Here is a 69,791-nt window from a genome sequence, read left to right as displayed (position 1 = left end):
TGGTATTAACTCTTATCTAACCCAAGCTCTTATTTAACCCTGTACTCTCACTTGTGCAGGAATTTGTGGTGCTGTTGAGGGGAATTTGCATTTGGGTGGTGAGGAAATTGTGTAGCCTGAGGAATGCTGGTGTTTTCCATCAGGCAGTGAGTGCCATCCATTACTCGCTGCTCTAACTCGATTTGAGGCACTGTGCTGTCAACTCTTTAAATCTGATTAGCACAAGTGTTTCTTCTTCTCCTCAGTGATCTGCTGTGGTCTTAATGTGATGCCCACTAATGACAGGGGAAGAAGCTAAACGGACTTATTTTCCCATCAAATAAATGGCAACTTTCATTGCTCTTAAAAACAGTGAATGGAAGAGGAATCCTCCTTTGTGGAGGCTGCTCCATGGAGTCAATTAATTCTGACTGCTAGGAGTTGGGTAAATTGGGAAAAGGGAGCTGGGCATGCACTCACACTGCCCTGAGAGGTGGTGATGATCTGCTCTGGCTGCTCTTAGGCCTGGCCAGGGAAACTTGGAGCTCAGAGGATGTGCAGTTTGGGACAAGCCATCTCTGGGAGTCACCAGTGATCCATTAACTTCCCAGATTTCTTGTTGGCACCATCCACATTTGCAGCCCAGCTTGCAGGGGCGATATGTATCCTTGGGGATGTTTTGTGTTATTCCCAGGTGTTACCCTGGTTTTTCTGAGTTTCTTTATTAGCCTTTTGATTTTCATAAATGGAGTCAGATCTTTTAGTTACTGTAGAATATTAGAGCAGTTTTTCTACCTTTCCCACAGATGTAATATAAACAAATCCTTTTTTTTTTTTCATTCTCTGTCCTTTGTTTGCATATTTCTAACCTGAAAACAATTGTAACTGACAATTGGTCTGGCCACTGAGGCTGAGGGGTGGAAACCCCAAAAAGCCAATCTTCTGCTAGACCCACAAATGTATAAAAAGTAAAAATAAACAAAGGGGCTCTTCTTCTCTCGGCTCTCTCAGCTGTGAGCCGGGATTGGAAGGACCTCTGCGAAAATCTCTTGCCTGTGTGTGAGTGCTTTGTGTGTCTCGGTGACACCCAGGTACGGTGCTGGTTCCTCTCCCTGTTTCTCATGGCAGAGCCACAGCCAAGGCCACGGGGCTCAGGACCTCTCACTGCCAAGCAAGGCTTTATCTTGGGACCCACAAAAGTTCCTGTAACCACTGGAGTGGTTCCAGAGTGTGTCTGTGCAGCAAGAGGTGAAGCCAGCCCAGAGCCTCCCCCGGCTGCAGAGTGCATCCTCAGCTCTGCCTCTGCAAACCGCGGTGGAAATGCAACTCAGATCTCTCTGCCAGAAGCACTGCTCCTGCTCTGCAGGCAGAGTGCAGGTGCAGACAAGGGGAAATGTGGCGCAGCCTTCAAGGGGATGCAAAAAAACCCACTTGGCTTTTCTTTTTCTTTTTTTTTTTTTTTTTTTCCCATGTGCCTGTCCTTGTGGTCCAGAAAAAGCAGGCTGAAACAGGTCTTTTCTTTCTTGATCTTATTTTTCATTTTTGCTGTGTCTGTTTTGCTGCAGGATTTACTGCACAGAGCCCTTCAAGCTGTTTTTCCATTGGCTTATTTAATATCTGGGCTCTGTGGCAGTCCTTCCACGGCCTATAGGCTTTGCTGGGCTGTTTTTCTCCACACTGCAACTTGCTATTAAATTTCACTGTGCGCCCTTGAGCGCTTTTGTGGAAGGATCCCACTGATGTGTTCACTATGATAATCATAACCCTGTGCTAATTACTTCCATCACAGGTAACTGTGCTCAGCTCTGAAGCATTTCTCCTTCTCTTTATTCCTTTCTGTCTTCCCCTGCTCCTCCTCCCTCCTGGGCAGCAGCCCAATTCTGCGTTCCGATCACGAATGCCACAGAAGAATTTGCTCCTTGCCAGAATATCCCAAGTACATTGTTTGTAAAGCAGCACTGTGTATCACACATCCCACCGTGATCCCTGCTCGAAATCTCTGAGGTTTGTGCTGAGGGATCTCTCCAGACTCTGCGATGGCATTTCCCATAATTGATGTCCTACCGAAGGAGGTGATTTAACTCTGCTGAAGTCACATCTGTTTTCTACAAATCTCCCAAAGTTCAGGAGGCCAATTAATCCAAGGAGATGAGACTTTAATGGCACTGATGTATCATCCTGTGTTGAGCTCATCCCCACGTGAGGCAGGGTGATGCATGGGATGATGATGATGATGATGAAGAAGGCTTTGAGCAGACCCTTGGAGCCCTGTTCTCAGGCAAGGTGAGATGCTTTGCTCCAAATGGATACAGGGCAAGGCCAGGACTGTCTCCATTTGAGGGAATTTGCAGTCCTAAATTATGACTCTGACACAATCCAGGACAGATTTGCTGTAGAGCATGACTCAAAAATCATCCCGTTATAAGTAACTGTAAAAGGCTTCTGAAGAGCAAAGCCTCCAGAAGTGGAGTAACATCATGTTACGTGTTCCTCTGCTCCCATCTGCTCCAGAGCATTTTTCCCTCTGTGTTTTCCAGCTTGGATGATGCCAACTGGCTGGGGATCCAGGACTGCTGTCAGCTGGGTGCTGCTGTAGTTTTCTCCATGGCAGAGGCTGAAGATCAGAGACGTGTAACCTTTACATCCAAACCCTCCCTGGGGGGTCCTTCATACTCAAATCCTCCTGTTTGCCCTGTTTCCATAAGCTGCTTTCTGTGAGCTGCAACTTAATCAGGATGTTAATTTTAACCTTTTCTTGAAGGATTACGTTCCACCCCGCTTAACTCCCAGAAATGCTGACACCCCATGGGCATTCCCTGGAGCCGAATGTTTTCCTGCCTTCAAACTTTCCCTTGTCTTCGCCGTTCTGCCTTGTTACTTCTTTCTGATGGCGCCAACACAAATCCTGGGGCTCGCTGGAAAACTTCTGCTGTGTGCTGGAATTAATAATTAATAATAGGCGTCTGTCAGCTGGAAGCTGCATTATTCAAAGAGGGGTGATGTGGGTGGGCAGCTGCTCTGGCTGGTGGAACTTGTCTCCCATAGCATCATGTCACAGCACTAGGGGAAGGCTGGGTGATGTGCCAGGCGTCAGTGGGTGTGTGGGAAGGGTGCAGGTAGTGATTCAGCCCTGTGAGAACACGGCTTGCCTGCTGCCAGCACCCCTTTCTGGGAAGAGGGGTGGGAGGGATGGGTGCGAATCTCCCAGGGCTTTGTCAGGATATTGGGAAGTCAACGGGACAGAAGGGAGGAGATGCCAAGGCAGAGCCTGCTCTGCTTTCCAGGCTCCGCTGCTGTGACTCAGGGGCTTGGATCACAGGTTTGCCGAAGTGACAGCTTTTGTTTCCCTAATTTAGGTAGTTCAGAGCTCGCTTGTTTCCCAGAGGGTTTTTCTGGGATTTTGCCTCCTGCTGTTTCCCTGGGGGGTTTCAGTGACACCTCCGTGGCATTCTGCAATGCTGGAGCAGCATGGGGTGACCCACGGTGAGGAAAGAGCACGAGTTTTCCCCGGTGTTCAGTTTGCTGAGGACAGGACCCCTGAAAAGAGGATGCTCATGTGTTTGCTTCAGGAAATACCTGGGAAAGAGATGCTGATGGATGGAAGCCTTTTGAAATTATTCTTTCCCCCATCAGAGGCTTTTTCTAAAGTAAGAAGAGGATAAGCATCATCTCCTGGTGCCAAGGGTGGCTTCTCTTTAGCAAGGAGCACTGCCACCGCCACGGAGTGACATTTCAGCATGGCAACAGCGTGGTTCAAAATAGTAATGAGGATACAGCGGTTGTTTGCACAGATGAATGTAGAAAGTGATGTGAAATGGCAAGAAACCCATTTGTCTGGAAACACAGGTTTCTTAGCACCCACTTAAGCCCTCTGACACATGACATTTCCTCCTTTGAGCTTCAACGGAAGTGAAGGCTGTGAAAAGCAGGTTGTCTACCACGGGGAGAAGAAATGTGTCTCTAGATTAGAGATGTCAGTCCACGTTTGCTTTTTGCTGAGGAAAGGATGAGTTTGCCCAGGGGGCTGTGGGAACTTCCCTCTTTGTCCCTGCCTGTCCTCGCTGGGCAGGAGGATGCTGAGGGTGGGCACGGATGGAAGGCCGAAATTTTGCCGTTTTCCTTGCCACCATTGCAGTTAGTAAACACCATCTGCCTGCCAGTTTCTCTGGTGGAAACCGTTCAGGAAAAGTGCTCTAAAAAAAAAAAAAAATTCGGTTGCACAGAAGTGATGCTTTCAGATGGGTGCTTTCTACTTCTTTTTCATCAGCTGTTGCTGTCTTGTGAAGCACCAGTTCCTAATTAGCACTCGTATCTCATTAAAATCATAGTGGGTTTTTTTTTACCTACTGAAATTTTGTAAATAGCCTTTATTCTAGTCTTTAATGCACGGTGATTGAAGCATTTATTGGATGTCACTTATGCAGCTCTGTGCCTGTGTTCATTTTCTTCTTAAGACATTTACTAAACCACTGCTTAGAATTACTCCAGCCCATCTGGCATATTAAGTGTTTGCGCAGAGTGTACCCGACTTTCCCATCCACTTCCTCAATTAATATTAAATATTCTGGGGAATAGATTTTTCATTTTTTTTTCCCCTCCTTGCCATCTGATCTTCGTGGCTGTAACAGCATATTTGGGTGGAAACGTGGCTCTGGCAGTGGAGTGTGAGCTCAGAGGTCAGGAGGGGGTGTTGGGGGTGAGGTCGAGGTGTCCAGTTCTGCACAGCAACAGAGACTGCAGCAGGCAGATGGCTCTGGTAATGGGAATCCTCAAAGCCAAGGATATCAAAGTCAAAAGATATTATTCCACCTGATTCTGGCATAGCAGGGAAGGGGCTCCTGGAGGCAGGGATTTAATTCCACCCTGCCAGCCGTGTCGGCTCTGAAAGCTGCCCTGCATCCCCGGGGAGCAGCGAGGATGGGAAGCATTAGCAATGAGCTGCCCTGGCAGAGCGCTGTGGGGAAGCACTTGTAGGAAACCTGCCTGCATCAGGCATGACAGCGACACGGCTTCACTGCTGTCGTCAAACAAAAGGGAGAACAGAGCACATCACTTGCCCGGTGATTATCCAAAGCTGGCTAAACCCCGTGCCAGCAACAAAACCAGGGCTAAGAGAGGATTTAAGTGGCAGTAAAATATCCACGGTGGGGTCGAAGGAGGAAGGCATTTATTAGCTCTGAGGAGGATCTCCCGCCATAAAGAGGGCTCTGGATTTATAGCTCTTCCCATTAGATGGGAAAAGGTGCTGCTTGGACTATGCCATCCTTAAACCTGTCCAGCTGGAGAGAGAAATAAGAGACACTGCAGGGGAGGGTTTACACAATTCTTACTCCAGGATGTTGTACAGTCTTCACAGCAGCACTGTGGCTGGCTCGGAATGCTGATAAGAAAATCTTTCCATATCTGTTTTCCACTATCTTTTCCTTTCTATCCTTTCCACAAGACGAGAAGAAGCGAGCGTTCGTGGAAGGTGAAAGCACATGGGATCTTTCCCCTTGGAGGTGGCTGTGCCCCTGTGTGCGTGCTGCTGCGCCAGACACCAGGACCTGGTGAAGAAGGGGCTCCTCGCTGAGCCAGCAGCCACCCTGGTGACCCCGAGGTCCCTCAGCGGGCACTGGGAGCCCTTCACTCCTGCCATTCACCTCCATGGAAGGTGCTTCCCCTACCCCCAAACAAACTGCACTCTGCAACTTGTGGAGGTCATTGGGAGCTTGGCTTTGTCCCTCAGCTGGATTGAAGGAATCTGAGGGGAGACGGAGCATTAGGGATCCGTGTAGGTGCAGGCACACGCTCATCAGCATAAACTCAGTGTATGTAATTTCTGGTGATCCAAACAAGGCTGTGGAGATGCAGATCAGCTGTCTCATGCCTCATTAACATGCTCCAAACCTGCCTGTGCTGCTCTCAGCAGCAGCAGCACGGCCCCTGGGCCCCTGGGGATGTGTGGTGCTGCGATCCTGGCGGGAGGATCCAGGGCTCCTTTTGGGGTGAAGCTTAGTGTTCTGCCCAGGGCTTTACTTTACAATGGAGCTGTGCCGGGCGTGGATTTAGAAAAGGTGTAACTGTGTGTTTGTGGAATTCCTGCCCAAAAAAGACCTTCCTGTGTCTCCGGCAATGCCCTGAGATGGATCTCCTTGGGAGGGCAGAGCTGACCCGTTCAGTGCTGTGCTCCTCTGTGCTTGCTTCCTGTGTATTCTTTTTTATGGCTTTTTTTTTTTTTTTTTATTTTTTCCCCTGAAAATAACATGGAAAAGGAGGGAAATACCCCTTCAAGCTCTCTTCTCTCCACGTGGAATCTGTGGGTTTTCATCTCTCTTTGGGGCATCTGCAGCTCCTTTCCCATTGCTTCCCCTTGGACCCAACGTCCTGGTGTTTGGAGACCCTAAGCAGCAATATCTGGTGCAAACCACATCCACACTGCCCAACCCAGCCCCAGTTTGCTGATATTCCTAAACAAAGCAGTGAAGAGTTATGGTGCAGCTGCAGAGTCCTGTGGCAATCCTGGTTTTTGTTCCCAAAACAGCCAGGAGAGTGTTTAGTGATAATAGTTCCTTCTGCGTTGGGAGTGACTGACAACAGCATCTCCTGGTGAGAGAGACAAACGCAGTGTTTCAGACAAGACGAGACATTTCCTCTCCTTCCAGCACTGCAACCTGCCTTTTGCAAGTTAAATCGCTGCGATTCGATTAGAATCCACCCGGTGACGAGCTGGTTATTTAGTGACACACTGCTCCAAACTGCACACCCCCTACCTCTGGTATTTCCAGATTACTTGCTTATTAGAAATTAATCCTAAAGAAGGGCAAACACTCAGCGTGCTGACAGCCTGAGGGTTTGCTGCCACCCCTTCAGTAATTATGAATTTGGCAGGTCCGTGAGAAGGGGGGGTGCAGGAAAGCCTTGAGTGAGGTGTTGCTCTCCCTGATGCTGTGAGGGGCCAGGGGAACGTGCACAGGGAAAAAAACCCCACATTTTTGATCATCTGGACGTGGTGATTTCTGCGGTGTGGGTGGCAGGTGGGCACAGAGGTGGTGCAGAGCCCTCCTCCATCTGTGCTGGATGGGAGCCGGGGGGGTCTCTTCCCAGATTTTGCTGACAATGTGTCTCCCCAAACTTGCCAAGGCAACAGAAGGGAAAATTAATCACAGGGAAGGCTGCTTGGAGCTGTGCTGGAAAACAGGCAGAAGTGACTCGCTGCGTTGGCTTCATTGGTACAATGTTCTAAATTGAATTTTAACCGCTTGCATTACTTTTCTCTCTCTAGAGGCAGATTTACCCCGAGGCAGGGATGCCAGCCTATCCTGTGCCCCCACCTCATCGAGCAGGATCCTTCCTGGGAGCAACTGGAAGTTTCTAATTCCCACCTTCTCCCCTCCTTAGCTGCTGGTTTCTTTGCCACCAGCCCCCCTGTGGGAATCACCTCAGATGGCTGCTGCAGGTATTTGCAAAGGGATATTTGTCTTTGTTCCCTGCTTGTGAAAAGTGCCTTTGCTTCCAGGCGCTTCTGCGTCCCCCTGGATCTCCCCTGCTGCCCTCCTGGCCAGGGAAGCAGCCGATGAAGAGGGAAAACCCCCTGCTGATGGGTAGTGATGAGCATGTCCTCATCCACGCTCTTCCATTGTGTGAGATGTGGCAGCCCAAATTGCTGGCAGATTTTTTGGGTCTTAAGGAAGTTGTCTCCTTTACTGTTCCCATGTGGAAAATCGCATATGGTGATAGTTCCAGCTTGCAGCTCCCTGCACCCTGTGGTGACTCTCATGCAGGCTGGGTGCAGCCAGATTTCCTCCCGACATACTTTGTCACCTCCTCAAGCTGCTCCTCACAAGCTCAGCAGCTTAAATGTGCCTTTCAGTGAAAAAATGCCAGGAGGAAATGGAAGTGTTTTTCCTCTTTTCCAACCAAAGTTGAGGGGTTTCCACCCAAACATGTGCCTGTCATCTGGAGTTATGAGAAGCTACAGAATGACTCCGTGCTCAGCAGATGCTGGGGAGTGCTTGGTGCCGTGATCCACCTTGCTGGAACTGCTGAAACCTCACGACATCAACTGAAAACAGGCCAAGAAAGATAAATTTCCTTCATTTAACTTATTTATTTGTGCTGGAACATCATCCTTGGGTTTGTTTTTTTTTTTTGTCTCACCACTTTCTGACTTAGTGTTCCAGAGTTTGGCTGTTCAGTGCCATCAGTGGGCAAAGAGCTGGAGGCTGAAAGTCTGCTCATGGCAATGCAATAAAGAAGTGTTCCTGGCTGGACAAGCCCAAGGTCTTGATTTCAACAGGGATGGCACCAGGAGAGACCTGCAAGAGAAAGGAACATGCTGGAGAGGAGCTGCAGGTGCATGTGGTGAACCAAACCTGAAGGCTGGATGATCAGAGGCACAGGATGTGCTGGGCTTTCCACACCCACCCGTCTCAGCCATTGCTATTAAAATGAGATTTAGCATTTTTCTCACCCTGTGTAGCTCTATTTGGGATGCAAAAGCCAAATCTGGAACAGTTTCCAACTGTCTGAAGAGAGGCTGCCTTTGAGAAAACCCAGTTTGGAACAAGATGTGCACATGACAGCTGCCTGTCTCTGGGTGTGAGACAGCTGCTCATCAACTTAATGGCAACAAATGAACTCCCAGATGGCCTTGATGGTGCCCTTGGGTGTCCCCATGCTTAGGATCTGCTTGGGTAGCAGTGTTTCTCTCTATTTTTGGTGATCAGACTTTTAAAATAACCTGCTTGCCCTGCAGCCCTGAGGGTGGGTGGGTTGGGAGTCTTGCACATCCCTGAACTTTGCTGTGCAGGTGGCTCAGCCGTAAAGAGAGGGAAAACATACAGAATCATAGAATAGAACCATTAAAGGCCTCCAAGAGCATCAAGCCCAACCTGTGGCTGTATAGCACCACTGAACCATGTCTAACCAGCGGTGCACCCGTCACAGCTCTATATAAAAACCTCTGCCTCAGCCCTGCCCTGGTTTGAACACACAGGAACTCCCTGCAGCACCATCCCACCAGCCTGGAGCTACATCCTACGGCATCATCCCTTCAGTGACACAGACTGGTTACACCTGCAGGAGCAGGGACACAAACCCCCAGCCTGGTGGGGTTTTGGGGGAAGCACCTCCCCATGGGATGTGGGGCTGGGGTCTCCTCCTGCTGCTGTGGCTCCTGGCAGTGCCTGCCGGGAGGAGCAGACAGCAGCTGGAGCGCTGAGCACAAACACAGCCAGGGTGGGTTGACTCACGCCCGGTGGTGTTACTTGCCATGTGTTATAATCACCGAGAAATGCTTTGCCTGCGGTATCATTTTCTTTAAATATATCATTAGGGAAAATGACAGCCCAAATTGTGGGAGGATGTTAATGGCTCTGGAGTGGCAGACAGATTGCAGAAAATAGTTCCCCGCAAACACGTCGCAGGTGGGAGCTGGGAGGGGAGGAAGGGAGACGGGACGGGCAGGCGTGAGCTGGGGCAGCGACGGGGTGGGACACTCCTGTTCCCTCCAGCTTTTGGAAAACCCTCTGTGCCTCTCTCTGCTTTTCCCTGGGAGACTTTAGAGGGAGTGGGGTGAGGATTGGGCCGTGCAGGATCACTGGAAGGAAACTTTGTTAAGCACTGTGTGATGGAGAAGTGCCCTTGCAGAGTGCAGCCAGGATGGAGCTGGCACCTCTGCCCCGCTGCCCCGGGCTGGGTGCTTGGCATGGGGTCTGTGCTCCTGCCCCTCTGCTGTCCCTTACAGGAGCTCTGGGCCTCCTCTTCCTGCTCTGTCAGAAAGCCCTCCTGGTCCCCAGGGCTGCTGAGATGATGGTACACAGCACCAGGACTCTTTCCACCCTTTGCATGAGCACTCCTTTTTTACGTCCTTTTTTGTTAATTGTGCGAAGAATAGCAGGGAACAAAATGAGGTTTGAACTTTGCAGCTCTCAAAGTTTGCTGTTTTTAATCAGCCCTATGTCCTCAATTTTTTTTTTTTTTTTAAATTTCTTCTGAGCCCTTGTAAGAGACAATAAAAAAGAATGACATTTAATTTCCATGCGGCAGCCTGCAGCTCCTGGAGATGCTGCACAAACACTGTGTGTCCTGGTTGATAAAGGTCTTCTGCCTTGTTCTTCTAAGATTTTGTGCTTAAATCTTCTTGCACTGGAATTTTTACTGAAATTATCCCTCCCTGAGAGCACTTAGCAGTGAGAGCTGCTCTCACGTGGAGGCATTAATTGCCTCAACCCACCGGCTGCTCAGATCAAAGGTTGAGGGCTGTGGGGAGCCCAGCAGTGTCCTTTGCATCAGAGGAGTGGTGTGGAGATGGAAAGAGGCTCATCTGAAGGAAGAACCCAGTGGAAATGGTGGTGCTTCATCTAAACCCTCAGTCCTGAGCCTGCCCAGAGGCAGGGACAGCAGGATCCGTGTTACTGGGAGAGTCAGAGCCATTCCTGCTGGTGGCACAGCCACCCCATGCTCTTGTACAAAGCCCCTCCCAAAGCAGGAGCAACTTTAGGTACTGGAAGGTCTCAGGTCTTCCCAGAAGGTTTTTTTCTCCAGGATACCCAAGGTTTCCCTTCAGGGAGGTGGGAATGACTGCCTTGTCCCTGGCTTCTCCAATTATTTCTTTGTATATTTGCATTTCTAAGACTGTCACATTGCTCCTGGCAGATTTATGGCTCCACTGAGGGGAATGTGGCTGAGATTTCCTCTAATGTGTCTGGTCCTGGGGTAGGAATATTTACAACCCCCAGGCAGCCTGAATCATATCCTTGCTTTTGATGGTGTTTCAGGGGCTTCCACCTCTCCAGGGAAGAGGGGGACCCACACCCAGCCTGGCAGATGGAGAGAAAAGGGAATTATTTACTATGAACAAGCTGGAAACACCCCCAAATGCTCCCCTCTGCCAGCAGCAGCAGTTGGGAATGGAAAACACGTAAAAATGATGGAATTTGTTGACTGTCATTAATGTTTTATCTCCTCCATGACTGCTGAGTGGAAATGTTGTTTCAGGCTAGCGGTGCTCCCAGGCAGGGAGCTTCCAATGGGATAAATCAATGGGACAAATCAGATCCTGTTCATGTTGTTGGGCCCTGAGGAGAGGTTGTGGCCGTTTTCTTAGCTTTCAGTTATTTCTTCTTCAAATTGAAAGAAGAATTAATTAATGAAATTTACTTTAAAAAGGATTTTCTTCTAAAGCCAGTAAGAATTTAGGTGGAATGGCACTGAGTTTTCCCGGCTGATACGGGAGGGATGGATTCATCACAAGAAAAGTGTTTTCTTCACATGGGCTGATAAAGTGTGAATATTTTCACACATTCAAGCGAGGTCTGACCCTCTGAGAGGTTTTTCTTAGCACGGATCTGTGAATAAAATAACATTTCTGTACAGCTACGAAAATAAATAACAACCCACCATGAATCTCATGTTCCTATCCAGACAGTAAGAAAGTCTCTGGGTATTCTGCTCTCAAGCAGAATTTCGAACACCTGAAATATTAAGGAAAAAAGGGACTGAAAAAATGTTGGGTTGTGTGGAACGACTTGGCAAATCCAGAGGGAGGAAGGCTCAGTCAGTCCCACCTGCGCCAGATTCTTGTTGCTCTTCTGAGTTGCTGAAGCTGGAAAAAATTCTAACAAATGTGAAAAGCTGGTGCTGGGAAGGAGGTGGGCTGGGTGGCCTGAGGGAATGCTCCACGCCTGGAGACGTTGCTCATGTGAGTGTGGAAAAGCCGCCCTTGCCTCGGCTATTTTCGCGTGCAGTGCGTTGGTTTATGGCGCTAATTCCACCCTAATGTTCCTTTGGCAATTCTTCATGCTCGGTGTTTGATGCAGCAGGCGTGAGATGCTCTTTGATGCAATTACAGCTCCGGAGCTGGAGCGGGCTGGAACACCTGATTTAAATTCCAAGCCTACTGTGAGACAGATGAAAGCAGTCACTTGGATAGCTGCCGGCTCCGGGGTTTTGCCTCTGCTATCAGTGCAGGATCTCGGATTTGCTCCTTGGCTGGATGACATCACCAGCTCAAGGCAGCCTCGTGGGGTTTTCAGTGGTTTTTTTCAGTCTTTCTGCTCCTTAACTGCAGTTAAAAAGCATCAAGTGCTGCCTCTGGGTGAGGGAAAGCCTGGTTGATGAAATGTGTGTTCTTTTACTCTTGGGCAAATGTCCGTTGTGACAGCCAACAAAGGTACACGGAGTTCAGCTCCTCAGGTACCCAGGGGCAGGAGGGAGCCAGAAAAATGGATGGGAGATGAGGCTGGTTAGTTCTGCTCTGAAGCATAAAGGAAAATCCTCATCAGGGGATGTTTTGTGAACAATTACCACCACGTCCCGTGCTCATCCTGGAAGAAATAACTTAGAGTTGAAATGTGTTTTGTGGATAAATTAGTGATAAACCGATTATCACGTTCTGTTTGCCTTTTTTTTTTTTTTGATTATTTCGTCCTTCACCTCTTCAAAAGGGCATTTGGCAATTTGGATGGTTTGCCCGTGCTCCAGCTGTGCACACCAGCTCCGTGTTTGCTCCCCAGCCTCCCATTTCCTCCTCCAGCTGCTGCAAGAGGGACTCGGCTCCTGGCAGGAGCTTCAGCCTGTGCAGATGTGCTTCATCATCTCAGCTGCTGCTGCTACATGAATATATTTATTTATTGCTCCTTTCACTAAATAAATAGCCAGAGCTTATCCGCGTGGTTCTTGCAGAAGCTGGAGATAGAAAAGAGAGATAACAATAGGAAAAGCCTCTTTTGGCAGTTCTGTCTGAAGTGCAGCAGTCTGACCAGCACTAACCACATCTCCCATTTGTGCTGGACATTCCGGGGGGATCCTTGCTGCTGAGGTCCCTGCGTGCTGCAGGGACAACGTGGGACAGCTGCCATTTAAAGCAGTGCCAGAGCGTGTGCCCGAGATGGAAATAAGGATGTCACAGGTCAGTGGAGAGGCTTGAGGAAAAAGAGATTTTTCTCAGCTCTCACTTGGTTCCCCAAGGTGTCAAATCTCGTTAATGTTTAAGGCAGCAGCCAAGTGCATTTTGCTGAAATCAGCAGGACCCTGGGAGTCCCTGACAGTCCCTGGGGTGCCCCACACCTCGAGCTGGAGGTGCCCTATTGGGGAATCCCCTCTCTGAAGGGAACGTGCCTCCTGTCTGTCTCCAATCGTTCTTATTCAATTTTATCCTGAAAACCCAATCAATGACTCCACAAAATGACTCACGGAAGTGAGGGCAGGTCAAATTGCATGTTATCGTATGCCTTGCTGAGATGTTCTAGATTAGCAGAATTAGCTAATTAGGCAAGCTCTCTGCTCTGTCCCGCAATTTGCAGCCCCAGGCGCTGGTGGGTGGGAGCAGGATCTGTCCTGCTCCGAGTCCAGAGGTGTCTTGGGAGTGACAGGAGAAACTCAGCAGACTTTAATATCTGTCAGCTCATGAGGAGCCCTGATTTAAAATAGGCAAAACAACCCCAAACCCCCCTGGTTCACACCTGTGTGGAGAGGAGCAGATATTCAATTAAGGTTCTGATCCCTCTGAGCAATTACTGTGGTGAAAGAAAACCGCCTGGTTATCTGCGAGTGCTGATAACTCATCCTGCACCTCGCAGGCAAGTTGCCAGAAGCTGGGAAATTGTGAAAGCCAACGTGTCGGGCTCCTGGCTGTGAGCTCAAGACAGACTCGAGCCCTGCTGTGCTGGGGCTGGGGTTTTGTCTGGGGGCTCCTCTGGGAGGGGAGAACGCCAGTGAAAGGCCGAGGTTGCTGTGTGGAGGAAGGCAGAGCTGTCCAGCACGGACACAGCACAGAGGGATGAGCGTGGAGGATGAGCCTGCTCCATCTCCCACTGACTTAGGTCAGGCTGGGCCCGAGGCCAGGGTGAATTGATGACAGAGGAGCGTTTTGGGATGTTTGGTGACTGGCAGGAACAAACAGAAGGCATCAGGTGCAGGAGCCACGGCTGAGACACAGCACGGCTTGAGCTGTAGGCTTCAATCCAGCAGGCATCTCCCGTCACATCCAAAGGTGAAATTGCTTCCTTGGATGGCTGTGTCTGCTCCAAGGGGAGCCCTGAGCTTGTCTGAGTCTGGGGACAGGGCTGAGGAGAAGGAGGAGGGTGGAGAAGTGGAGAAGGAGGGTGGTCCCCAGCAGGCTGCTGGGTGGCCGTGCTGCTGGGCTCCCCCAGCCCTGCAGAGGGAGGAGGCTGTGCGGGTGATCCAGCCTCTCACCTTCCCTGCAGTGGTTTCCTCTGGGGTGTAACTCATCCCAGTTTGGCTCTGTGCTGGCAGCTCCCGGCCCCTAATGAGAGCCCCAGGCTGCAGAGGCTCCAGTTAGGGGCTGTTTATAGGCAGCCATTCCCCTGTTCAGATCCGGGGGGAGCTGGGGCTGGCTGATGTTTCTGAAGAGAGTGGAAAGAAAGCTCAAGGGGAACAAAAAAACCTGGGACTCAGTTCTTGTCTTTCATGGGGGCAGTTTCTCCATGAGGGACAAAGGAAAGTCCCACTGAGGTGACTTTCTGCAAGCCCTCAACTCTCAGAGATTTAAGGAGCAACTCCTCCTGTTTCCTGCTTATTCACAAACAGGACATGAAACCTCCTGTGCCCCGGGATGAGCAAGGCTGTGCTGCAGCCTGGATGGGGCTTGTGGAGCTCCCTGCAAACCTCATCAAGCCCAGGCAATTTATCATCATTATCATTTTTATAACAACTGGAAAACAAGCTGGTAAAACTCCCCAGAAGGGAGATTTGCTTCCTCAGCAACAGGCAGGGAAGGGATTATCCTCATGTTTGTTCTGCTCTCCTCTGGTGGAGGAGGCAGTGTTGGGAGCACTGTTGTGCTGCTTGGGGTGGCTCTGTGGAGAGATGGCTGGGAAAATTTCCCATGGACAAATGAGGTGCTGTTCTGGACTCCCAGGACTTGTTCCTAGTTCAGAAATCTGTGTGGGACGGATCCTGACTGAGCAGGACTGCATCCCTTGGTGTGGTGCTGGACCACGGGGCAGCCCTGGGAACTGGTGAAAAATGGGTCTGTGCTCTTCTGTGCTTCTTCTGCCCTAAATCCAGCTGGTGATGGGGAATTTCTGCTGTTCCTGGCTCTACAGAACAAAATTTTCTGGTTGTAATAGAGATGCTTTTTTTCCAATTCTTTTTCACTGAAGAGAGTGGTATCCTCCCTCTCCAGGGTGACTATAACATGCACCGTAAAAACAAGTTATGTTCCATGGAAAATCAGTTTTCCCGTGTCCTTTTCCCATCTGCAATGGCTCTGGGGAGGAAAGCAAGACATCATCCCAATGGTCTCATGTGGGGAGAGGTGCAAAGCCAAAGCAGACTGAAACAAATAGGAACCATTTTTCATGAGGTGTTCCCATTTGCGCACAGCGCTGACAAAGGGGCAGAGTGGGAAACAGGGACAGAGGAGGCTGCTCTGCTGAGCATCTCCAGCAGCCTGGCCTTGGGGGAGATATCTCTGACACATTTCTGGGCTTTCGTTCAATTTGCAAATTAATTTTACCGTTCTCAGTTGCGTGAAGGGACCCTGACATGTACCTGTGACTGAGACCGGGGTAATGTCCAGATTCTGAGGGAATTGCAATGAAGTGGTGAAATCCCTTAAGCTTATTAGTGAATAATGGTGTTGGCTTTCAGTGGAGCTGGAGTAGCAATAGCATTTTAATTTTCCTAAAAGGTCCGTGTAACACAGTGCCTGGTCCTCGCAGTAACAACCACAGATAACTCCTTGCCAAGGAAAGCTTAAAGTTGTTCTCCAACAAATTGACTTTTTGCTTCATTATTCCTTAGACTCTTATCCCTGATTCCAGGCTAAGGGATGATAACTAGAAATATTTGAAACATCAGAAGTTGCAAGATGCAGGCAGAAGTGGTCCCAGGGCGTGGGGTGTGGACAGTTGTGTGGGTCTGCAGGAGTTTCATGGTAATCAGGGGAGAGATCAACTGAAATAAACTTTATTGGTGCATTGCTGCATGTCTTCCCATGGAAGCTGTGCTATGAATCAAAGGAGCAATGAAAATTTCAATGTTCTCTCCAGGCTCTGTAAAATGACAGCGAAATCTTTGGGTCTCGCTGTCCCGGGCTGCAAAGAGCCTTTGCAATGCTCCTGCCACAAAGTTTGGGTCATTTTGGAGTTGGAGTGGAGCCCCCGTGCTGGGAACCACACCTGTCCCAGTGGTTCTCTTCCAGTTCTGGGCAATTTCTTTTTTTTGGGGGGATTTGCTGGAAACATCTCAGCCCACCATAGCTCTTTCCTCACGTGATGGGTTTGTGAGGTGAGTCAGCAGAGGTCAAGCTCCAAATTTCACCAATACGGGAAAGATTAGGATTTTCCTTTGGCAAAATCTCAGGAGATTGAGCTCAGCCTTTTATTTCTGTGAACGTCCCTGTCAGGAACAGAAAGGCCAAATGGGAATTTTGGGATAGGAGGGATTAACTTCCCCAGGTTCTCTCACCTGATTTTTGTGAGGCAGGGGCTGCGCTTAATCCACAATAAAAACCAAACACGGTAAATACAGGTAGTTAAGGAGCATTAGGATTTGGCAACTACCAGCAATCACCACATTTTTCTGGTTTATTAGGCTATAGAGGGTGTAATTGGGAGTGCTGCTCCTGCCTCTCCCCTGCGGCGCTTTTCACTCGGTGGATTATTAAACAATTCCAGGAGAACCACGCACAAGCCGTTTGTTTTGCTCTGGTTTTTCCACTCTTATTTTTTTTTTTTTTTTTAATTTTGTTTAATTTTTGTCTCTTCCGTGAGCCTTTGGGAACATAATGCTAAAAACGTTATTAAGAAGCCATTGACCATACGTGCCCTGCAGATTTCTCTGATAAAAGCCGCTGCCTATTGCTTCAGAGAAAGGAAGATTAAATACAGGGCGGCTGCAAACCTGTTCCTGGGAATGAGTGGGTGAAGTTGCAAAAGCAAAGACCTTCAGACATCGGTGACGTCCTTGGTGGCTGACACGGGGTCTCTGAGGACACCGGGCTCCCGTGGAGAGCTGTGGGTTTAGAGATGGCTCTTATCCACAGAAAGTGGAATTGGATGAGAACATTGTGACCTTAAAGCTTCCTGAATGGCTAAAGGCATGCGCTGAGCTGGGAGATGGAGTGCGGAGGGGTCGTGTCAGGTTTGGACAGGGAAAAGGGCGATAAATGGGAGAGCTGCTGTGGAGGAGGGGGTTGAGGCAGAGGTCAGCAGGGAGAGCAGGGTGATGAAAGTGACCGTGCCTGGATTAGGGGTGAAAGAGTGCCTAACTCTCACCTGAATATTTCCTTTTGTCACCTTAAGAGGGGAGGAGGTGTGATGTTGTGGCCTGGAAAGAAGGAATCTGCAGAGCTGTCCCATGCCCACCCCTTTGCTGGTTCTCAGGCAGCTCCTCTTTCCTCCTGGAACACACCCAGCCCGAGGTTTGCGATGGTTATGGGCAGCTGAGTCAGTTCCTGCTCGATGCTGTCCTGCCCTGGAAGGAGGTGCTGGACCACTGATGAGCAGGAGACAAGCTTGGACCACACCTGCCCACCTCTGCAAGGTGGGTGCCCGTGCACTGATGCCCTCTCTGTGTCTGAGCCCCGTGGATGGAGCCCGCAGCACAACCTGAGCACAGACAGCATTTTCTAATCCAATGCAGAGCCCTTGTCAGCCCCGAGCTGGGGTTTACCCCAAGCATTTGAAACAAGTTTATTCCCAGAGTATCACCATTTGCACATTTTAACAGGGAGAAACCCTGCCTCACCTGGGAGCCGGGTTTCCGCGGGTGGAGTGACCTGTGCAGCCACAGGCTGAGATGCATTACCCAGCTATGGCAAAAACGTTACAAGGGCTGGATATAAAGCTCTGCTGCTCTTCCAGAGGGCTGCTGGATGCAATTCACCGAAGCCTGAAGTTGTTATTTTCCTCTCTGGCTGTAAATTGTTCTGATCAAGAACGCATGAAAGATGCTACATCAGAAGGAGCAGGATCAGATGGATAACAGGCCTTTCTAGAGAGCTGGAATCACTGGGCGTTTGACTCCGTGGCTCTTGAAATGAGCCACCAGGAGACATCCGTGTGTCCTGGGCACCAGCTCACCTGCTCTGCCTCAGTGCTGCTCCTTGGTCTGCACGTACCCGGGCTCAGCACAATTGAAACGCTGTTGTTTTGGGCTGGTGCTTCTCCGCCGATGCTGCAGCTGGGTGTGGGGTTCCCCCTTTCACCCTCCTGCGCACGGGTCGGTGCTGGCGGATGGAGAACGCAATATTTCGGGGGAGAAACAGCCCAGGTGCCGCTCTGACAAGCACCCCTGTGAGAAGGGATGGCAGTCCCAGCTCCGGAGCCCTGCGCTGCGGTGGGAGGGAGGTGGTTAGCTCTGATTAGAGCACTTGCAATTCCAGCAAGGACTTTCATTTCCACCCTGGCTCCTGCTCTGCACATCTGATGCCGTTCTCTAGTGACAGAGTGCAAATGTTAAGATCTTAGAGTGAGATTGCCCCGAGGTTCAGACACTAATGACAAGAATTATCACAGTCTGAGTAGTTCGGGACTTGACAAAAGGTACGAAACAATTAAGCCGTGATTAACAGTCGAGTGTTTCCGTAATTATAGAGCGAGGTTTTGTGGTACTGTTTACTGCCTTTTATAAAACAAAAGGAATCCAGTTGCAGAGACTGGTTTACTGAAAAAAAAGACCCCTCTCTGATGATGTTGGGTATGCAGAGAAGATCCAAGTGAAGCCCAGCCCTGTGTTATGATGTGGAAACTGGGGGTCCCAGCAGGACGTGGAGCCTCATTAATGTACCTGGATGAAACAATTCTCTGCCTTCAGGGGACAGGTTGTGTTGCAGTACCAGGGACTACTAAGTAGAAGCATTAAAAATGATTTTCTGGGTACTCCCATCATCTCCCAGCCTTTCTTGAGGCAGTGCCCCTCAGTCCCTTTAAATATAAAAGGATGAATGATTTTTGAGAAACATCTCACTGAACAGAAGAGAATTTAACTCCATTTTGACATGCAAAGACTTCCAAAAGCAGATTTTAGAATTAAATGAGGGAATTAAATCAAGGAGCAGGACAGAGAAATTAAAAGGTTTTGACAACAAGCCTAATTATCTGTGAAGAAGGAGGAAGTGGTGTGGGAGGCCAGTCCTGGATGATGCTGGCTGCCCTTTGCTGCCCACCCAGGAGGTGCCACGATGTGAATGTAGCAGAGCACTGGGTTGTTACATCCATTTAACTTGTCAGCCTATAAAGAATTCTCAGCCCTATGGAAGAGGAAGCTGGGATAAATCATAAATAGCTTAATTATTAGGTAGTGGCATAAATATTCCCGCCAGCCTCCTGAGGATTAAAAAGGTCTTTTTTTTTCCAGCAACAAAGGAGTTGCTGCTGGTTGAAATCCAGCCTGGCTGGGTTGTGTCCAGGGACCGGCGAGTCCCATGGGGTGAAGGGGAATTTGGCAGCTTGCTGAGGCTCCTGAGTCTCATCTGAAAGCTCCTGAGGTCATTGGTAGGTTATTTATAAGCAATCAGAAATCAGGAGTGATTTGCTATTACCGAGAGATGCTAATTCAGATTCCAGAGGGGATTCATTAGCTGGAATGGCTTTGCTGTGTGTGAGCTGATGACAGCCAGCCCTCTGGGTGCAATGCTCTGGCTGCAGGGGGGAGCAGGAGGAGCCCCAGACAGCAGCGATCCGGCACCAATGGTTATCTGAGTCCAGCCGGGAGATTCTTCCCCCCTGGATATCTTAGTGTGGGGTGAACAACCCCAGCTCATCCTGGGCTCTCCCAGACGGCCCTTGAGGAGCTGATCCTCTACATCCTAGAGGACATTTTCAACCTGGACATCATCATGTTTCTCTCCCCAGAGGAAACGTTTCCTTTCCATATTTTTCCCCAATGTCATGGCAGGGCTGTGGAGAATTTCTTGCAGGAGACAGCGCCACTGGTCAGGAGCAGCTCTTATTTAGCTCTTATTTGTTTGGGACAGCCTAAGACAAGGACAGAAAACCACATGAAGCAAGGAAATACATGGGCAGCGTGGCTGCAAATCGTTCTGTTCCTCCTGGCAAAGGAGTTAACTGTGGAAGAAAATTGGGCAATCGGTGGTGCTGCCAGCTGTACTGTGCTTTTGGATGGCCAAGGTGGCAGAGCTAATTTTCAGCCCTGCTGGGATGAAGAAAGCTGTGAATTACAGAGGGTGGAAAATGCCACAATAAAGAGACGAATAGAGGGGAAAAAAGTTGTTTTCTTCCCTTGGAATATTCCTTGATATGAAAGAGCTCGAGTTCTGAGCTAGAAGAGGACCAAGCATCTTTATTTTGTGAGCGTTTTATTACTGTTGACACAAAGTAGGCATCACTTATCATTTATTATATGAGAGAAAGGAGGAAAAACCCTTCGCCTTTATTTTCCTGCTTCCAGTTCTTTCCTGGTGCAGGTGTTTTTCCTGACTCTGTAGGATCAGCTCATCCATCAGCCACTGCTGCCCTCCCTGTGGGTTACTCACAGGAAGCCCCAAGGAGAACCAAGGTGGGTATAGAAAAGGGCTGTCAGGAGACAGCAGAGCAGAGGAGACATCATCTGCCACGGAGCTGGGGCCTGCCAGGGACTCCCAGCTTTTCCTGCCGTGTCTGGGGTGTTTGCAGCATTTCCCTTGTCTGGTACAGGGTGGAGCTTCCATCTGGGGGTGGATTTTAGTGGGGGCTCTCCTTGGGAGGTGCTCTGGTTCTTGGGATCAGACTGGGGAGATGCCTCTGCCCCCATGGCTGGGTCAGAGAAGTGCCTTTGTACCTGAGGCTGGTGGCTTGGCAGTCACCCACTGCTCACGGGTGTCTCTGTGCCTCCCAGCTCCAGCCTGGCTCGCTCTGGCTGGCAGGGAGTCGGGAACGCTCCTGCCTGCAAATAAAATCCTGCTCCATTTGGCACTTGGAAACAGAAAGGAAGGAGAAAAACACCTGTGAAGCAGAGAGTGAGGCTGTCAGCGCTGGTTTGTGTTAGTGTGAGCCCTCTCAATGCACTGAGGGGACAGAGCTGGGTTGCCTTTATTTAATGCTTGCCAGGCTCTTTAGGAGGGGAATTAGCTCAGCACAGATATAATTATTCCAGCAGGATGATCGCTTCTGCAAAGCTGAAATTTCCCTGGTGCAAAGTCTGTGGGGAGAGGGGAAAGGGACAAGAGTGTGAAGGTGAGGGACAGCCCACTGAATTAATGAGCCCCAAAACACAGAAGGAATGAGCTTTCCAGATGGGCTGGTGAAGTGAGGTCTGAGCTGTTCCAGTGCCTTTTGGCCCAGGAACAGCCTGGAAAGATGGATACCTGAGGATTTTCTGCAGCAGAAATATCCCAGGAGTGGGATGCTGTGGGGGTGGAGGCAGCCTTTGGTCCTCTGAAGCCTTTCCTGCCCCAGTTCCAGGTGAGAATATTCCCAGGCTTGTGACAACCCTGAGTTATGGTTTTGGGAAGGAAAAAGCATTGGAAGGGAGTGGGTGAAGCTTGGACATCTCTAACAGAAAAGTTCCCTTGCTTTATAGACGTGGGATATTTATTTTGTAAGACATCTAATCTGGTCTCAGAAGCATCAAACATTCGTGAATGTGCCATCTCTCTCAATGCCCTGTTTTGCTGCTCAGTTACCTGGAATGTGAGTGAAACCTTGCCCAGTCTGTGCCAGCGTTCACGCTGCAGCTCTGAAAAGGCTTCACTGGTCTTTTGCATGCAGCTCTGAAAAGGCTTCACTGGTCTTTTGCATGCATGGAAAGAGAAAAAACATTGCAAAAAGGGTCCTCACTGTTCTTTCCAGCAGCAATTGCACAGTTGTGGCCCATGCCTTGCCATGTCCAGCCTCTCAATCCCAAACTGTCCCTGGGCATTCCTCGGCGGAGATGGGAAATGCAGGGATGATCTGTCCCACAGCAACTCTTTCCTCCAGAAACATCAGGGATGAAGAGTTAGGTGGGAGTGGAAAGTTCTCAAAACACACACACACACAAAAATAGAAGCTAACCCCAGCAGTCAGTCCATCAGCCACCTTCCACCAGCTCAGGAGGATGCTCTGCTTCACCCCAGCGCTCCAGCACCAAGGACATTTTTATTTAACAACGCCAAACTTTGCTTTTACCTTCCGCAGCGAGATGAGTTGTTTACTAAGAAAATAAACGTGATGTTTAGAAATACAGCAGGATGGATGTGCTTTAAAGGAGGTGGGGAGGGGGGGGAAATGTGAGCAGCTCCGAAGTGCCCTCCCCTGAGTGCCTGCAGCACATTTCCCTCTGGTGCAGTGCCCGCTTGCAGCTGGCTCCCAGCTCCTCAGGACAGGCTGTGGTTAGTGCTGGAGCAGGGTAAAAGGTTTCTGTTTATCTTGGGCTTGTTATTTCAGAAGGAAGACAGAATAAATACCAGGCAACAAAGCTTTTACCTCTTTGCCCATTGTGTAATGCAGAGACCACTTGTGATTAATAGAGGGTGACCTCAGCTCCAGGGAAGTTGGAATTAAAGCCAGGTGAATAGTGGATTGTTTTTCTGCCTTTGTGGGCGGCTCCAGGAGAATCAAGTACTAATTTAATTTGGACTTAATTTACAAAGGTATTTTTTGTTAAGTTTAGGTTGCTTTTTCCTGCTGCAATATGAAAGAGTAACGTCAGCAAGGTGATGGCTTCAAAAAGCCACGACCTCGTGTCCATTGTAAAGCCTGCGGTTGCAGAAATGTACATCTGATTTTGGCAGGGTGTTTGGGACACTTGCCGGGAGTATGTGGTTTTATTGTAGTATTTGTTTTCTTGAAGGGGAGCTTAATGGACAGATCATAGGATCCTGGAATGGTTTGGGCTGGAAGGGAAAGCTCATCTCATCCCACCCCTGCCATGGGCAGGGACAACTTCCACTGGACCAGGTTGCTCCAAGCCCCATCCAATGTGACCCTGAACACTTCCAGGGATGTGTTCATCTCTGAGCAACCTGTGCCAGGGCCTCATTGTCTCCAAAGGGAAGAATTTCTCCCTGATATCTAATCTAAACCTACTCCCTCTCAATTCCTGCTTGGGCTGGGGCTTTGCAAGGCTCTGCTCTCCTTCCCTTTGGGGTAACCACCACCATCCCTGACCTGGTTCAACATCTTTTCCTCCAAAGTGCTGGAAAGCCAAGCCCTGCACCCACAGAATCCTCTGGCAGCAACACAACCTACAAGTCTTGTGTCATCATCTCCTCACAGAAGGTAAAAGCCAGAAGACAGAATGCGGTTTGGAATTTTTGCTCTATATTTATGTTCATGTTCCTCTGGAGCATGATAAACCTTTCTGCTGGATTTCTGGGTCTAAACCTTCTACCATTAGCGTCAGTTTTAGTACCAGGCCCCAAAAGTCTTGCTGCAAGATGTAAAAGTATATTGGAAACAATTTTGTTGCAGGCGAGTTATTAAAGATTGAATGATGTCAGACAATGTGTTGAAAGCAGTGTGAGTAGTTTAATAGCAGTATAAATATTAAACTGTCAGGGGTAAGAATACAAGAAAAACAATGCCTGGATGGTATAAGGAGGAATAGGTAAACATCACCTTTCAATAAATTCACATAAATGGATTTTGCCCAATTTAATTCAGACCTTACATTTAGGAATATGGGGAAATAATTGCTACCAGTCATCATAAAGAAAACTGTTGTTTTCCCCCTTTTTTCTCCTGAGTTTTCAGGAGTGACTTGGGAGCTGCTTTTATTCAGATGGGTCTGAGGATGTGGGGGTACTCTTGGGGCTGTGCTGCCACACCAGAACACAATTTTTCCCCTCCCTGTGCATTCAAACTCGGTCTGGCTGCTTTGGAGCACACAGCCCTGCCTAGTAAAAAGATAAATTGTGCAGTGTCCTGTAGTTTGAGCAGCTGATGGAGGTCAAGGATCTCAAAGTTTAAGAACAGAGTGGGAGTCAGGGGAGTTTGTTGCACTCAAGGCCCACATTTGGGAAGAGCTTCACTGTGGGAACATCACTTCCCAAAAAAGCACCTGAAGTCTAAATCCAGGCACTCAAAAACCAGTGAACTGTGGAGTTCCTGAGTTCTCCTGGAAGGGTTATTTCTGCCACCAGTTTTAAGAGTAAATCTAAGGGATGTCAGGGAAATAAAACAGCCAGAGATGGGCGATGGCTCTGTGGATCAAAGAGCTTTACCCTGAGCATCTCCTGTGCAGCCCCCCACCACTGCCAGGTAGGACACAAGCTCCTTCTTTACTGATGGAGTCCTTGTCTGGCCATTTGGGTCATTAAACATTTGCTTCATGTTTAGCATTCTGAAATTTTCCTTGTCTCTTGCAAAGAGCTTCAAACATTTATTCATTCCCGGGCGTTGACCTAATTCCTGGCCATAAATATTAAATATCTGCAAAGGACCAGAGAAGAGATGATAAAGCAGAAGCTCCAGTCAAATGGCACAGATGTGAAACAGCCTTTAATTGACTTGCTTTTGTCAAACATAATTAAGTCCTGCATTTCATTGCAGTCCTTGGCTCACAGTCACGTCTCGAGGAGTCTTTGGTGATAAAGGAGTATTCTTGCTTCAAATGAGACCGATGAATTCGTGCAATCACTTACACAGAAGGCACAACATTTTCTGTTGTACTGGCTGAAAGTAAAGCCGTGAGGCACTGCCAAACCCCGGGTTTCTGATTACAATGAAGTGCCAAGATGTCACTCCTCCTTCTGTGCATTTTGCTTGTGTATTCCTTCCACACGTGTGAGCATCAGTTGCTTCACAGTTTGTCAGCTCTGGGTGGGCTCAGCTGCCCACTCTTCCTGTCAGAGTTTGCCTGAACGCGCTTAAGCACATGATTAAATCTCATACATATATATATATAAAATTCCTATTTTTTTAATTTTAAATCTTTTTTTCCTTGGTGAGGATGGACTTCAACAGCTATCCAAGCATTTCAGTGAACTGAGGGCCCGGGGCCCAGTGCTGTGTCTGCAGAGCCCCTGCCAGCACGCCCGACATGGGAACAAAAGTATTGAGGATTTAGAGTCCTTTGTACCGCTCATTGTCCACCAGGATCCAGCAGCACCTTTGCCCTGTGAAAGAAAAAGAAAATGGTGATAAGGTTGATCAGATGAAGGAGCTGGGTCAGTGGTTTGAGAGGCAAACCCCAAGCCAGTCCACATTAAACTCTGTTAGCTGGGAGGTCGGATCCCTCTGCAGCCACCCAGGAGAGCTTGTGGTGAGTCTGTGTGGGGAGTGTTTGAGGCACCTTTGTGAAGAGGCTCAAAAGAACCAGGGAGATGCAGATGTGAAGCCTCCTGTAAGGTTTTCATACCTCTTTGCAGAGGAAAAGGACTTGAAAACCTTCCCTTGCCTTGCTCTCTTTCTGTCTGCTGCATTATTGAATCTCACCTTCACTCGCTGGATTTCTTATGTGCTGAAAGGAAATGAAATCTCTGCTGTGCTATTGTTGCTCCCTGCTCAGATAAATAATGTTCTGCTGAATTCAGGGAATTGCATCCTGGCTTTTGCCTGCCAGAGGCACCGCTCTGGGGAAGCATGGCTCTAACAGGTGGGAAAAACTCAGAAGTGTTGCAGAGAAATCTTTAAATCCACATTTTGAAGCTGGATCCTTTAATATCTAAGCAAACCTACTGGGTGTTTTGGATAAGAGTGACTCCAGGAGTTGTCACCTACCCGGAATACAAGAGCAAAAGTCGAGTTTTGATTCACTTTTAACAGATGCTTCGTCTTGTTTCTTGCCTGCTGGGCTTAAAAAAACCCCAGACCCTTTTCTGAAGGAAATACGTGTTCAATCTCTGGATTGAACTGGACACACAGAGTCTTGGTGTTTCACACAGCTCAAAGCACAGCTCAGCTGCTCTGAAAGCAGAGGTACCACCATGGTAGGAAAGGTTCTCGTAGGACAGATTTCCTTGTCCCCAAAATGAAGACAGCAGAGAGAGGCAAACGTGAGCTGAGCTTCCCAACGTGCAGCTCCCTGGGAACGGTGCTCACAGCCCAGCAGTCCTGGGAGAGGTCTGGTACACGAGAGGAGGGCTGGGAGGAAGGACAGGGAGATTTTGGGACAGCATCAGAGGTGCTGAAGGCCAGAAGGGAGCTCAGACTGCAGAGGGAGTGGCTGCCCTGCCACTGAGCCTGGGAAAGCTGGAGGCTGGAGGGAGGGAGGTTGGTTTGGTTGGATTGCTGCGGACACTGCCTGCTGCTGACCTGCACTGCAGCGGCCACGTGCCCTCCGGAGAGGGCAGGGAGGACGCTTGGCACAGCGGCTCTCAGCAGCTTTCCTTTGCACAGTGTCCGTAGCATTTCTATTTTTGGACATTTCGAGACATCATTCTCCCAGGGCCCTGCTAAGATGTGAGAGCAGGTCCAGGTGCTGCCCAGCTCTCCCTGTGATCTCTGTTTCAACCCTGCCCTTCTGGTGGCTGGCTGCAGACACTCAGGTCCTTTGAAAGGTGCCAACAAGTTGGGTTTTTCTTCTGTTGACCCTCATCTCCTGCTGCAAAGAGCTGTTTCCTGCTCTTTTGAGTTGTCTTTGCCGCTTCTCAGCTGCCCACAACCTCCAGACGCTCAAGAAGCTTTGGAAAAGGATGAATCTAACTCAATTTTAATTAACTGAAGAAAAAATAATATACCCTTTGGAGAGAGAATGTTATTTTCCCTCAAGATTTTCCTGATTGAGATTTAATTTTTGCCCAGAGGGAAATTTGAAGTGGCTTAATACAATCAGATAGGAGGGGAAACCTGGAGAAATTCAGCTCTGGCAAATAACTCCTTACTCAGAAAATTTGGGAATCACCTGGCTGGGAAGGGAGATTTCCATCTTCAGGAGCAGGGAGTGCTTTTATCTGCGGCTCTGTAGGACCTCTGGCTTCACGCTGGAGGAGTGAAAATGTGTGTGGATGTGTCTCCTAATGAACCCTGGGGATGTGGGAGAGGGATCCTTTTCCCAAGGAGATGTTGCATCTCGGAGCAGGGTGGGCTCTGCTGCTCCTGCTGACAACCTGCAGGGAGAAAACCGTTCTCATTCCCCGGGGTGACTTCTGCTGGAAGTCCTGTGCAGCCGGTAATTAAAGCACCGCAAGGCTTTCTCATAATGAGCTAATAATTTTCCAACACAGAAGATATTTTAACCAAAACAAACCTGGAGCCTGTTCTGGACTTGGTGGCTGGACAGGGATTTTGTGGTTGCTTAGGAACTGGCGATCAGTGCCTGATTATGTCCAAGATGGGCTGACAAGGGGCATTTTCATCAATATCATCATTATTTACGGCCATACGGTCCTTCAGCAGCCTCCACAGGGCTGCCTCTCCAGCTTGGAATCGTTGGAAAGCTAAAATATGGACAGAAGAGGGTGAACAAATTTGGAAATTTTTGTGTAGAGATCGTCATGTGGACAAGGCCCTGGAATTCATTACAGAGAGATGTTGGCTTTGCCTTGAGGGACTTTGAGATCCAGAAGCCAGGTCAGAGAAGACATTCCCCGCCAAAAAACCAAAAAAAACCCCCAAACAAACCAAAACCAGTAGTTTGTAAAAGAAGCTGAGTAGCAGATGATGTGTATCAGGAATTATGAAGCTCAGCCTGCTGATGAGGAACAAGAGCTCAAAATCTGCGGCTATCAAGAGTAAGCACAAAATTTTTAAATATCATTAAGCAGAAAAAAAAAAATTAAAAATAATAGTGCCAGCTGGTGTGTTCATCACTGGGTGACACGGTTCAATCAGCACAGTAAGATCTGGTCAGTATTTCTTCGTGGCATTTAGAAAGACAGAACGATGTGCTTTATCTCTGTAACGGGAGATCAAATCGTTCCTGTTCCATCTCTAATCAACAGCGTAGTAAATTATATCTGTGTTGTCAGGGGGTGCACTTAGAAATCAGTGTCCGTGTAACTCGTGTCTGAGTGTCTCAGAAGATTGAGGTCTGCAGATGTTCCTTTTAAATCAACACCAGCAAAGTTGGGAAAGGGCTGGTTTATACTTTCAAAAGGCTGCCGTTATGTCCCAGATAGCTACAAGCCAGTAATCCTGGACAAAATAATGGTATGGGTGAAAGGGAATTCAAATGAGGACGAATTAAAGGCTGGGGATAAAACTAATGGATTTATGAAACACAGATCCTTAGACTTCTGAATTCATTAGCTTAGTCATGGTTATTAGGTAGCTCTAATATTCCTGGGGTTTTGCACAGTGTTTGACATTGTTTCACATGGAATTTGGATTCAGCCACCCGAGGGGGCACAGAGAAGCACTGGTGGGAGCAGGGAGCTGCAGGGATGGGGGATCCTTACCCCACGGTGGGAGCTTTGGTGGGGGAGTGGCACTGATGAGGGCTCAGCCTCCATCAGCTCCAGCACTGGCCTTTTCGGGACAGAAAACCTCTTGCTGAGCCATTTGTTAAAGAACAAAGTTGGTGAGGTTTGGTGTTTTTTTTTTTTTTTTTCATTGCAATGTAATAATTAATGGTGAGGATGCAATCCAGTAGAAAAGAACATTTTTTTTAAATGAAAAAAAGATAGTTTAAAAATAGTGATCAGACCTACCCAAGCAGCTGTACTCCATCCAAGAAGGCACTTGGATCAATTCTCAGCACTCGACTTTGCCCCGCTGCAAACACCCAGACGTCACAGGGCCTGTGTCCAGAGGAGCTTTCTTACAGTGCTTCCAGCAACAGTGTCTTCCAAAGCCAAGACATGGGATCTTTTTGCCTTCCCCGGGATGCTGAGGGCTCCACAGGAGCAGGAGGATCCCGGTTTTGGGCTGTGCCCGCCTGTGCCATCCTGCCTCCTCAGGGACTGCTCCCAGCTGTGGGCGACTGGACGCAGGAGCAGCGCTGCCCAAACCCGGCTCTGCCTCCCAACATCACCCTGCTAGCAATGACCCCTGAGCAGAGCAAGCCACAAAACCCGGGAGAAACACAAATTCACCCCCAGACAGGACCCGAGCCGTGCATTCTTCTGGTGCTTCAGCTTTCTGTGAGAACCAGCCCGGAGCTGCCCAGTGATCTCAGGGCACAACCTCCCCGTGCCACCCCTCCGGGGCGAGGGATCCACCTCCGTCTGCATCCAGCGCTGCCACTTGGGTCGCCCAGGCTGAGGCACCTCTGCTGGGAGTGCCTGGGTGGCTCCTGTCCTGCTGAAAGTGCTCAGCACCCCGAGCAAACCTCTCCCCCAGGGCTGTGGTTGTCCTCAGGGAGCGTCCCAGACCCCCACCACTCCAACATCCCATGGCTCTAGGCAATAAAAGCGTGTCTGCTGGCCAGCACGCTTTGGTGACAGTCAAAGACCTCGTCTGGATTTTTTTTTGACTGTCCCTGGAGGGATCTCAAGTGTCGAGATGGGGAGAGCAAGATAAAGGGAGGAAGGTCACACCGGGACTGGGATGAAGGCTTTGACACCTTCGGGTGTGCAAACAAATGTTTGTGACCTTTCTGTGGACTTCCAAGGTTTTTTTGTTTAGTTTCTCAGGTTAAAGATGGTTCTAGGCTAACACAAAATCAGTGTTTGGTTTTTCTTCCCCCTGGTTTCACATGTGAGATGTGATTTCAGGTTAAAAGCTGTTTTTGCAGTGGCCTGGTGATATTAGGGGTGAATTGATGCACGAGTGTTCTAAGGTCATCTCTTCCAGGAGGACAAACAAGAGATATTTCAATCCGTGGAAGCTGACGTTTTTAATGCCTCAGTGCTCTCTCTTAAGAGCATAATGCAAAGTAAAAGGAAATTTGGTTTAGTGAATTTCTCTGCCCAAGTGGAAAAAATTACAAATTGTTGAATTTTCGAGCTGTTCCCCCTTGTTTTTGGCACTGGAAGAGTGAAGTGGTTGCAACCAAAGCGTGAGGACACAGGTCCCAGCACTGCTACAGCAGCAGCATCCAGAAACCCCTTCCCAGGCCGTGGCAGATGCTCTGCAGGCACAAACTGAACATCAGGACGTGCCTCAAAGCTTGCAGTTAAAGGGAGAGGAGTGGGAGAGTGTGAGGAACCAGGGGCCAAACACGAGCCATTGTTTTCATCAGTGCTACTGAACGTGCTCTAATCCCACTGGGTTTGGAAAGCTTTCATGTAGAACGTGGAGTAAACACAGATTAGGAGGTGAAGGATTTTTTTTTTCCACTAGGGTTCTGGTGTTGAAAAAAGCTGCTGCAGATGAGCTGGGGATTGTGCTGTGGGAGCATGATATGGGAAGCAAAGTCCTGTTTGGGGCTCAGGGTTCCTTGCGCAAAACAAAAGGAGGTTTTAGAAGCTCTGGGTGATCTGCACAGAGAGCAGAGCCTCACAAAGCTAAGGAGCTCCAGGGAAGATCTCCTGCCTTTGGTTTGAGGCTTTTCTCCAAGCAGTGATGGTAAACTGTAGGCAGAAATAATTCCTGTCAAGCGTCTAATGATGCTTCAAGTTCCTGCAACCTTTCAGACAAACAGGGTGGAACAGCAGAGCGAATTTTATAAGGAATCTCTAAAAATGTGCAGTGAACATAATGAAGCAAAATTGATCTGTTGTTTTCTTTCAGGAAACAAATACTGCACAAAGAAGCAAAAAGAAGATGGGCCAGAAAAATACAGCTGTACTCTCAAAATGGGTCAGTCCTTGCATAGCAGCTGACCTCAGACATTAATGTTTTCACATTAAAAAGAAGAAAATTTAGGAGCTGTATTTAAGCAGCTGCATCTCAACATCCAAGGATGAAATCACCAAACAACTCTTTTAAGTATTCAGCCCAAAGCCACATAAATTCAGGATCTGAAGTGCAGCCTCAAGGCACATGTGCTGGCCTTGCTGAGAGACAGGGATTTGGGAAGGGAAGCTTGAGTCTGTGATCCAGATCTGGGGAAGATTCACTTTACACATAAAGGACAAAACCAGGAGTTAGCCAGGAAAAAAGCCGTGAGCAAATTTCCAGTGGATGGTGCCCTTGAGGAGACGGATGGCAAACGAGAAGAAGCTCAGACATGACCCCCAGCAGGGCTCAGAGCAACGTGTGATCCCAGGAGAAATGATCTTGGAAACCTTCACCCCTGCCTGAGTCCCTTGGTGGAGTCCCAGGTAAATCAGTGCAGCAGCTCTGCTCTTATCCAAGTGTCAGTTGCTCCCAGGAGAGCAAATCCTCAGGGATGGGGCCAGAGCCACCAGTGGGTTTATTCAGGGTCCCAAACTGCATCTAGGACAATCCCAGAACCCCAGAACGGTTTGGGTTGGAAGGGACACACTGTATCTGGACCCTGACACTCCTGAGGCTTTTCCTGTTCCTGCAGATTCGTTTATCTGGTCGTGTCTCATCCCAATAGCAGGGAACTGGCTGACTTTGGCATCTGCAGCAAAGAGGCTGCTCAGAGCTGGGGAGGACACAGCTCCTGCTCCTGGCACTGAGCCACAGCCTGAGGGATGACCTGGGAACTGACAAATAGAATTTCCTAAATGACTTCCTAAAAGCTTTCCCAATCCTTTAAGACATGCCCCATCATCTGAGGCTGTGATGAAGCAGAGATCTGGCTGGTGCTTTAACGTCCCCACAGCGGAGGCTCAGCAGTGGCAAAGTGATGTCTGGGGATGGAAAAGGTCCCTGTGTCCTTCCTGCGATGGGAGGAAGAGGATGGTGCTGGCAGACCCACACAGAGGGAGTGGGGGAACGTTCCTGCCCAAAGCAGATGATGAACTGCAAGCAGGTTTGGAGAAGGGGCTGGTCTGGCAAGGGTGAGAAGCTGGAATCCACTGCTGTGGATGTTTGTGGCAGCGCCAGAGGGGCTCACACTTAGGGCAGTATGAATTGACTGCTGGATTCTGATGCTGCCGTGAACATTTTCGGCTCTCCCAAATTTGGGCTGGCTCTCCAGAGCCCTGTTCCGCGGCATGGGCAGAGATGTGCTCCAAGTGCGGGCATCCATGTCCCAGGGACTGAGGGAACAGCGCTTTCCTCCAGCCTCAGGGGGCTGCACATCCTTCATCCTCCTCCTTCGTTAGGTTTGGCCCTGTCTCCTTGTTAAGGAACAAAAAACCCAACAGCCCCTGGCTAACCAGGGAACGATTTTTCAATCTTTTCCTTGAGGACAGCAGCTGCACATGATGTTTCTTAGAATAAAAGCGAATCCTTTTTCTTCCTTTCTTCCCTTTTCCTAGAAATTTTCATCCACGTCATCTGGTTGCCAGAGGTGACATTTTCTGCAGCTGAGGTGCCTGATGTCATGGGAGGAGGCTGTGGAGGATTCTGAGCCTTTCTGTTTCACATTTCTGCTGTTTATTTTCCATCAAGGTCACCCTGCCTCTTAGCCAGAGTTTGGCTCTTACTTCAGCTGGAGCTTTCAAGAAAAATGTTAGTTGCATCTTTTCTTTCTGGGAAAAATGCTGTACAAAGTCAACTGAAACTGACTGAAAAATTGGATGAAATTCATCTAGGACTGAGCTAGGAATTAAAAAGGGATATGAAAGTTTGCTCTGAACTTGTGATCTGTGTTTGTTCTCTTTGGATTCTTGAGCTGTGTGTGCCTTCAGGGAAATCAGTGCACATAACTGAACAAAATCCTCTGGGGAAGGGAAGGAAAAGAAACTAAAAGCTTTTTGCAAGAATATTCATCAAGCAAAACTTTTAAGCCAAGTACATTTCCATCCTGGAAATAAATGCCTCCTACAGACCCCCAAACCACCAGGGTTTACTGCAGTTTTATGTGGAAGGCACCTGGGTACAGTGGCAAAGTTCCTTAGGAAAATCGTAAAGGATTTGCGCAGGCAAAACCTGTGCCAGGACCTCCCCACACCCACAGGGATGAATTTCTTCCCAATATCCAACCCAACCCTGCCCCCTGGCAGTGTGAACCCACCCCCTCTTGTCCTATCACTCCATGCCCCCATCCAAAGCCTGAGTGGGGAAGGACTGAAGGTATCAAACTCTTCCCTTGACATTCTGAAGATTATTGTTTTCCCCTGAAAATTTGGCAACGCTTGCACTTGTCAGTGCCTGTCAGGAAGATCTTTTGCATTTCCCATCCCCTGGAGTGGAGGCTGCCTATCAAGTGTCTCTTCTCCACAGTTTAATGTTTCTGGTAAAGCTACTAATTTGATTTTTAGATTTTGTCTGAGCAGAATTAACACATATCACACATTGGAGCTGCCAGTAAAGGGAGAAGCCAAGGAATGGTCAAGGGAATGAAAGAAGTTATCCCCCCTGGGGCTGCATCGGCAGACAAAGCCCAGATGGTAAAAGTCCATGTGATCCTTCTTCGCACATCAAAGAGATGACAGCGACAGAAGGTGATGATGAGCGGGACATTGGGGTGGGTTCTGCCCCACTTAGGAGTGAATGCTTGCAGGGTAAGGCTGTCACTGCCCGGGCTGGGCTGTCTCTGTCTTGGTGGCAGCTGGAGAGCATCAGCTGCTGCGGCAGTGGAGCAGAGGAGCCGCACTTGTGGCAGGGGCTGGGCTGACCCTCTGTGTGCCGTGGCTGGGGACAGGGGAGGAGAGCAGGGGCTTGTGCAGGCACCCAGAACCCTCCTCCCAAGCTGGTGCTGGAGGAGGCTGGGGCGAGTTTCTGTCTCTCAGGGAACACCGGCACCAAAAAGGGATTCTTTTCTGCTGGTATTTACTGATGACATCCCCATTTCTCCTTCTTCCTTTTATCTAATAAACGCCGTCGCTCCCACAGGCAGATGTCTCAGCCAAAACATTAAGATGCACAATTAAGTCAAGGGCTAAAAGCAAAAACCAGCCCAGAGAGGCACATCTGTGGCACTGCTAACCCTAGCAATGTTCCAGCTTCAAGGGAAGAAGACCATCAGGGTGATTTGCCAGGGAGACTCACAGCTCAGTGTGACTCCCAGAACCTGCTGATGGTGCAGGAGGGGTCCTTGGAAAAGGAAAAGCCACGTCCTTGCTCTGGACCGGGTCACTGACCGTGTTTGCAGAGGAACACGCCAGGAGTGAGCAGGATGCTGAGCGCGAGTCTCCTCTCCCAGCACAGCTGCTTCCCACAGCGTTCACTCCAGGCTGGCAAGGGAACACGAGGTGTCGGTCACAGGCTGGGAATGTCACGGCCAGGTCACCGGAGAGCAGCTCTGGGGATGTGCAAGTGCTGTGGGAACCACTCCAGCAGAGCTCAGACCCCACCAACCTTCCCCTAGACAGAGGTTCCCATGAATTCAGGTGTCCTCGCTCCGTCCTAGGTGGGAAAACTCCCAGAGGGTTTTCCAGTGATGGGAGAGCTGAGTAGACAGTGAGAACAAATCCATATGCTGCATGTCACCAATTTCTATCTTACGTTCCTAAATATCCCACCAGGATCTCAGGATTTTTCTCACTTATGAATTTTATGGGAGGAAAATAAAAGCCTAATAGAAGGCAGAATGAGCTCCATGTTTTCTGCTTCAGCATCACCTGCTGGTTCCAATGGGAATTTGCAAACTCGTGGAAGAGCTCAGGAGGTGTTGGGCAGGAGGTGCCAACCAGCCCATTTTGCAGTTTTTGGGATTTGAAGTGGGATGCGTGGGTGCTTCTCTGGAATGGTTCAAAATCTGAAACCTTCAGTGAAGAAAACAAGGGCAGAGAGGGTAGTAATAAGGCAGCTTGTTAAATCATTAAATTTTACTGTCATATTCCGAGCTTCACAATGAGAAGACAATAAAAGGCATCCTTGGGCAAAATTTACCAACCACCCTTGGTGACTGTGGCCCTGAACTGCTTTAATATCTACTTCAAAGTGAGCAGAAGCAACTCCAAACATATTGCAAAATGTAATTCACCTTGTCTGAAAGATCAAAGCCTGCAAGAAAGCACAAATCTAAACCTCCAAAAGTATAATTGTCCCTCAGCATTATTAAAAATGCCATTTCCTTTTTTTCTTCTTTTTCGTCAGCCCTCATTCTTGAGGCCAATGGATAGCATGAGATGATGCTCCTGCTTGTAGGGTGACCTCGTACACAGGTAAGATCTCAAGGGAGGTTTATAATAGTCGGACTTTTAAAATTCTTATTTCAAGAACAGAGTTTTTGACAATTCTGGGAGAGGGTTTTTGTGCTCCTGGGTCTGTTTTCTCACCTGGATTGATCCTCAGTGCAGAATGGGGACCTCGTCCCCCCGCACCAAACTTCAGCCACAGGGAAACCTTGGGAAGAACTTGTAGAAACCGCTGGTCCAGAGGTCATGAGACAGAGGCAGGTCAGGACAGGGAGGAAAAATTGTTTCCAGGATTTTCCCTGATGTCTGCAGATTTTTATTGTGAGAATGAGAGAGTTTCAACACATAAGGATGGTAACTGGAAGTCTTCTGCATACATTGCAATAATAAAAAGTAGGGACACATGGCAGTGGTCTCCCAAAGTTTCCTAAGAAATTAATTCAGTGAAATCCTAAAGGAATTACGTACCTAAGGCTGTTTTTGCATTCCCCAAGGCATCTCTGTCACTACTTTCTCAGCCCAAAATATGGAGATTTGGTGCTCAGATGTCAAAATGAGACCTGAGGAAGAAATAGGTTTCCTGTCCTACATAGTGTGTGTAATAAAACATCCCCTAATTACTGCATTGAATCTGAGACACTTCTAGTGAAAAAAAAGAAAACAAAAAAAAACCCCACAAAACAAAACAATAAAACCAAACCCAACCTGAATTAACAGAAAATTTCACAAAAGTGTAATTGCAAGTTCCCAGTTTCATCTGTCCCAGCTGTTCCTCCCTTTGATGCTGCTGAGATCTGAGCACATATCTGCCGCTTGTGCATGTTATTTACATACATCTCCTCCACCTAACTGGTGGTTCTCCCCAGTTATAGATGTGTTAAAGGCTGGAGCCTCCTCAAGGCAAATATTCAAGCCTTTGAGAAACTGATGGGAATGCATTTCCCTCTACGGTTTCTTGAAATTTTCAGTAAACATTTATTGTCTCCCCTTGCTGGAAAATGGAATGAGGGAAGGCTGCTGGGGCTGAGTTCAGGTGGGTTAAAGCTGTGAAAACATCTTGCTTTGGGGTGGTTTATCAGGCATCAGCTGCTATTGATCCACACAACAGTGAGTGACATCTCTTTGGGGAGAGCAAGTTCAGGGGGAAGCAAACAGCAAACGGCTTCTGGGTATCTTGGTGTCAGACTTTTTTTGCAGTGATTTTGTTGCTCTCCAAGCTGTTGGCTATGTAAAAGGACTGCAGCACAAAGGTGATAAGCAGATCTTTACTTTGAAAGGCTCCCGTGAAATTCACCATCTGAGCACAGAGATGTTTTCCTCCCTAAGGGATGAGAGGTTAAAATGCTGGGATGGTGTTCAGAGGATCTAAATTCATCATCTGCCGCTGTCTCTTACTGAGTGCCTGTGTAAACCCTGCAACCATCACTGCCTCCCTTGGAATCAGAAACCCTTACTCACTCAGCATCTGGGACACCCAAACAGTGAGCCTGGGATGATGGCTGCCCATTCCCAGAATAGTGAAAAAAATCAGTGTCCTGGGCAAGGAATAAAGAGGGTGAGGAGAGGTTTCTGTCTTGTAAGAGTAGAGGGACTTGCTTGTTTCCAGGTTCATGAGTCTGAGATGCAAAGAGGAGGAAGAGAGTAAAACACAATTTAATGTTGCAGTGAAGATTTATGGTCTCATCTGCAGTCACCTGAAATGATCAGTCCCTTGAAAATTGCAGATAGTGATGGCAGACAATAAAATATCAGCAAAGTCAGTAGCATTGTGAGCTCTTTCTCCTGCTGGAGCTTGGGGGATTTTGCTCTAAATGAATTTTTGGTGAAAGCAAGATCTGCTCTACTCTTGTTATTTATAAGTAATGAGGATCGGGCCCAGCAGCACACAGAGTGTTCTTAAAATGCAGGTGGCTGCTGGCACTAATCCTGGTTATTCTCCTTACCATGGGCCCTGTAGATGGGCAGAAGAGAAATGGGGAGATTTCCTCTGTATTTGTGCCTGAAATGGGCATGAATTACATTTGTTCTGCTGCCCTACTGTTTTAGAAAGAGGAATCCATTGACTCCAGCTTTGTTAGCCTGGTGGCCGTGGCAATCAGCTGGTTCTTCAGGAAATTGTTTTATTGTATAATATGCCTGTTCCATGAATCAGCTCCTTGCAGCCTCAGGAATTGGGGGAGGTCCCCAGCCAGCATTAGGGTGCATTGTCAGGGTACAGAAGTGTCAAAACTGGGCAGGTGAAGCTGCCCTTCAGGAATATGGGGATGGCTGAGCTCAGCTGCCTTCCTCTGCTGGGCTGGACCTAAAATCTGTCAGGGAATGTCTTAGCCTGTGTTTGTGACTGGGTCTGAGGGTGTATGGGATGTACTGGGATCAGCCACCTCCGGTATGGGCTGGACCATCACCCTGCCATTAGCACCTTGAGATCTTGTCCCACCTCTGCTCTTCCTGGAGAGCTCAGTGATCATGGAAGGGAGATGGGGACTTTGAACAAGGTAGGAGGTGGCCTGTGACATCCCACTGACCCCATTCCCCTTGCTGGGACTGGGGTTTAGGTAACATCCCAGTGCACTCTGCAGTCAGTGGGATTCCTTTTCCCACAGTCTCTGTGTCCCCGTGCCTCTCTTTGCTCCTTGGGAACAGTTTTTCTGGTTTTCTTTTTGTTCTGAGGCTCGGCAGTGCAGAAAAGCGTCTGCAGAGGTTTCTCTAAAATGAGTCTGACTTGAAGAAGTACAAAAACTACAATGAATATGTATTACTGGAAATATTGAAGAAGCCAATGTCCTCTTCTTTTTAATAGATGTTATTTCTCATTCTTTGAATGAGTCTGCTGGCCATGGAGGGCAGATAATCCACTTGTGGAATCTTTCTTGTCTTGTGTTGTTTCATGATTTAAAGCACCATGCAAGGAAAAGAATTTGTCACTACTGTCTCAGTGAAGTACCACTGAATCCCCTTGTAGAGGCTGCTCTGGAAAAATGGGTTTTAGGGTTCGAGAAAAAAAAAGTGCTTTCATATTTTTATGTCTTTTTATTTATATTTTTTTCTTGTTTCCCTGACACTCCATAAATCTATTGACCATAAATCTGTAAAGATCATTCGGTTCTAACTCCCCTGCCTTAGGAAGGGATACATCATTGCTAAATTTTTGTCATCATTAATGTCCTAAGAGCAATATCACCCATTGCCAGTGGTTGTGGTCCAAATTTAGCTAATTGGCCTTTGGCAAGTCATTAATCAGGTGCCATTCATCCCAGGAGTGACAGTTGCATTTTTGAACCTTTGTTTTCCAGAACACTCCACATCCCCCCAGCCCTTCTCCCGCTCCTCTCCAGCACAGGTGCTCATTCCCTGCATGAAAAAATGATTTCACATCTTGAAAAATTAATTCTCTGCTCATGATGGCCTTGATTAAACAGATTGACAAACCATGCTAAAGGTGGCAAAACAGCTCTGACATGCAGATGTCTTCACCTCCTGAAAGGAAAGGCAAAAAAAGAAAATCCCTATGGGCTGTTGCTATTACGGGATGCAGGTGGCTGAGGGCTGTTTTCTGCAGAATCAGCAAAAGTTCTCCACACTTAAGAACAAGGTCTGTAAAGTTAAACGGGTTGAAACGGCAGAAGGTGCAATTATTGGCACTTGAACTGGATTATCTTGAAATAATTAAGGGTTTTTCATCCACAGCCGGTGTAGACTGTGCCAATGCTCCAGGAGTCTGGAGGTAGAAATGATAAAGGTGTGTGTGGCTGCTCCATCCCTGGCAGTGTCCAGTGCCAGGCTGGGTGGGATGCCAGGCTGGAGCAATCTGCTGTAGTGCAAGGTGTTTTCGCATGCATGTTGATGCTCTGGACTCTCTGGTGTAAATTCAGCATCTCCTAATGGTGTGTGAGATCTGCTGCCACCCCAAAGGCTCCCTGGCCATCACCTGGAAGAAAGGTGGCTTTTTGCCTTGTTCTTTTCCTGGCTTTTGTTCCCTTGCTGTCTGCTGAGAAACCTTCGAGCTGAAGGGCTGATCTGTTTTTTGAAGAAATCAGCTGGGAGAAGTCCTTTTTGGGTAACGTTGATAAAATTTAGGTTGTCTTCCTTCCCAGCCTTGGTGCATAGATCCCAAAGGACAGGAGACTTCTGATGAAGAAGAAATCTGGCAATCATGCCCTTGAGATGGTTGTCCTTCTCTCACCCCAGGGATCCTGAGAAGAACATGTGTTAAGGTACCATGAGGTATTCTGGAAGGGCAGATCTCACCATGGTTGAATTATAACTGGAGTGAAATCGTGTGAAGCAGCAGGATTGGGACTGAAGGTGCAGCATGAACATCCTGGGCTTTTTTTCCCCATGCAAAGAGGGTGGGGATGAACACTGAGGAAGAACTGGAGGGACGGATGAGGGGAATTTTTGGGAGGATATTTGTCCCAGACACAGATCTTGGCTGTCAGTAGTCAAAGTGCACTCCTGATCCCTTTTCCCGCAGCCTTTCTGAAGCACTTCTCTCAGGACAGAAAGAAAACCACAGGATAAATAGGTGAGGCTGCTGTATTTGCTGTGCAGCACTAACATAAATGAGTGTGGGAAGGGCTGAGAGCATTTTTTTGGGGTGAGAGCCAGCAGAGAGGAGCAGAGCTGAATTTGCAAACGCTCTTCCCGTCAGCTCCTGGGCTGTCCAGCTGGGAGCTCTTGCACTGATTTACTGCTGTCCTTGCTTCAGCCTTTGGAAATCAATCCACTGACAATTAAGGTAATGTCTGGTCTAATATTTATTTCACACTCTCATTAATGGACTGACAAACTCCCACTTTTTGAAGCAGTGAGAGTGTTCCGTTCCACAGGAGGGCTGGAACTCTGGGTCATGCTTTTTTCCCTTGCTCCTGTTAAAGCTGAGATCTCTTGTTAAAGCTTTCAAGAAAATTGCCAAGCAGTGCCATACGCTAGCATTGTGCTCCTGGTGAAGAAGGTGCAGCTTTTGTGCTGAATATCCCCAGATATCCCTTAAAGGAGAGCTGGAGCACAAAGGGGTAGCCCTGGCTGCCTGCTGGGGCCCAGGAGCTCTGTGCTGGGCTGGCTGTGGGTTGGGAAGAGAACCAACATTTGATGCCCAAGAGCTCATGTTGCTTTTCTCCACCTCTTAGGAAAGTGTGCCCTGACTTTGCTCTGACCTGTGTGTGCCTCTGCTTGTGCCCCCGACACTGAGAAATTTCCCCAAAATGCTGGGAGATGGCTTCTTTGGGGAAACACTGCAGATGGCTGGAGGCACCGGACCAGTGGGGTTCTGGTTCTCAGCAGTCAAACTATCTCCGATCTGGGATCAAACCATCTCGGATCTGGGATCAAACTGGGGCGGGCCCCAAAGTCCTCTGTGCTCCCTGTTTGGGGGCTGGCATCCGTGGGGCACTCTGCAGCTCCTGGGAAACGAGCTTTTCGGGGTCAATGTCCCACAGCCAGCCTGGGAACTGCGGGTACCTGTGGGGTCTGTGTGTCTCACCCCACCTTGAGGTAAGGAATTTACCTCTGCAGCTTCTGCAACAGCTAACTCAGACGAGAAGTGCAGGATGGTCCAGGTTACCAAAAGGACCTTTAGTAAATGCCACTAGAAGAATATTAAACAATGACAATTTTCTCACCGTAGTTCTCATTCCTCTTTGTGTGTGTGTATATATATATATATATGTATGTATATAATTTTTTTTTTTTTTGCCTGTTTCTAGGTCAGATTCCCCATTCTGCCGCTCCTGCGCTAGAACAGCGCTCAGGTTGCACAATTGCAGAGGAGGGGAGGAATCTGCTTCCCGAATCCCGATCTCCCCGGTAGCCTTTCCCGATTCTCCATCTCCTGCTGGGAGCCCAGCCCAGGTAAGCTGCGGGTCGGGGGCTGCGGCAGGCTGGGTTTGGGGAGGCTGGGGGATGCCGCGCCGGGGGTGGGACGGGGAGGCCACCGCAGCTCCCCGGGCCGGGGGGAGGACGCTGCCCGTGTCTCGCAGGTGCGGGCTCGCCTTCCCTTTGCCGCGTTTGGTTATTTATCATTTCCCACCCCCCCCTCTCCTTTCCTCCTTCCCCCTCCCGCTTTTTTCTTACGCAGTGGGAGCAGCCCGGCAGCCTGGCTCTGCCCAGCCGCCCTCCGTCCTCCCTCCCTCTCCCTCATCCCTCCCTTTTCCTTAAAAACGTGGGCTCCGGGGTGCAGCCCCCTGCGCCGGCAGCATCCCTGCCCGCGAGAGCAGCCCTCCTTTCCCCTCCTCCCCCCGCGGAGTCCCCGGCTTTGTCCCGCGTCCCCCCCATCCCCCGGCCCGGGGGTGCTGGATGCGGCCGCGGGGAGCGGAGCCCGGTCCGGAGCTGCGCTAGAGGGGACCTGCCGCAGGTGAGCAGCCGCCTGGGGTTTATCGCCAACTTCGGGCTTCCCCTGCTGTTTTACGGCGACACGGAGCGCTGGGGTCGCGCCCGAGTCCCGGGGTGCGCCCGCGGCAGTGGGGGGCACAAAGACCGCGCGTGGGGGACTCACCGACCCGCAGGGGTGGGAGAGGCAGGTGGGGACGTGGGGAGGAGGGAGGGATGATGTGTGCAGCCCGCACGTCCCCCGCGCCGGCCGTGTGGAGATATGCGTGATCCCTGCGCGCTCGGGATGCGCCAGGCTCTCAGGGTCGCATCCCACAAAAACGCTCCTGGGGAGGAGGGCTGTGCTCCGTGGCGGTAAATCACGCTTCTCCGTGGTAATAAATCACCCTTCCCCGGCGTTTCTCGGGTACTTGCCTTGCTTATAGCCCCCTGCCACCGGCTCGATCAGCAGATTTTAAAGCTGTCCCTTGCTGCCCCAGGTCCTTGGCGCAGGCTGCTGCTTCAGGATGGACCCGCTCTTCCCTGCCCATATTTTTGAAGACCCCGACCTGAGGAAGCTGCTGAACGACTCCTCCATGCTCAACCTGAGCTTTCTGCCCAGCAGCTGGTTCAACAACGGCACGGGGGACGGTTTCCTGCCGCTCAGCATCAAGATCACCATCGTGGTGGTCTACTCCATCGTGTGCATTGTGGGGCTGGTGGGCAACTGCTCCGTCATGTATGTGATCGTCAGGTAGGACACCAGGGAGGCTCCAGGGGAAGCTGGGAGCGGGGCAGACCCTCCCTCCCCCAATCCCTGCTGCGGGTAAAGCAGACAGGCGCTTCCCTGGAGTTAGAGACGTGCTTTAGAGGTAATGAGGTGGCATTGGTTTTATTGTTTTGGTTTTATTTATTTTTTCCCCTCCCTCTTCTTAGGCTGTGATGAAGGTTTCTGCCAGCTTTCAGCTGCCCTCTGGTGCCTCCTAAAGTTTAACCCAGAGAATCGAGCAGAGTGAGCAGATCTGCTAAAAAAAAAAAAAAAAATAAAATAAAAATTGGGCTTTTTTATTTTTTCTTTTTATTTTCTTTTTAGGGAGCTGGATATCTCTGGGGAGGGCAATGTGCTGGGAGCATTCCACTGCCAGGGTGTGCTGGCTCCTTAAGGGGACCTGTCCTTCCCGTGCTGTGTCCGGCACCCCAGCTGTGTTTGCAGGTGCTGCTCCATCTGGGAGCTGGCTCTTTCCAAAGCTGAACCTTGTTGCAAAGGAAAAGAGCCTGCTGGGAAGCTTCCTTTTACTTTTACAGGAGAGAAAAAAAAAAAAAATTGCAAATGTAAGTCTTCCAAACCTTTGGAGCCTGCAGACTCAAATAAGATGTGAGAGGATGCTGCAGAGTTGAGGGCAGCTTCTCTGGCTCCTTGTGCTGAAGGCAGGAGAGTGGTGGGGACCTTTGCAGAGGGACAGCATAGAGCATGCACCACTCCATCCTCCCAGCCCATTGTTGGCATTTTGAGTGTCCCTGCCTGCTTCTGCTGTTGTTCAAGCCCTTCTGGTTCAGGGAATCAGAAACCTTGTTCACCCCACAAATACAGAATAAATTTGTGCAGCTCTTAGGGTTGTGATTATGTTAAACCTCAGCATCCCCCTTCTGATCTCTGCACCCTGCATGTTAAGGAGGGAGCTTCCATTTTATCCACATCTTGGAGCAGATTCCTGGTGCAGATGGACGCTGCCAGCACAGAAAAGACAGGCTGAATCCTCCAACAGAAGATGAAAGTATTTAGCAGGTATTCAGACACTGAGGAGATTTTGTTCCTGCCAGGAACCCAACTGCTTCCAAAGCACCTTTCCTCTGAATCACTACAAGTTAGCTGGGGGAGATGCTGCAAAATTAGGTCTTTGGTACCAGAGGTCGGTGAAGGGCGGTTAAATCTCTGCTCCAAGGGCAAAGTGATGTGACTGTTCCTCAGGCTGCCTGTCTGTTTTCTTGGCTGAGCAGTTTATGGCCCTGAGAGGGGATCCCATTAGCCCTGGGGAGCCTGCAGATGCAGAGAAGAGGTTTGCAGCAAGTTGATGCCGTGTCTGGAGAGCCCGTGTTCCTGCTCAGTGTAGTAGCAGTTGTTGGAGTCGTTTGTGGGTGTGTGTAAGGGTTGAGTGTGTGTAAGTGTGTGAGCAGTGAGGCTCTGGGAGCTGGAAGCCCTTGTCTGATGTTGGTGATGTGGCTGCCTGGGAATGCCAGCCCAGAGGAAGGGAGTCCTGACCCCGTGCATGACCCTGACGTGTGTAAGGAGAAGCCTTGGCACAAATCTTCTCCCTGTCTGCAAAGGTCTGGTGGGATGTGCACAGCAGGATCCTGCTGGCCCTGCCCAGGGCTGGGACTGGAGGGTCACCAGTAATACGAGTGTCCCAAACTGGGGTCCTGGGCAGGGGGGACCGGTGCCATGGCTAACCATGGTAAATACTGGCTTCTGCTGCGCACTCGTTGGACTTTGATAGCTTCCAGTTGGATAAATGGCCCTCAGAGAAAGAAAGTGGGATTTAGCACTAGAATTTCCCAAGGAATGTAACTCTTTTTGTGGGTGTCCTCTCATGTTACAGTTTTTAAGCAATTGAAAATGGAAGACAGGTGCCAGCCCCGCCCCCCTCAGGTTTTTCCATTTCTCTCTTTCCCTTTATTCAGAAATGAAAAGCGTGTGCTGGGGGGGTTATAACTGAGCTAGAGCTCAGCAGGAGCTGCTATTCCACACCCATGTTCCCTGGGAGCTCAGTACTGAGCTGAGACCAGCACTGAGTTGGGGCCAAGGCAATGACCCTTCTTGAGTCGATGAGTAACAACTTCTGCTCAGCTCTGCCCGGGATTCTTCTCTCCTTGCCCTGTCTGTTCAGGTCAGGAGCAGGTGTGAGGATGAATTGGACTCAATATCAAACTCTTGACCCTGGCCACGTACACAGATTGATGAAGAGCTGCCAAATTGTGGCCGTACAAGGAGGATGCTGTTGAACTTCTCAAACACAGGCTTTTCTCCTTAGATTGCAACTTTGATGCTTCATGCCTTGCATAGCACCTGGTTTTCAGTAGGTTGGAAGCTGGTTATGGGTAAGTCAACACAGGGTTTAGGGGCCCTTAATGATAAATGAATGAAAAAACGATCAGCAAACCCTCTGTGCCGCACTCTCATCACTGTAGGTAATGTGCACCCCAAAAAGATCTTTTTTCTTTCCATGCTTCAGCAATGATAACCAGGCTTCAACATACTACACAGTCCATAGGAAAACAGTGTACTACCTTCCAGAAAAAGACTGGTAGTGTTATAAACAATAATTGTTTCCTGTTTTTGGGGGAGTTGGGAAATAAAAAGACTCTAATATCAGCACTCCAGGAAGTTGGAGGCATCAGGAAAGCTCATTTTTTCGTTCCTCCTGAATGAGTTTTCTGCAGCACCAAGGGAAAAGTTTTAAAATCTCCCGGTATTTCACACAAAAGTACAAATTCAAAGCCTCCTCTAGGTTTCCCCCTCTGTTGTAGAGCCCAGCCTACATCTCTATTGTATTTGGAGTGATTTAACATTTGGAACGATTAATTAATGGAGACAGTCATCATGTGACTGTCAATCCCTTCCAGTGCTGAGCAGCACTAATTGGGTAAGATGGAGAAGGGCTCTTGTCAGGAACACAATTTCCTGGACAGTAAAGGGCCTATTGTGGGAACCTGCCTCGTCTGTGGCTTTGTTCTGCTGGCTCATCGAGGAGCTCCTTGCCAGCAGAGGCGATGCCTCCCCTCCCTCCTCCTTCTGCTGTTCGCTCTCTCCTGCATATATTTCCTGTTCTGCTTCTTAATGAACGTGAAACAAGGAGCTGAACAGAGGGTTTGGGGGGAGAGTGGGGGAAACCAGGCTGCTGAGATCCCTGCTAGCTACTAACCGAAGCCTGCAGGGCTGCTTGCCCAAGATCTTTGTCTTTAGGAAGGAAAGCCAAGGGGAAGGAGGGTGTATTTCTGATCCATGGCGTGGGGCTGACCCAGGTGTTCTTACAGGGGTGTGACATCTCTGCCAGCCACTGGTGACCCAGGGACGGGACAAGGTGCAGCTCATTGTCCCTAGCTCCAATGCTGCTGTGCTGCTCAGCAGTGGGGGTCTGGAGGGCTCTGTTCCTCCAGTTCAAACCCCCCACAGGAACTCAGCCCCATTTCTTGGGCAGTCCCCAAGCTATGGCAGCTCTCTCCTGGGAGCCCGGCAAAATGCTGGGGATGCTCAGCTCTCCCTATGACAAAACATTTTAAGCGATGTTTTAGGCAGTTTAAGGCTGTCAGGCCCCTACATTTCCATCTGCTGCCCCCAGGTGAAGCTTTAGGAGGAAAAACGTGATGGGGAGGTGCCTGAACCATGACTCTGCCCGGGGATGCTGTGCCAGCTGTTGTTCTGCTTGAAAACTGCCTCAGCCCCTGAAAACAGGGGTGAGGGCAGCTGGCGGTGATGAGACAGGGAAAATGAAGTTAATGATGACATTTCGGAGATGCTGATTTCTTAATAGAAAGCTTTCTAAGGGAAAAGCCTGGACCAGCTGTGTGTCTCAGAGCTGAAATGAAGTGACTGCTCCATGCAGTGGGGACCCAGCAGACACAAGTGGGGCCATCTGAGACCTCTGTTGTCTCCAGATCTGCCTCTTAGTTTTTCCTTGAAAAATCAAATAAACAGACAGAAATTATTGCATTTTATAGAGGAATAAAACCCACACCGAGCGCTCTTTGCCCTGGAGAGTGAGTGCAGCTGGGTGAGGACGGTGAGGCGAGCAGGAGGGGATCCTGCAGTGATAATGGCTGCAAAGGACAGGTCTGCAGCTCCCCGATTTCTGGGTTCTCCATGAGCCCAGGTGAGCTGGGCTCAGCCACATGACCCCAGTAGCCACATCTGGTCCCTGCTAACACAGGTCCTGTAGCTCCAGTGTGTGCTGAAGGGTTCTTTGTTTCACCTGGCTGTGGTGAGATGGGTGAAGGGGAGTCGCCCATGTGCAGCAGTAACTCTGTGATGTTTAACACACACACAGATGTTTAAGGGATTTGGTTCCCAGTGTTTTTCAGAGACTGAGCAATTCCCAGAAGCGTTCTGGATGTCAGCAGAGGCAGATCTGGCCCATGAGCAGGGATAAGAGCATCCTGCTGCAGGGTGGATGCTGATGAAAGCCCTCCTTAGACCAGAGCACCATTCCAGGTGAACAAGCACCTGCTCAGGGATGTGGGAGCATCCCTGAGAGCCCCTGGGTGAGCTGCTGAAGCCTTTGCAGTAGCAGCCACAGAGCAGCCCTTGGCATGCCAGCACCACCCACAGCACTCCCCAGAGAGCTCCTGGAGGGCAGGGCAGGGCAGGGCAGGGCAGGGCAGGGCAGGGCAGGGCAGGGCTGGGCTGGCTTCTCGTAGCTGTCCCCCAGTCACAGAGGTGAGACTCAAGGACAAGAAGATCATCTGTCCCAAAGTGTGTGCTCGTCCTGGCTGGCTGCAGATTCCATTACTAGCCCCTGCTAGTCAGTCCTGTCTTGCTGGGTTATTTATTGGTTTTTAGGTGCCGTGCTGGTGGCTGCTTTTGCTGTAGTGTCTGGCCTCAGAGTCCAGACTAATTTAAATTTGTCCTTCTCAAACTCCGTGCGGTTCTTTCAGGGTCTGTTGAACCATTAAGGATAAATCATCTTGCACTGGTGAGAAGTTCCAGGCTGAGGGGGCTCTGGGATGGTGATCAGAGCAGCAGGGATGCAGAGAGCACGGTGTGGGCGGGTGGCTGAGGGGACACAAATCATGACAGAACGTGCCAACGTCAGCCTCACACAACCTGAGGGCTGGGAGCAGAGATGGGAGAGAACTGGGGCTGATTTCCACCATCACAGGGTGGGAGCAGCTCAGTAAAAATCCTCTTTGAGCCTTTTCTGCTCTGTTTTTCTTCCTGGAGCATGTCCAGGGATGGGGGCAAAGGCTGTCACTGCTGCTGGGGTGTGAGGTGGGGATGGAGGGAGCTGCTCAAGGTGAACAACACTGTCCGCATCTTAATTAGCTCGAGCTACACACAGCAAAATCAGGAGGCTCCAAGAGGGAGAGAGCTCCTGGAAACAACGCTCAGGGTTTTGCAGGGCTGCAGGCTTTGCTCTGGTCCCTCTGCCCCTGGTGTCTGCAGCTCCATTTTGGGTTTGCTGCAGCCAGCTGGTCCCCAGCCCCAGCCCTTGCCCTGCAGCCTTGCTGTGCCTGGGTGGAAAAGGGAATGACGCAAAAAACCAACAGGTCTGCAGCTCACCCTGAGGCTCAGCCAGGAGCAGAATCCGTTCTTGTGAGGAACAGGTCCTCAAAGCCCCGAGGGAGTGTCTACCCACCTACCCTTAATGACCTGCCCTTAACCTCCTCTCCCAGACCGTGCACTCCCCTCACCAGAAAGGAGGGGGAAGACAAGTGCTGAGCTGATATCCAGGTGTTTTTCCTCTCGGGCTTCAGCATCCGAGAGAACAGGAGGGCAGAGCAAAGCAATTACTGTTGTGACAGAGGGGGAGCTGGATGGAGAGCTGAGCACCACCCTGTGGGAGATGCTCCATTAGGAAATTACCTCCGTGGCAGAGTGCAAGAAAGTGGCCCAGCAGGGAGCTAATGTCCTCCATGGAATCCACAGGCTTATCTGCAGCCGATTTGTGTTGAGGGGGAGGAGACTGAGGTGCCTCCTGAAGCCCGAGAATTTAATTTTTCTTCTTTTTTGTTGTGCAGATTAAGAGAAAGAACACTCTCAGTTCTGGAGGAAAAGAAATAGAGGTTAATCCACAGAGAAGTGATTGATTGATTTTTGTGTGTACTGAACATTCTGGAAATGTTTGGGAGCGTTGGTCGGTTGGGACGATGGCTGATGGCTTTCAGCACGTAGAGAAAGTGGTGTGTAAGTAATTAGTTAGGTGTAAATTAATTTCACCTCCTTTCAAGGGTGCAAAATCAGCTTTAAATACTATTGGAAGGTGGGTTGAAGGAAGCGGTGGGACAGCCACCTCAGTGTGTCCTGTGCTGGAGCGAGGGAAGGTGGCTCTGCCATCGCCTCAAGGATCTGTGCACTGAGGGATTTCACAGGGCCAGGCAGAGCAATTGTACTTGGACTGTGAATTCGTGCTGGGAAATGTCTGGGGGGAGTGGGGCCAGTGGGGCTGGAAGGATGTGGCAAGGAGCTGAAGATTTGCTCTGCACACCCTGAGTTCAGGGCTGGCTGAGATGCCCCAAACTTCCCGGTGCTGGGGACACAGGAGTGTGCAGGGAGGCAGCTTTGTCCCCCACCGATGCGGGATGGGGGCTGGAGGTGGGTTAATTCTTGCTTGTTTCTCCCACTGGTCAATGACAAAAAGTTTTGCAGTAAAGTTGCTCACCATTGCTCAAAATTGTTATTCCCTTGAGTTATCATGTCAGTAAAAGCAGAGTTAGAGGCATGAATTGCCTCCAGCTCCAGCACTCCTGGAAGGATGGACTGCAACAGACTTGACCTTTGGGAAGCTTGAGCCAGCCCAGCCAGGTGTGTCGTGTTGAGGGGAAACTGCAGCTCCTAGGAGACCTTTGCCAGCACAATCCTCGGTGACTGAATAATTTCCCAGAGCCTGAGCTGACGATGCTTATTTTTGTGAGAGCTGATAAAACAGTGATTTCACTTCTTCATTTTAATCCCCCTCTGCTGACCTGGAGGGGAAAGTGAATCCACTCACAGACCCACCTCACCCCCCTGTGCTTTGCCACATTTGTGCCAAGTGCAAGAATTGAAGGATGGAAAACCTGGTCACCCTGAGATGCTCCTCTGGAGTTCAGAGCACTGGAGGCTGCTGTAATTCTCCTCAGGAAATCCCAAACCTTGAAGCCCTGGCAGCTGCCTGGTTATGTCGGATTTGCAAAATGCTTTTGCTCATTCATCCCATCACAAAAGGAAAGGCACCAGCATTTTCCTTCTACTGCTTTTGGTTACGTAAGTTTGTCTGCGCTGGCTTTCTAAGAACCTGCTATTGATTTCTGGGCCAGAAAAAGCCTCACTCAGGCTTGTGTGGGGACCTCAAAGTATTTCCAATGCTTCCATCAGTGTTCACCTCCAAAAGCTTCCCTTGGTTTTCAGGGTCAAAAATAGGATAATTCTGTTTTGCTTTCTGAAGCTGCTTTCAGACTTCTGATACAAGCCCAGTTTAGAGCTCCAAGGCAGGTAAAAAATAGACTTTATAGTCTGGATGGTGGCTCCCCTGTCTGCTTCTCTTGCAAAACTGGCCAGGTCACCATTTGTCCCAGCAGAGTTCAGAATATGCCAGTGATTACGTTCTGCCAAGCATTCAAATCATTTATCAAGAGCTGAAGAAGCTCAGACCCTCAGGGGAGGGCACAGCACTGAGAAGGGCAGTTGTGGGTTTGCTGTTCTGAATCAAATTGGCAAAAAGAGCTTTTTAAGTGAAATCATACCCTGTATTACTTCCACACGTATCAGGCTGAAAATAGTGCAGCAGTTTATGGGTAGAAGTGTTACTCTGAAATGAACTCGCACTCTGTTAATAACATCATTGCCTGCCATTTTTGGCCATGTTTCTGGTAAGGCCATTAGTAGAGTAAATGATGGATGAGCTGTAGTTTTAAAATTATACCTATTTGAGCTCTTATTCTGCCCATGAGAGGAATATCCTGGAGCTGAAATGTTAGATTCAGTGACAGAGTCACTGTTGAGCTTCCATTTCTGCAGACGCTGCACGTCCCCCTGGATGGGTGATCACGGTGGCTCTGCATCATTTCCCAAGTGTGAAAAGGAGATGATTGCCATTAGAGCAAGGTGACTCTTCCTTCGGGGCACTCAGTTCATGTGGTAAAAGTAATATTGAAATGACAAAAAAAATCTTTAAAGTAGAGTTTGACTTCTGACTTTACTCCTTTCTCTGGAAAGATCCATTGTGATATTTTGATTTCTGATTTAAACCCAGTTCCTCATCAGTTTTCAGCTGGTCAGGGCTGGCCATTTTGCCTGCTCCTATTTGACAGCTCACATTAGCCACGCTCTCTGGCTATGAACCCATATCAAATGGCTGATCAACTTACCCCTGCACCTCTCAAATCAGCTTACTGGCTAAAGCTCTCACCATACTTATAACAATGAAGCCATAGGTAGTGAAATCCTGTTGGCCTTATTGAAGAAATTTTTCTAGAAATACCATCTGAGCTGACAGCTTGAGGCTTTCGTGGTGCTCACTGGCAGTCTGAGGGAATGATTCTCCTGCCCATGGAACTGAGTGTGGTGTTGCAGGAGATGGGCTGAACTGTGTGTTGATAAACCTGAGGGAGGTTGGAAGGTGAGGATGGCCCAATCCCATTACATAAGAAAATACAGCATCTCCTTTCGAAAACAGCAGAATCTACTTCAGTGAAGTTCAGTGTCTGACCCGTCATGGTCAGGTGGGAGCTCTAACCATTGCTCATTCCTGCGTTTCAGGTTCACCAAGATGAAGACAGCCACCAACATTTACATCTTTAACCTCGCTCTGGCTGACACCCTGTGCCTGATGACCTTGCCCTTCCAGGGAACAGACACATTCCTGGGCTTCTGGCCCTTTGGCAACGTCCTGTGCAAGATTGCCATCTCCATTGACTACTACAACATGTTCACCAGCACCTTCACGCTGACGATGATGAGCGTGGACCGCTACATCGCCATCTGCCACCCCATCAAAGCCCTGGACATCCGCACGCCCCACAAGGCCAAGGTGGTCAATGTTTGCATCTGGGCACTGGCTTCTGTCTTCGGCATCCCGGCCATGGTGATGGGATCTGCGGAGAACGAGAACAACGGTGAGTAAAGCTGCATCCAGCGGAGGGAGGTGCTGCCGGACAGGAGAGCCCAGGGGTGCCAGTTTCATCAAAAGGGTCTCTCCTGTAAAATCATCTTAACTCTGCCCCTCTGTATGACTGCTACTGCTCTTCTAGTGTTAAACATAGAATTGTTGTGTGAGGAATTGAATATTAAACATAGAATTGTTATGTTAGGTTGGGAAAGCCCTCTAAGATCATCAGGTCCAACAATTAACCTAACTAACCTAAACTAATCTGAATGTGCAGATGCTTTTCTGCTTGATTTGCATTTGCTAATCTTCATTCCCATTTTATTATTTTACTCTTGCAGAAATTGACTGTCTAATTAAGCTCCCGTCTCCCGTGGACTACTGGGATCCGGTGTTTGGCATCTGCGTCTTTCTCTTCTCCTTTATGATCCCTGTGTTGATCATCACCATTTGCTACAGCCTCATGATCAGGCGGCTCAAGAACGTCCGCGTCCTCTCGGGCTCCAAGGAGAAGGACCGGAACCTGAGGCGCATCACCCGCATGGTCCTGGTGGTGGTGGCAGTCTTCATCGTTTGCTGGACTCCCATCCAGATTTTCGTGCTGGTGCAGTGCCTGGGTGCCAAGGCAGAAAGCGAGCTGGAGCTGGCCATCTCCTGCTTCTGCACCGCGCTGGGCTACGCCAACAGCAGCCTGAACCCCGTGCTCTACGCCTTCTTGGATGAGAACTTCAAGGCGTGCTTCAAGAAGTTCTGCTTCCCCACCGCCTTCAGGACCGAGCTCCAGATGTCCAACAGGATGTGCAGCATCGCCAAGGATGTGGCCTATGCCTGCAAGAACTCGGAGGGGACTAACAATCCGGCCTGACTAGGCATGGAAATCCCGATGGTGGCTGTCGCCCAGCAGAGTCCGACCACCCCCACGTCAGAACTGACTCAGATAACGGCCCTTTAGCAGGGCCTCAAAACCGAGAGGTGAGAAACCAAGGAAACCATTTTGGGGGTCGGAAAAACCGGATACTGCGAGAGCACGCAGACAAAGTGAGCCCATTTGATGCATTTTTAATTCCTGTGCATCCTGCACTAAGGAACGCGTTTGAAATCAGCCCATTGATTCCTGCGAAACCCTGGGAGTTTGCAACATTATTGAGAGTTTGGGAATTAAGGGTTTAAAATAGGCATCGCTCTTGGGGCTTACACTTCTGCTGCTGGGAGACAGACAGAATGTGAACTCTTGCATCGCTTTTTTCCTCCCTGGGCGGAGATGTTAACAGCTTGCCTGGCTCACCAGGCGCTCGTGTGCAGGTTTTCCTCCTGTGCCCTCGCTCTGAAATCAGACTTTGCTGCAGCCAAAAGTGGGCAGGAGCCATCAGACAAAACCCAAGATCATCTCCAGGATGAGTCATCGTGCAGGGAAGGATGCAGGGAGGGAGAGAAGGGAGCTGACGGGAAGAGAAATTCAAACTGCTTTGGGAGGACAGCGCCAGCTCCTGCAGATGGGATCTGCAGTGAAACCCCCTCACAGAGGGGAGCAGGGCGGGGCGAAGGGACGGTCGGAACTGATGATGTCGCTCCGAAGAGGAGGAAAAAAAAACCTGAGGAAATGAACACAATTTCTCATTTACATGCTGCTGCTACTTTTCTTTTTATCTCTGTATTTCCAGTGTAAAAACGGACAGAACGTGTCTGTATATACGTGTCTGTAGTGGAATAGGTGCAGATACGTGGTGGGATTTCACCTTACCATGCCTTGGGCATCTTCCTCGGTGAGAGGAGGAAGGGATGAAGTGCCCTGTAGACACACGTATTTATGTATAGAGAAAGCCATTTTGGAGAAGTCAGAATGGCAGCTCTTCCAGGAGATATGGACATTTGTGGTGGGAAAAGGCAGCCTAAAACAGTCCCACATGGGATAAGCAGGGCACAAACCATACAGAACCTGGGGTTCTGTGGTTTGTTTTATGTTTTTGACTGAAATGACACCCACAGTGCTGAAAGCGTGTGGGAAATGCTGCCCAGGTACCGCCCCTCCTGCCAAACACGGATTGGATTTCCTCTCCCAGAGCAGGCCAGAACTTTGTGGAAAATGAAATCTCCTGTCGTTTCACTTGGTAACAAAAGCTTCCCCAAAGGGTTTCACCACTGGAGTGCCCTCTGTGCTGGGGGGAGCAGCAGGCTGGGGTCGTTCCTGTAGCACAACAGCCCAGGGAAATCTGGGCAGTGGTGGCCAGTGGTGCTGATGGGGGAGCAAAGCACCAACCTCCACCTGGAGATGGGAGGTCAATTCCAACATGAGAACCAGCAGAGTCATCTGGACTGTACAGATTCCAATGTGAATATATTTCTTGTGCTCCGATCTATGAGATTCTGTATTTTTAATGTAACGATTTGCCAATATTTTAATGTTGTCATGTTCTTTATATATGCTGTACAAAGGGATTGAATGTTATATTTCTGTGTAGAGCGTTTCCCTCATGGTTGAGCTTAAAATATAGATGCAATTCCAGTGTCCCACATGTAGGACCCAGATCCCTTGTAAACAGCTCAAGCTGGGAGGATTTTGAGCCTGATTCATGTTTGATTGGGAATCTGGACGTATACCAGAGCAAAGTTTGCAATTAACACTTCCCCATACCAGTCTGGAGGGAGGAGGAAATCTGGGCACTTTAAGCACTTCGTAGTGGATGTTAATCCCTGAGCCCTCACTAGGAAATCCCATATAAACCCCAGGCACGAGAAGAACAGCTCCCTGAGAACTGTGCTGCTGGCAAGCTGCATCCTTGCCTTTGGAACACTGGGTTAGGTGGGAAGTTTGTGGGTGCAGTACCAGCACTGGGCAGTGAGTGACCTTGGGTCTGCTCGGCCCTCAGCTGTGGGATGGGGTCTGGGAATGTTTGGGGCTGAAGCTGGAAACTGCCTGCCAGGCTGTTCTTACCCTTAGGGAGCAGGAGAACGTTCATTAATGGCTGGCTAAGGAACAGCCACACTCCCTTTGTCATTCTTGGCTGGGTTTTTAAATAGAGTTTTGCCCTCTGGGGGAAAAAAAAAAAAAAAAAAATATATATATATATATATATATATATATATATACACACACACACACCTGTGTTTGGCATTTTTAAAATATGGATTTTGTTATAATGACTATGCTGCAACGATCTTACGTAATCAAGTACTCAATAAATGTGTGTTTACCAAGCTTTTGGGCATTTCCACAGCCCTTGCAGTGAATGTGTTTAGGCATTCTGTTTAATGCCCAGTGAAGTTTGTTGTAAGAAGAGCAGCAAACACGTGAAAGCAAAACTTCGTTGTACTGTGCCTTTGGAGTTACAGGCTCATGGTCAGCTGGATGGCTTTAGTGCTGGCTCTGTAATTCTCTTTGGAAGTGGTCGTGTTGGTGTGATTTTTACAACTGTCGCAGCGTAAATGACATTTAGGTGGCTACTTGTGTGCTTTAATAAAGGAAAATAAAACCCCCTGTGCTTTGGGTGATAATCTGGAAGAATTCGCTGGGTGGATTTGGAATGTCTCAGCCCATTTCTCTAAAGTGAGACCGGGGGGAACTTTTGTTACACAGACGACTTGGTCTGTAGTCAACACAGGAACAGAAAACGTGAAAATGCTGGAAAATTGGGTCCCTGGGTCTTGCAAAGGGCAGCTGTGATGTGTAGGCAGGGCAGCAGTGCCTGCTTTTAGAGGTGAAGTCTGCTGAAGGATGAAGAAAAAGTTCTTCCCACCTCCTCTCCCCACAATTCCCGGGAGTTATGGGGTTAGGTGTGACCTGGGAGGACAATAAATTGCAGAACTGCTCTGAAAATAAAGCCAAGGCCATATTCTGTGGGAAAGATGGATCAGCCAGTGAGATGTGCAATAAGGAAAGTGCTTTCTCTCTGCACAGAGATCAATATTCCTACCCAAGCAGGTAAATATCAGGAGAGGGGTTTTTTATTAGCAGCGGCAATTTTCTTCTTTAAAAAGAAAAGGTAAATTGGTGAGAAAAAAAAAAAAAAAAAAAAAAAAGGAAATATTTATTTTTCTTCTAGTTCAGTTAATTATAAGTATCCAGGGGTGAGTTCTTTCAGCAAAACTATAAACTAAAGTGCTTTAGTCAGTATTTTGGGATGTATTAATGTACCAAATATTCTCTCTGCTGCTGTTGGCTGAAACCAAGTGCTGGAAAAGGCTGAGGAATGGATGAGCTGGGGACTGAGCTCTCCCCCAAGCAGCTCCTTGGCTCTTGGTAAACCTGGGCAGATCTCTGGCTTTGCAAGAACCAGATCTCCCTTCCTTTCCCTCAGCCAACAACACTCCCCCCTCCATCAATTACAACTTCTAACAGCAAAAATAAGGAGCAGAATTTTCACTTTCACTGAGGTTTGGATGGTCAACGCCCTCAGGCACACGGTGGGGTTCTTGGTGTTGTTCTCTGCGAGGCCAGGAGCTCACCTCTGATCCTTGTGGGGCGCCTCCAGCCCTGGATATTCTGTGGTTTATGATTTTATGCCGTGGGAAGAGTTGAGCTGGGGACATGCTGAGTTGCCCTTTACTGAGCTGCAGGTGAGATGGGGGGTGTTTATTTTGGGTGAGCATTCAGCTGAAATCCCTCTCCCCAAGCCCACTGCCCACAGGAGCTACCACACCTTTCCCCTGCTCCAAACGCCTCTGGCCCCAGGGCTGGAGAAAACTGCAGCAGATGAGAGGAACCCGACTGCAGAAAGACCAGAGCTGTGTCGGGCCCTTGTGGTGCCCCTGCTCCAAAGCTCCACGCTCGCCCTGATGGAGACGCTGCCTGATGCTGAGCAGTGGCCACATCCGTTTTCCCAAGATTTTATTGAGAAGCTAGACTGTAAATAGGTCTTTCTTTTTAATTTTTTTTTTTTTTTCTCCAGGTAGGTTTGTTAACTATTTAAAGAGCTGTCACCAGGCTCCAATCTTTCTCTGGATACTTTGGAATATCATTGCTGGGTACAACGATGCCTCTCACCCTGCAATGCTTTATAGGGAAGGTGGCTATTCTCTATAGCTGGAGCTTCCTTTTTTAAACAAAAAGGATCCCCAGCAGCAGCTGGTGTGGGTGCAGCCTTTGATATCCTCTCAGAAGAGAGACTCAGGCTGGCAGCAAGGCAGGCGCTGCCAGAAAAAACTCCAGCTTGCTTTCCCACTCATTTTGCTGTGCTTCCCCTCGGCTATTTTTGTGGATATTTATGCAAAAGCAAATTTCTCCTTCCTTCAACAGGGGAATCTCCTTCGGACACATCCCAGGCTGCAGCCCTGATTGTGCATTCATGGCTTCACGCCGTGTTTGCCGTGTGAATCCCTGTGGCAGCAGAGCTGCACGGCTGTGACTTTGCAGAATCACTTGGTTATTGATCTTCACCCCTGATCTTCACCTCCCAAACACTGCCCAGCACTGTCTGAAGGACCAGATCTTACTCACCAGCCTTCTCCTTTGCTGAGGAGAACCACGGAGCTGGGATGGGAGGGATGGTGGGTAGAATCCAGCAGCAACAGACGTAGGAAGGGAAGTTTCCCCATCTCTGTGGTGAGGACTGTTTGTGAGGTGAGGAGGCTGAAGAAGGGAGAGAAGGGGACAAACAGAACCTGCTGGAGCAAGACCAGAGGAGGCCACAAAGATCCTCTGGGGGCTGGAACATCTCAGCTACAGAGACAGGCAGAGAGAGCTGGGGGTGTTCAGCCTGGAGAAGGCTCTGGGGAGACCTCAGATCCTCTTCCAGTGCCTAAAGGGTCTCCAGAGGGCTGGAGAGGGGCTTTGGACAAGGGTCTGGAGTGACAGGACAAGGGGGAACGGCTTCAACCTGCCAGAGGTCAGGTTAGACTGCACAGTGGGCGGAAATTCTTCCCTGTGAGGGTGGTGACAGCACTGGCACAAGCTGCCCAGAGAAGCTGTGGCTGCCCCATCCCTGGAAATGTTCAAGGCCAGGTTGAAAAGACCTGGTCTAGTGGAAGGTGTCCCTGCCCAGGGCAGGAGGTTGGAATGAAACATCCTTTAGGATTCTTTCTCCCCCAAACCAATCAGTGATTCAGTGGTTCTATGAAATGGAAGGTGGGAAGAGCAGCCCACAAGCCAAAAGTCCTGGTGCTGTGTGGGGAACCGAGATGGACTATAAGAAAGTAGAGCATGTGCTGTGTGATGCTGATGGATATTTGGTGCAGGGTTTTTTTGGACCCCTTCTTGTCCTGTCTGAGCTGCTGCATGTCTATTTTGAGTGGCCCACAGTGGCTGCATGCACCTGCCCTGTTGCCCATTTCGACTGGGGATTCATGACACCTTTGCTCAAAATGCGGTAGCAGAAGTACCAAGGTCATAGCTCCTTTTGAAAGAGGGAGTTTTAGGATTTTTCCAAGCCAAGGGATTGCTGTTAGGCAATTGCTGTTAGGGTCCTGTTAAATCAAAGAGCCCCACAGCTCACAAACTCTCTTTGTTCCTGCTTTCAGCACTCTGAAGCCTGGATAGATTGCATGACAGGACGAAATAATCAATAAATAGAGCAACATGGTTTCGTATCTTGGCAACGATGATGGTGCTGAACCACGCAAGCTGACTTTGCTCTCTCTCCCTCAGAGCAGAGATCCTGTCTGGCTGCAGGGAAGGAGTGATGCCAGCTCTCCACAGTGCTGGGGGACAGCCCCTTCTCCCGTCTCCAGATCTGTGCTTCAGCAACCCCAAAACTCCCTAAACTGTCCCTGGGTTAGAAAGTACACAAGAATATCCTGCCCCAGCTGGGATCACCTTCACCCCACAGGACATCTCCCATGTTCGGATTCACAGAATCTCACAGTCCTCAAATGGTTTGGGTTGGAAGGGACCTCAAAGATCCTCTAGTACCTTGCCATAAGCAGATTTTTCTGGAATTTGGTCTTCCTGTGGCTGAACTGCTTGAAGGGCCTCTGAGAGGAAATCATATCCTGTTCAACCAGCCCACTCTTGCAGCAAGAGGGGTTTTTCCTCTATGTTATTTCTGAGAGAGGATGTAGCTCCAGCTACATCCAGCGCTGATGGAGTCTCCTGCTGCCAGCAGTGGTCAGGGAGAGCATCGCTGCTTCCCCCCTCTGTGCCTGAAGCCAGGCAGGGAGGGCTGGAGCCTGGAGCAGCGACAGCACCAGCACTGCCAAACAGCACATTTTCAGTGGAGTGAAATGAAGAATGATCCTTCAAGAAACCAAGCAGGAAACTTGATTTTTTCCAAGGAAACCATTGAAAGAGTCAGCATCTTCCCGTAGAGTGGTTCTGGCTGCATTGGATCACCACTTTCCTGGCCACAGAGAGGAGCCCAGGCAGAGCCTGAGCTGGCTCTATCCATTCAATAAACATCACAGTTTCTCTGAGTGTTTCCAGCCTGGCGTGTGCAGTGAATGCTCCGAGAAAAGCTCATGCCATGCTGATTTCATTCAGTGACGAGGAATGAAAACAGAAGCTCTGTAGTCAACATGAAATTAAGATTAATGGCTTTTCAGGTTGATTTCCTCTGTGTGAAACAAACCCCGTATTGCGATTTGGCGATTTAATGTTTGCTCGGTGTTAGGCATTAATAGCAACTTCTCCACACGCACAGCTCACTTGCTCACATATTTTGGATTTTCCCTCCTCCCAGCCTTGCACTGCTCTTGCTTTGTTTAACCCCAGAGGAAATCACAGAATCACAGGATGGATTGTTCTGGAAGGGACCTTAAATGCCGTCTATCCAACCTTCTTGTCACTAGAATTTCTGGAGAAAATCAGAAATGCCTCCAGGGGACCAGCGTAAAGGGGCAGAAAATGAGCCCAGCCCCTGGTGCTGATGTTTACCCTTGTCCCTGCATTCCAGAGGTGACTGGGAGGTGGCAGTGGAAAGCCAACCAGTGCTGTCCCTGTGGTTTGCTTTGGCATCTGCAACCCGGTTTAATTTGCATGTGCTTGGCTGGAAAGCTGCTTCATCTTCTGGTGACTGTCAGAGATGCACAGAGCCCTTCTGCCTGGGGCTATCCACCAGGATTGTGGAGGATGAGCTCAAGCCCAGGCCGGATGGGGCTCTGAGTATCCTGGCTGGTGGGAGGTGTCCCTGCCCATAGCAAGGGGCTGAAACTGGATGATCTTTAAGATCCCTTCTAACCCAAACCACTCTGGGAGTCTTTGATTCTGTGATTCATTCTGTGAGCTGTTGGCTCTGACCAGCCCCACCCAGCATGAAATGGTGGCCATCAGCTTCACATCCCTGCTCCTGGTCAGCATGGATGAAGGAGCTCAGCTGGGTGTGGCCACGGCATGAAGGATCCCGCTAAATCCATCACACGGATAAGGGAAATTTAACTACATCCGTAAGATTTCTATCAATGCTGAGCAGCAGCAGCAGGCTGGGTCTCAGGGGAGATTTTTCATTGCATTGAAATCTGACTTTGTTAATTACCAGTCTGATCTCATTTGAGGGTTAAGTTTATGATATGGAATCCTTATTTCTCAGATTTCCTTATTCAGCTGGTTTATTGAGTCTTGTACTGGGCATGGTTTCAATCTTAGAAACTCCCAAGGCATCTTAACTTCCAGCATGAGCTGTGCAGGAGGAGCATTGGAGCAAGGGGAGGTGATGGAGATGTGCAGAAGTGCTGGTGAAAGACAAAGAAAGAAAACACATCTCAGGAAAACTGAAGATGGGGACGAAGGTCGTGCTGCCAAGCTACAGCTTGTTTTACCCCCAAAGGGAACTCGCCCTTCCCACATGGGATGCTGGGGGCAGCACCCAGAGCCCCATCCCCAGCCAGCCAGGGAATATTGTGATGGGGGGCTTTAGCAGAGCAGCACCAGCCTTTGGTGCAGCCCAGGCTGTTCCCTTCCTCTGGGGGAAAGCTTCCCATCCTGTTTACCCAGGAAGCACCAGACTTGGCTGTAGGCAGTAAATAGAGTGCCTGGTTTTTATCTACACATCAAATTTACTTCTTTTTTTTAAAAGAGAAAATAGCCACTGAACAGCCCCTGAAGCTTGGGGCTAGTGTCTAATTCCACTTGAAGAGCTTTGTTAGATAATTGCAGTATTTTTCTGAGAGAAAATAGAACAATCGAGGCTTGTAATTAAAAGCCATTCAGGCAGCTTTGATCCTTCTCTCTGCATCTTCACTTACCAAACACAAATGCAAACAAGGACTCATGGCAATATTTACAGTCACTATTCTTGGCCTTCGCCTTTAAATTAACTCCTCTTCCTCGCTTCCAGTCAAAAGGAGGAGGAGGGAGGGAAATGTGCCTTGTGGCTTTTCAATTGGTGTTTTTTCAGAGGGATTTTTTTTTTTTTTTTGGAGGATGCCTGATATCACAGAATCATGGAATCAGTAAGTTTAGAGAAGGTCAACAAGTCCAATGTTCAGCTTGGCCACACCACCACGTTCACCACTAAGCCGTGAAATGCCACATGCTCAGGTGTTTTGAACACTTCCAGGGATGGTGGCTCCACCTGGGAGGCCTTTTCCAGGGCTTGTCCACCCTTTTGGTGAAAAAAAAAAAAATATGTCCTAATATCCAATCAAACCTCCCCTGGCACAACTTGAGACCGTTCCCTCTCATCCTGTCACTTCATGATGACAAGCCTCCTCTGGAGGCCTCAGAGCCACCACAGAACTAGAGTTTGTCACCCCAAAACTGCCTCCAGGCACAGCCTCAGCTGCAGTGGTGGCGTGGATGGGGCAAGACCCACACATTCTTCCCTGGGCATGGACAGGGAGCTCCAGGACCATGTCCCACAACCCAGAGAGGATCCTCAGGCCACCTCCTGACTCACTGTGTGAAGGAATCCAGCCTGGGAAATCCCCTTCCCTTCAGCAGCAGGTGGGAATGTCAAACCTTGATGTGCTGAGATCCTCTGAAGGCACCAAACTGGGCTCGTTTCTCCCAGAATTGGCAGCAAAGCCAGAGGGTCACCACTTCCTTGGGTTTCTGGCGGGAGCATCAGTGGCTCGCCAGCACCCAGAGGCCCCCAGCAATCCGGAGGAAACAAGGTGAAGGTTACAGATGTCAGGCTGTAAAGGGAAGGGACAAATTCTCTTTCTTGGATTGATCTGAGCAGTATCTACTGGAGACCCTCCTGCGTCTCATCTTCTATTGTCCAAGCTTTTGCTTATCCACGTTTAATTTTTATTTTTGTCTTTTTTCTCACATAAAGATGCTTCTGAGAGCCAGGCCTTCAACTCTCAGCGGGGTATTATTTCTTTTCTCACCCAAAAATCGTGACCAGCCTTAGGGAGGCAGTGTGAGACTGTCCAAGAGCCAGGGGATTAGAGCTTCCCGGGAGAACAAACTGCAGCACAGCTCGGATGAGGACAATTGATCCGAACAGCCAATATTGCTGCAGCACGAGGACTTAAAAAGCAACAACTGCTTCCGATCCCCCGCCTTAGCTTTGCGTTAGATGCCTGCGTTGAAAGGCTGCAGTGGGAATACGAGCCCCAATTCCTGTTCTGGGGGAGGGAATGGCTCCCAGGGAGGATGGAGCAGAGTCCTCCAGGGCTGGGTCCTCACGGCTGTGACAGGATGAGGAAGGCGGTTCCTTCCCGGAGCAGGAACCTGCTGCTGCAGCGAGCAGGAGCAAGAGGAAAGGCTTCAGCTCCTGCCGTGTCCGGGCAGCTGTGTGGCTGCGCCGCGCCTTTGCGCCCATTAACACGCCCCAGACTGTCCCAGAAGGAAATTTCCCCGGCTTTGAGGTTGAGCTGACTTCCCTGCTCAGTGCGTGGCTGGCTGGGAAGGGGTTAGGAGGAGGAGGGAACCCTGAGGGTTCCAAATTCAGCCTCGAGCGACCCTGCAGACCCTGGGACGCTTGCTTTAGGAGGGGATTTATTCCGTGAATCGTTAATAGGGTTTATTTCCCCGCTCCAGCCCTCAAGATTCGGCTGATGTGTGCTGGTGTGACAAGCCAGCCCCAGCAGAGGGAGGACACTCAAAGGAACGAGCTGGATTGTGGGGCTTCCCTGGGGGGGATCTTGTGCTGGGAGTGGGCAAGCATCTCCTTGGAGGTGTTTTCTGCTCTCCCACAAGGAGCCGAAGCAGCTTGGCTTGGGATGCTGCGCTCCGAAGGGAACGGGAACGGCGAATTTGCTGTCTGCCCTGCAGGAGCAAGGAGCCAAGGCTGAGTGTGAGGCTGAACAGGCTGCGGGAGACGCAGCGAAGCCGAGCCCAAAGCCGAGAGTGCCGCTCAGCGCCGCTGGGCTGAACCGCACGGAACCGCACGGAACCGCACGGAACCGCACGGAACTCCACGGCCCCGCCGGACCGCAGCGGCCGCCTCGGGGCCCGGCGGAGCTGAGCCTCTCCTGAGCACGGCCAGGACACCTCGGCCCCGGCAAACCCTTCTCCCCTTGGAGCCCGGCGCCCGCACGAGGCACCAACACTCGTGTTACGCGTTTGAGGCGGAGAAAATCGTGGATGCAGCAGGATGCTGCCGTAAGGAGATGCTGAGATGGGGCTGCTCATGCTCGGAAAGGGAAGCCCCAGGGGATACAAGCGCTGTCTGCTAGTGCCTGTGGAGAGTTCCGAGAAGAGGGAACCAGGCTCTCCTCGGTGATGTCCGGTGACGGGACGGGAAGAACAAACCGAAATATGGAAAATTCCATCAAATCATAGGAAGGAAATTCACTGTTAAAGTGCTGAAGTACAGGAACAGGTTGTCCACAGTAGCTGTGGCATCTCCGTGCTTGGAGACCTTCAAACCCAAGTGAACACGGTGCTGGGAAATTTGACCCTGCTTGACCATGCTGTGATTCTGTGACTGTCATGTCTTGTGATTTAATGGAAAAAAGCTCCAGCAATATCATTGCCGTGTCTCAAAGTGGGTAACTCACACTGAAAAAGTCCTTTCCATCTAAACAAATACAGTAGTTTTTTAATGGTATAAAATACATTGCCTTTCCTAGAGCCCCAGTGCCAATGAATAGTGATGTTCCAGCTGATTAGGCACTTTGTGTGAGAGGTGACAGAACTTGAGTCAGTTTTCTCACTCTGACAGGTTTTTCCACCTGGAAAGCCCAGAGCCAGCAGGTGGCAACCATGCTAAAGCAAAATTCCTGGAGAAGGTTTGCCTGGAAGAATGTGTTCTCCTTCATTGTTCTCCCGCAGTTAGCACCTTTAATATGGAGAAGGCAACAGAGTGATCTCGTATTCACGCCTCTGTTTTTAGTTTTCTGTAAATTAAATTGCCATCCTATATGGTATTGAGAGTTGTCGATTTTGGTGTTGGGGTGTTCAGGGCAATTCAGTGCCCTGAGCTGCCTCACCTGGGATCTCCGCTCACACTCACCCATTGCTCTGAGAGCCCATTTGAGCAGAGAACTGCAATCCCCTCTTTTATTGTGCTACCTGTCCTGCGCTTTCCTGGGGGCATTTGGACAGGAGCTTGGTACCTGGGATTGAGGGAAATCTTGATAGAAATATTTTAGCTAAAACAGCCTTCCTAAAACCAGCAACATACAAACTTTGCATGGCTCAAGGTGTGAGAATGAGATTTCCAAGTTTTCAGCATGGAGTTTCTGATCTCCAGGCTCTCCCAGCCAAGTCCTGGTTCTGTCCAAGTATTTTGTCTATTTATCTGTGAAAGAAGAACTTTATATCTGCAGCACTCAGTAGAGTTTTTCTTACGGCTTACAAAACACCTTGATTTTGTTACAAACCTACTGTATTTTATTTTATAATAGGCAAAATGCAATATACATAGCAAAGACATGGCACAAGTAGAATAAATTTTCTCTTGTGAAAGAAGTCTCTTTTTTCCCCCCATGAGGTTTATTTCATTACTCACTCTAAAATAAATATGTATTTGACACTTAACAGGAACAACTAATTCAAAATAATTTCTAACACACAGTCTCACAGTCATCATAGTATTTGTATGGTGTGCTGTTTAGCAGTATTTTTGAGACTCAAATCTTCCTTTTGGTCTAAATTTAACAGGTCAGAAAAGAGAAAATTTGTGGTGGAGTGGAGGATGGACATCCTTCAAAAATCAAAAGAAACCATAAACACACAGGAACATACATGAACATGAAAATAGTTTCTTTTCTCTTCCAAATACTCATCCTCGGTTTTATTGATGTTTCACTGAAAGTGCTCATTAGCTCTGCTCCATTAAACAATCCTCCCTAATAACACAGTGATAAAGAACTGAGTTTTGCACTCATCTGTAAATTTCTCTCCAGCCTGCCTGTGCTGTACAGCAGATGGCAATAAAGGACCACTCTGTGGCAGAAGCACACCCCTGAAAAGGAAACCTTCTGTCCTTAATAATTCGGAGGGTGAAATTAAAAATCACTGTATAGAAACACAACTCTGAGCAGTTGGTAGGAGCAAAGAGTGGAAATACAAGGGTTGCAAGTGGGCAGGACAAACCCCGTTGCTGATGAGGATTACAAACAGACCACACATTACATGTGAACGAAAGAAAAGACATTGTGCATTCACTGGCTGCCCCTTCGGTCTGCAAAGTTACCCCTGAAAAGCCCCAGAAGGGCAGGGACCTGCCAGCCCCAAACCCCCCGTTCAAGAAGTTCTGCATTCCAGCAACTTGCGGAAACTTTTCCGAAAACTGTCATCCAGGAAAGCGTACAAGAAAGGATTCAAGCATGAATTGGCATAGCTTAGGCTGGTGATGAAGTAGGATATCCCAATGACCATGGAAGTCTGGGGTAAGTCAGTGGTCAAAGCCACGACGGTGGCCAAGTGGAAGGGGGTCCAACAGAAGAGGAACACAGCCAGAACTATGAAGACCATAATTGTGACTTTCCTCTTGGCTTTGTCCAGGGCTCTGGCATTGGAGTTCAAGTGCATGTTCCTCAGCTTGTAGAGCATCATGGTGTAGAGGATGCAGATGGTGGATACCGGAATGGCAAAGCCTAGGATGAGGGTGTAGATCCTGCTGGCTTTGAACCAAAACCTCTCAGGCTTGGGGAAGTTGAGACCACAGCTCTTGATCTCCAGGTCGTCGGTGTAGACGTTGGCAAAGATGATGAAAGGGAGGACTATGATGGTGACCAGGATCCAGATGCACAGGCTGACAATCCTGGCTGCTCGGTAGGTGCGGTGGGGCATCCTCTTGGACCTGACGGTAGCCAGTACCACCAGGTACCTGTCTATGCTCATCACTGTCAGGAAATAAATGCTGGAGAAGATATTGTAGTGATCTATGGACAGGATGACCTTGCAGAGGATTTCTCCAAAGGGCCAGTAGCGGAGGAGGTGCTCCACAATATTGATGGGCAAGACAAGGGTGAACAAGTCATCAGCAATCGCGAGGTTCAGGATGAACATGTTGGTCACAGTCTTCATCTTGGGGGCCTTGAGGATCACGTAGATGACAGCAGTGTTACCTGTGAGCCCCACAGCACAGATCACAGAGTAGATCACGGGCAGGACAACGTAGAAATCAGCTGCCTGCTCTTGGAGGGTGAAGTTGAACCTCATGCTGTTTTCCAGGTAGCAGCTGTTGCCTGCGTTGCTGCAGGAGCTGTTCAGATCATCCCAAAAGGAGATGTTTCCCATGCCTATTGATCACAGACCACTCTCAGATGCCACTGAAAGCCTCGCTAGCCCAGAAGTGAGAGGTTTTTTGTTTGGTTGGGTTTTTTTCTCCCTCCTGTGAGAAGCAGCTGTTACCTCATTTAGATGCAGCTTATTTCCAAAGGTGAACTGTGAGGCTTCATGGACCTCCTAACTTACCTCTCCCCCCGTTGGAGAAGTTAGATTTTGAAGTGCTGATAGGAGAAAAAAAATGTTTTGAAGACATAAGGCTCCATGAACTAAGCAAACAAAAGAATTATGATTTTCTAAGTAAGTCAAGGAACTCTTCTTTCCGAGAGCATTCTGGTGAAATTTGGCTTTTCTTTGCTGGAGGAATTGAGTGGCTCCTGTTCAGCTGTCTGCAGCGATAGTACTTCTGGGGCTGGCAGGAACAAGGAGGCAGAGTGGGGAATTTCGTGCCTGGCTGTTCACAGCCCTTGCAGGACCTGAGGGATGGCTGCTGTTTCACTGGCACAGCGCTCGCTTTCCGTGCAGGAGCAGAAGCGTTCCAGAGGTTAATTAGCGCCTGCCTTTGTGTCGGAGTTCAGGCTCTTCACGGACCGGCATATCACAAACAATGAAGAAGTTTCTGACACTGCTACTCCCCATTCCCAGGGTCCCCTAGTAAAAGAAGGAGGGGGAAAAATAGTTCAGGGAGTATTTCTGAAGTTAACGGTTAGAGGGGATTATGCCGCAATCAAGGCAGACCTTTAAGCAAGGGTGGGCTATGAACTCATTCACTGAGAAAGCCGTCCCCAGTACAAACAACTGGCAGCACCCCAAATTTGGCACAGAAGGACAGACAAACCTGTGAATCTCAGAAGTTCAGGATTAATCAGGGAAGAGGGAGAAAAGTACCCTGAAGACGAATCCACTTCAGAGACACAGCAAGAATCATCCCATCCATAGCAGTTACTACATCCATCACTTCCAAGAATTCCTCCACAAGGAACCGACAACCGACCCCTACCCCCACCGTGAAGATCAAAGGTCTGGCAACCGGTCTCGGGCTCTGCGAAGAGGAGTGCCACACTTCCCTCGCCTTTTGTTGTTGCACAGCAATAAAGTGACCGGGACTGCCGGCGCTGGGGATGGAGGGCTGAATCGTCCCTTACCTGGGAAGCGTCTCCGCTGTCTCCTCCAGCACCTGCTGCTTGCACTGGTGAGCCTCTTCCCTCTAATCCGAATTGGAGGAGGGTCTCTGGGTTGCTGACGTACCAGGATTTGCAATCAGATCAACATGATGCTTCTGTGTGTGCGCGTTGCACGTCTGAGCAATTAGCACTTGCTCAGACCAGGGAAGGAGGGGGAAACAAAGGTTTTCGCCCTGCAGGATTATTACAATAGTAAATACGGTGGATGTTCCCTTCAGGAATGAGGGAGGTGTCGAGGGACACAGGCAGCACCCAGGACTGGCTGAATGAGGGATGAGCGAAGCGGTGGGAAGCAGGGGGTTAAACTGCTTACATAGGGAAGAGTGGCTGGTTTTAACAAAGGGAGTGGGAGGAGGGCGAGCAACATTACAGCGTGCAAAATAAACAAATAAACAGACATACCTTGCCAAATCTGTGCTGTTTTCAGCTGCTCTGGGGAGTTCGGCTGGGTTTCTCCAGCTGGGTCTCTGATCTGGCTTTGGAAATTCAATAAAATCCTTCAACAGTGCATCAGGAGGTGCAGGAGTCCCGTGCAGAAGCCTGTTGGAAATGCACCCCAGGTTATAGAGCAAGAATGTAAGATCACTTTACCAGCACGTCCCTAAAGAAAAAAAAGAAAAAGGAAATAGTCTTTTGATTCCCCTTTAGTCTTTTAAATGTTGCCTGACCTTTGTTTCAAGACAAGGCAAGGGAAAGCACAGCCATCCATCACTCCCATGCCTGCCTGTGTGCATTTAAGCACGAGGGCCAGCTCATAGGTCTGAACCGTGCAGCCAAGGACTGTGCTTGACTTTGCTTCTCTTCTTTGGATGTTTTTATATTCTTCTGGCAAGATTATTGTGCACCAGTAGCTAGGTGGAAGTAAAACATTTCAGTGCACCGCTTGAGGCCATGGCTATGACTGACTTTTCAGCAGATGAGGGTTTTGGTTGTTTTTTATACCCAATGTATAACTCTTCAAGGTATTTTCTGTATCTTGGCCAAAATCTAACCAGACATTGGGCACAAGGAAAATTAAACAGGAATTATATTGTCCAATTATGTTGCGTAGGAATGATAGGGATGATGCTTCAGATGAAATATCCTCAGAGCTTTCCTCTTGCCTGTTTTGGAAAAGCTGATGTAGTTTATAAGAAGTTGTAAATGAAGCAAGGCATTGATAGGTCTGCAGGGGGAAGGCAGTTTCCAGGAATTGCTGTTGCCTTTTTTGGAGAAGAACATACAGGAAGGCAGAAAAATTCAGGAGAATATGATGTTACATTTGCTGATCTGTAACTATTCCCTGGGACAAAAGGGTTTGAAAATATTTTTCATCCATAATCCTTTGAGGCTTTCTGTTTTTCAGCATAAAGTATACCTCTGGTCTCTGGGATAGCTTAAAAGCTGGTCTTTCTCTTCCCAAACTCTGTTATCTTGGAGTTGGCATCATGCTGCCATGGCCACAGGGGTCTGTGTCTGGGTGCTGTGTGTTTCAAGGCTGTGGTGAGGGGCTGGGAGCTGAGGGGGGCTGCAGTGGCTGCGGCGCTGATGATGCTGCCTTGTGCTTTACCCTCTTCCTTGTGCCTTACTCATTATCTGTAGCGAGCATGCTCTCCATGCCTTGGTTAGGATGTGCTTGATTAAAATAACTTGTCAGAGATGAGATGGAGACTAATTAAATCTCATTGCCTGGTGTGGGTAGAGGGACTTTTGTTTATATACTCCGAACAAATTACTGGGACCTACTTTTGGAGCTCCTTGCCTGGTTGTTCAATAAACTTGTTTGCTTTGGGGAGAACAATTGCCAGCAGATCTAAATTCATCTGGGAAATTGCTTTGCAGTAGGAACTGTTCTACCAATAGAGAAAATATTTCCTCTGTGTGTCTCTGGGCCCAACCACGGCCAGAGGCTGTGCACAGAGGAAACAGATCCGTGTATATTGGTGTGCTGGGGAGTGCTTGGAGAAAAGGCTGAGAGAGTGCTTTATTCTTCTTGTCTTCTCTGGCTGGGGATCCCTTGATTATAAATGTGACAGTGGCATGAAGCCCTGAAAATCAAGCACTGGCTTGAAGATGCTGCTACAAAGGACACGAGCTGTATTTTCCCTCAGAGCTGCTTGGCCCTACTTTTGTGTCAACACCTCCATCATCAGCACAGTGCAATAGGGACAAAAGGTTTTATTCCTGGCAAATCGGTGCCATGGAGGCAGACTTTGCCTCTTGAAGCCCTGTTCTCACTGTGCAGCTTGGGTCAGCTGTGCAAACAAAGAGAAGGCAGCGCTTTAGGGAGGGGGAAATCCCTGCCAATGCTAAATCAGCGGTGCTTTATTGCCTTCATAAAGCTGATGCGCTGCGGGCTCCAGACAAAGGCCATCCACCATTTTGGAATTATGGACAGCCTGTTTTGTTTGGCTCCTGCTGCTGTCAAGGAGTCAAGTTCATCTCAAGGACACAGATATACAATCAGTAGTCTGTTTACCAAAACAAAATGTTCTCGGCTGGCTGTCTTGCAGTCACTGGTTATTAAGGTGATTTATTTGTATGAAGTGTTCGGGCTTTCAAAAGCATTACAGGTTAATAATAGAATCAAGGAGTAGTTTGGGTTGTAAGGGACCTTTAAAAGTCATCTAGTCCAACCCCCCTGCAATGAGCAGGGACATCGTCCACCAGCTCAGACTGCTTAGAACTGAACCATCCAACCTGACCTCGAATGCTCCCGGGGATGGGGCATCTACCACCTCTCTGGGTAACCAGTAGTAGTGCCTCAGCATCCTTATTGTAAAAAAAAAAAAGAAACCCTTTTCTTATATCTAATTTAAATCCACCCTCCTTTGGTTTAAAGCAATTCCTCCTTGTCCTATCACAACAGGAGCTGCTGTCCTGAGAAGTACCCAGAACTGTTTATGTCAAATGGGCTGTAGTTGATTCTGGCAAGGTAAGTGTGCCTGGTGAGGCTACTTGTAGGATAACATTCACCCACAGGCTGGGACGTCCTCCTGCTTCCCCCCAAAACCTTCCCAGCCTTATTGAGCCAGGCTGGCTTAGGTGATGATGCTCACCTTGTGGGACACCTCAGGGAACCAGGCAAGAACGGCAGGTGATGATTTTTTTCTGAGGGGTGAATCTAGGGTAAATGCCTCCATCGGTAAACTGGTGAACTGTGGGCAAAGAAAGTGCTATTGGATGGTGATAATTGTCATGGATCCAGGGGCTGGTGACACATCCTGCTCACCCAAAAGCTGCAGTGAAGGTGAAGG

At 49.1% G+C, this 69,791-nt stretch overlaps 2 protein-coding genes across 3 annotated transcripts; one reads left to right on the top strand and one right to left on the bottom strand.

The window, feature by feature from the left end:
* Positions 1 to 39,326: 39,326 nt before the first annotated feature.
* OPRL1 (opioid related nociceptin receptor 1) lies at positions 39,327 to 54,352 on the top strand. Of its 2 annotated transcripts, XM_040080149.2 has the most exons (6): positions 39,439 to 39,512; positions 40,480 to 40,624; positions 40,851 to 41,126; positions 41,581 to 41,834; positions 50,532 to 50,887; positions 51,219 to 54,352. In XM_040080149.2, exons 4-6 carry the CDS (start codon positions 41,608 to 41,610, stop codon positions 51,740 to 51,742), a joined length of 1,107 nt encoding a protein of 368 aa, XP_039936083.1. In that variant the 5' UTR covers positions 39,439 to 39,512; positions 40,480 to 40,624; positions 40,851 to 41,126; positions 41,581 to 41,607; the 3' UTR covers positions 51,743 to 54,352. The 2 variants fall into 2 exon arrangements, with proteins under 2 accessions (XP_039936084.1, XP_039936083.1); XM_040080150.2 differs by lacking the exon at positions 40,851 to 41,126 and having other exon boundaries at positions 39,327 to 39,512.
* A 9,158-nt stretch (positions 54,353 to 63,510) lies between these two features.
* Positions 63,511 to 66,690, bottom strand: NPBWR2 (neuropeptides B and W receptor 2). Its single transcript, XM_040080054.2, has 2 exons — positions 66,517 to 66,690; positions 63,511 to 66,022 (listed from the first exon to the last, which is right to left on the bottom strand). The coding sequence occupies exon 2, from the start codon at positions 65,381 to 65,383 to the stop codon at positions 64,385 to 64,387; it is 999 nt and encodes a 332-aa protein (XP_039935988.1). The 5' UTR covers positions 65,384 to 66,022; positions 66,517 to 66,690; the 3' UTR covers positions 63,511 to 64,384.
* Positions 66,691 to 69,791: the final 3,101 nt, after the last annotated feature.

Source organism: Hirundo rustica, chromosome 16 (genome assembly GCF_015227805.2).
Source record: "Hirundo rustica isolate bHirRus1 chromosome 16, bHirRus1.pri.v3, whole genome shotgun sequence".
In the NCBI taxonomy this organism is placed as follows: Eukaryota; Metazoa; Chordata; class Aves; order Passeriformes; family Hirundinidae; genus Hirundo; species Hirundo rustica.
The sequence above is the reverse complement of the archived record's forward strand: the minus strand, read 5'-3'. Positions and strand labels throughout refer to the sequence as shown.

Coding starts and splice junctions, on each gene's coding strand:
- OPRL1 (XM_040080150.2), top strand. CDS start 41,608: ATGGACCCGCTCTTCCCTGCCCATATTTTTGAAGACCCCGACCTGAGG. Junction 41,835..50,531: donor GTCATGTATGTGATCGTCAG/GTAGGACACCAG, acceptor CCTGCGTTTCAG/GTTCACCAAGATGAAGACAG. Junction 50,888..51,218: donor TGCGGAGAACGAGAACAACG/GTGAGTAAAGCT, acceptor TTACTCTTGCAG/AAATTGACTGTCTAATTAAG.
- NPBWR2 (XM_040080054.2), bottom strand. CDS start 65,383: ATGGGAAACATCTCCTTTTGGGATGATCTGAACAGCTCCTGCAGCAAC.